This window comes from Apium graveolens, chromosome 6, assembly GCF_009905375.1.
Source record: "Apium graveolens cultivar Ventura chromosome 6, ASM990537v1, whole genome shotgun sequence".
NCBI classification, from domain to species: Eukaryota; Viridiplantae; Streptophyta; class Magnoliopsida; order Apiales; family Apiaceae; genus Apium; species Apium graveolens.
The window spans coordinates 4,718,089-4,779,036 of NC_133652.1; the positions used below are offsets into that span (position 1 = coordinate 4,718,089).

General features: G+C 34.1%; 6 protein-coding genes across 11 annotated transcripts; 4 read left to right on the forward strand and 2 right to left on the reverse strand.

Annotated features, from left to right (window-relative positions):
* Positions 1-3,783: 3,783 nt before the first annotated feature.
* LOC141664453 (protein FAR1-RELATED SEQUENCE 5-like) lies at positions 3,784-4,764 on the forward strand. The gene is made up of 2 exons (XM_074470408.1): positions 3,784-4,335; positions 4,441-4,764. The coding sequence occupies exons 1-2, from the start codon at positions 3,784-3,786 to the stop codon at positions 4,762-4,764; spliced, it is 876 nt and encodes a 291-aa protein (XP_074326509.1).
* Positions 4,765-21,084: 16,320 nt separating this feature from the next.
* LOC141668310 (protein VACUOLELESS GAMETOPHYTES-like) lies at positions 21,085-22,342 on the forward strand. The gene is made up of 2 exons (XM_074475126.1): positions 21,085-21,817; positions 21,898-22,342. Exons 1-2 carry the CDS (start codon positions 21,117-21,119, stop codon positions 22,076-22,078), a joined length of 882 nt encoding a protein of 293 aa, XP_074331227.1. The 5' UTR covers positions 21,085-21,116; the 3' UTR covers positions 22,079-22,342.
* An 8,958-nt stretch (positions 22,343-31,300) lies between these two features.
* Positions 31,301-32,281, forward strand: LOC141664454 (uncharacterized). The gene has a single exon (XM_074470409.1). It carries the CDS (start codon positions 31,301-31,303, stop codon positions 32,279-32,281), a length of 981 nt encoding a protein of 326 aa, XP_074326510.1.
* A 4,080-nt stretch (positions 32,282-36,361) lies between these two features.
* On the forward strand, positions 36,362-37,789 carry LOC141664455 (UDP-glucosyltransferase 29-like). The gene has a single exon (XM_074470410.1). The coding sequence runs from the start codon at positions 36,377-36,379 to the stop codon at positions 37,787-37,789; it is 1,413 nt and encodes a 470-aa protein (XP_074326511.1). The 5' UTR covers positions 36,362-36,376.
* Positions 37,790-38,320: 531 nt separating this feature from the next.
* LOC141668483 (ATPase GET3A-like) lies at positions 38,321-42,401 on the reverse strand. Its single transcript, XM_074475375.1, has 7 exons — positions 42,141-42,401; positions 41,252-41,376; positions 40,317-40,467; positions 40,016-40,126; positions 39,086-39,224; positions 38,861-38,976; positions 38,321-38,724 (listed from the first exon to the last, which is right to left on the reverse strand). Exons 1-7 carry the CDS (start codon positions 42,399-42,401, stop codon positions 38,557-38,559), a joined length of 1,071 nt encoding a protein of 356 aa, XP_074331476.1. The 3' UTR covers positions 38,321-38,556.
* Positions 42,402-42,851: 450 nt separating this feature from the next.
* LOC141668403 (fructose-bisphosphate aldolase-lysine N-methyltransferase, chloroplastic) lies at positions 42,852-50,826 on the reverse strand. 6 transcript variants are annotated; one of them, XM_074475284.1, is made up of 16 exons: positions 50,676-50,826; positions 50,473-50,566; positions 49,213-49,387; positions 49,013-49,118; positions 48,761-48,843; positions 48,318-48,344; positions 48,028-48,188; positions 47,826-47,939; positions 46,718-46,798; positions 46,530-46,594; positions 45,907-45,963; positions 45,625-45,696; positions 45,044-45,292; positions 44,622-44,737; positions 44,177-44,263; positions 42,852-43,254 (listed from the first exon to the last, which is right to left on the reverse strand). In XM_074475284.1, the coding sequence occupies exons 1-16, from the start codon at positions 50,724-50,726 to the stop codon at positions 43,104-43,106; spliced, it is 1,689 nt and encodes a 562-aa protein (XP_074331385.1). In that variant the 5' UTR covers positions 50,727-50,826; the 3' UTR covers positions 42,852-43,103. The 6 variants fall into 6 exon arrangements, with proteins under 6 accessions (XP_074331385.1, XP_074331384.1, XP_074331383.1 ...); XM_074475283.1 differs by having other exon boundaries at positions 42,852-43,263; XM_074475282.1 differs by having other exon boundaries at positions 42,852-43,272.
* Between the last annotated feature and the right edge of the window lie 10,122 nt (positions 50,827-60,948).

Here is a 60,948-nt window from a genome sequence, read left to right on the forward strand (position 1 = left end):
GCATACGGATTAAGAAAAATGATAAAGTAGTGGATTAAAAAAGTGAGTAATATGCTGGGACCGATTAATATTTGTGTATAAAGTGGGTATAGTGGAGGTAAGTACTGTATTAGTTTACTTTTTATATTATAAAAATTTTATTATTTTAAAAAAAATTTAAAATGTAAAGAATTAGAAGGGATCCAAAAAAAAGTGTAAAGAAATGGTTCGACAGAGGAGTAATTGTGTTAGCTATCTCATTCATAATATATATATATATATATATATAGAGTAAAGTTCTATGGAGTCCACTTTTTAATTGGAGTACTCGGAGTCCATATATGTTTTGCAAGTAAAATATAACTTAAAATATTGCACAATATATTATTTTTCGACAAACATCACTATTCTATTAAAATCTTGTAGATTGCATACATTTTACAAGCAGAACATTGTAAAAATATATTATTCTACAAAACATGTTTAGTTTGCAAAACATAAATGTTCATGTTACAGAACATATTGCAGAACATACATATTGTACTGTAAATATATGAGATTTGCATGATTTTGTTGAAGTTATGCTATTTGTGTAACATGTTTTGCAAAATAGCACGTTTTACAAGATATTTTATTTGCAGAACGTAGATGGACTCCGAGGACTTCGACAAAAAGGTGAATTTCATAGGGTTTTGGTCCACAACCCCGAGTGGTTGTAGTAACCACCTTCCGCATTGAAACATTGCGGCAAATACTGCCGAAATGTTTCATTGCAAAGGCTGCAATGAAACATTACTGCAGCAATGAAACATTACTGCAGATACTGCCGCATTATTTCAATGCAACAATACCCCCGCATTGTTTCATTGCAACAGCGCAATGAAACAATGAAGCAGTTATTTAATTTCTTAAATAACAAAAAATTATATTTTAATGATTTAATTTGTTTCCGATAATAACGGAGTTAAAAAGTATATAACTAATTTGAACAACAACATGTTTCTATATTTACTAATTTTATTACTACTTCCCATTTATATTATCAATTGTATAATGAGTTAAGAATTTAAAATTTAATTAGATATATAATCGGCAAAATAATTAAAATATTAGTTTTAATGAAAAAAAAACGCAGATGATAACTGAAATGTTCAATGTTATGATTGTTTATTGATCGAAAGGTGTCGTCTTCCGATACTTGTTTGCCTTTAACTTTTTTGAGTGAATTCTAATTAAACTATTTTAATTTAAATTTTAAATATTTCAAATTTATGTATAATAACACATTTGTACTGTATAATGAAGTTATACTGAATTAAAAAAAATTCTATACAATTTTTCCATTTTAAATAAATAAGAACAAAATAATAAAAAAATTCCCCCCTCCCGCAATGTGTCAATGCGGGAGGTGTAAATCACAGCCACATCATATTTAAAACATGTGGGCGGTTGGTAGAAGTGCCACCTGCCGCAATGACACAATGCGGTAGGTGCCCGAGTTACTCTAAGTTATTTTATATTTTTTACATGCAAAAAAAATTCAATAAAATTTCATTTTTTTAGTTTTTCACATTTTTAATATGTGCATGATAACATAACAAGAAATTTTTATATAGTTTGTTACCAAGAAATTTTTAACATTTTAGAGGCTAAGTTATTTTATATTTATTATAGGCAAAGAAAATTCGATAAAAATTCATTTTTTTAGTTTTTCACATTTTTAATTTTTAACATTATATTTGTTTATTATAAATTAAAAATTGATAAATTAAATTCGACAATAAGAAAGATAAATATTAAATAATTTATTTCATTCAAATATAAAAGTAGTACATTCAAATATTTTTTTAAACAAAATACATAATAACTTAAACATTTTATTCCGACGAGAATGATTAAGTTTTAACGTTGTTGGAAGAACCGCCTTTATCACCCTTATCGTCGTCCTTCTTCCTCTTCAACTTTTCCGCCTTCGCCTCATTTTCCTTTCTTTTCTTGCACTCAAGCGCCATTTGAATACGGCGGAGAGCTATTGCCATGTCTTCATCTCCTTCCGGCCCGTCATAAGCCACGCCATCGATAATTACCTTGTTATTGTCCCAATCATAGTAGAAAACCATTTTTCGGAAAATAGAGAAGAGAATGTTGAAGAGAAAATGTAGAATGAAAAAAAATGAGATTACAAAAGCACTATTTATAGGTTGAAACCGGAATTTTAAAAAACAAAAATTTAATTTAGGCACAAAAAAAAATGTTGCGGAAGCTGAGGGGTAAGACTGTTGACTAATCTTCCGCATTGACCCAATGCGGCAGGAACGACTGCAGCAATGGGTCAATGCGGAAAGTGATTCTGCAGCAATGAGCCAATGCGGTATGTTGGTCCAACCTTTGACCAGTCAACTTATAATAATAATGGCACAAAAATTAAGTATGAATTCACAAAAAAGTATAAAATTATTAATATAAATTTTAAAAACAAAAATTAGGTATGAATTCACAAAAATTGATATTGATTTAATATTTGCACAAAAATTAAGTATAAATTCACAAAAAAGTATAAAATTAATAATATAAATTTTATTATTAAAATTGATAATTTGATTTTTAACTAAAATAACATATATGACAATTTTTAAAAACATAAAACTCACAAAATATTGTAATCATAAAAATTTAGAAATGCTATTTGAAAACCAAAAATTTAATTTAGGCACAAAAAAAAATATTGCGGAAGCTGAGGGGTAAGACTGTTGACTACTGCAGCAATGGGTCAATGCAGGAGTACTCCCGCATTGATTCATTGCGTCAGGAACTCGGCTATAATGGCTCCAAAATCTGGTTGGTGGTTATATTTAATGGGTCACTCCAGCAATGTTTCATTGCTGGAATGTTTCATTGCTGGAGACAGTTTTGTTTGATTCGACATTTACTTCTTATTACTCATTTTACAATTTACAATATACTTTCAACAATTTCAAATTTACTTTCAATTTACTCATTCTTGAAGGTGATCTCAAAAGGTTAGTTTTCGATTGTTAATGGCTTCTTTTTTATTTAAAGCTTGTAGTTCCTCTTCTAGTAAAATGATAATTACGATTATTATACCACCGTTAGACGAAACCCCGTAGCTCGTCGTAAGTTATTTGTTGATGAAGATATACTGTAAATCTTGATAGTGATGATAATATGAATAATGTTGGTGGTGATAATATTGATGTTGATAATGTTAGTGTTCATAATGTTGATAATAACGTTGGTGGTAATAATGTTGGCGGTCATAATGTTGATGATAACGTTGGTGGTGATAATGTTGGCGGTCATAATGTTGATGATAACGTTGGTGGTGATAATTTTGACGGTGAAAATGTTGATGACGTAAAAGATAAGAAAAATGTTGAGAAAAAGAATCATGGATTTAAGAACAGTAACGATGTTATGCCTTATGTTGGCAAGATTTTCGATACATTGGATGATGCGGAAGCATTTTATAGGAATTATGGTCGAAAAGAGGGATTCGAGATAATAATTAGGAATACTCATAAGCGAACAAACACAAATGAACCATCATACCGTTTGTTTATTTATCGAAAAGGTGGAAGGGTAGGAGCGACGCCGTTGGATTTTGGTAAAGGAAAACGAGTTAGAGAGGTAATTCCACGAACGAATTGTGGTGCTCGAATGTGTGTCGTTCACAAAGTGAAGATGGACAAATGGAAAATTAGTTCGGTGGATTTAGAACACAATCATAAATTGGTGTCGCTAGAAAAAGTTTAATTTTTTCAAAGATCACTCAACATAGATCCTATGACGCGATCATTGATTGAGTTGTTTAACAAATCGGGAATTGAGACGGGCAAAGTAATGAAGTTTCTTAGCGAGACAAAGGGGGGTGTTGAAAATCTTGGTTTTTCTAATCAAGACGTACGTAATGTCATACGTGATATTCGGCGCCGAGTGTTTGATTCGGGTGATGCGGAATGTGGATTACTTTTGTTACGAGAACTACAAGAAAATAGTTTTGGTAATTTCTTTTATCGGGTGGATGTAGATGATGAGAATCGTGTACGGGGTTTGGTGTGGGTTGATCCTCGGTCCATGAACGCGTACAAGAATTTTGGTGATGTGGTTACATTTGATTCAACTTACCGGACGAATAGGTATTGTATGCCTTTCATACCTATTACGGGCGTAAACCACCATTATCAAAATATACTATTTGGATTTGCCCTTGTAAGGGATGAGACTGAGGCATCGTATAAGTGGGTTTTGAGGACATGGTTGGAAGCCGTCGACAATAAACCGCCTCGAACAATTATTACTGATCAAGACATTGCATTGGGAAATGCCATTGCCGAGGTCATGCCTATGCCATAAACAAAGCATACGTATTGTACATGGCATATAAGTAGTAAGTTTCCCGATAAGTTGTCTTATTTGTACACAAATTATCCGGAGTTCAAGATAGAGTTTAATACATGTGTGTACAAGTCGTTGACACCTACAGAATTTGAAGGTAAATGGGAGCATTTAGTCGAGAAGTACGATCTTGAGGATTATGCTTGGTTAAATGACATGTATGCTATTAGAACTCAATGGATTGGTGCTTACACGAAGCAACATTTTTCCGCCGGCATGACTACAACTTCAAGAAACGAGTCTACAAATTCTTTTTTTGATGAATATGTGCAATCATCTACCGGTTTGAAGGAATTCATTGAGAACTCCCAAAAGGCTTTGGAGACACAATATCTGAAGGAGGTTAAAGCCGATTATGACAGCCAATAATTAGAAAGGAGATTAGTTTTGCACTCATCCTTAGAAATGCATGCATCCGAAATCTACACGAAAGAAATATTCAAACGGTTTTAAAAGGAGCTTATGAAAAGTATGTTAGTGTATACTGAAAATATTTATTTGAAGTATGTACATTTATTTCTGCCCAGTTTATTTGAGAATCATTTGAATGTTTACATGTTGTCTAATATTATATATTGTGAACAATCTAGTATCAAATGGGATACAAAATATTAGATTGTTAAATACAGTTATATAATATAATAAGGTTCACAGCACATGTGGTGTTGGACAATCCACTGGTATGGTTGTAGTATTATTTAGATTAGTTTATATTGACTAATAAATAATACTAGTATACTTTGTGTATATTGAACAGGATCAAATTTAGAATTGTTCCCTTAATACTGATTAAGAAGGAGAACTAAGATTCTATGTTATTATTAATGCTTAGGTTCTTAATCCGGAAATAGTAATTGACACGTGTATATTATTTACATGCTTTGATTTATATATGAAATAATTCTTTTGAATTATATCATTATATTTTGGGTGATGGAATTATATACATGGTGGATATTATTTATTGAAGGAATCCATGTCCTGATAATATTCGGGTTAATGATGTCCCCTTGAAAGCTCAAAAAGATTTAATTATGTGAAACCCTGCAGGTGAAATTTATTCTGGCATAATTAAATAAAGGTTGAGTGGATGATCAAGGATAAAATTACGAATATTGGAAGGTATACACGCCACCCATCGTGGCGTACCAAGTTCCATAGATTTCGAATAATTTAAGATTTGATGATGGTATACACTTAACTATGAAAAATAATATAGTCCACCCCAACGTGGCATATTGTTTAGTAATAGGACCGAAGTAATATTTAAACAAAATTAGGTGGTATACATGTCACACATCGTGGCGTACCAGAAGCTTATGATGTTTAGATGTTACTGCATTAAATTTTAATAATTTAGATCTTAATAATTAATGCACCCTTATTTATGTGATGTTTTTATGCATGATTCTCAGGATAAAATGGGCTTTAATCCACTATTCACCATACTTAAGGATAACAAACTTACCGGACCTAACTATATTGAATGGAAACGAAATTTGGACATTGTGTTGACTGCTGAGGAGTACAAGTTTTGCACTTATGAACCCAAGCCTGAACAGCCTGCTGCTGATGCTCCTGAAGATGAGAAAGAGTATTATAAACGGTGGATTAAGGCTGATGAGATGTCGCGATGTTACATTCTGGCAGCAATGTCGGGTGTTTTGCAGCATCAGCATTAGTCTATGGCCACTGCTTCGGATATGCTCTTTAATCTCAAGGAACTTTTTGGAAATCATAATAGGGCTGCTAGGCAAGTAGCCATGAAGGCTTTAATGAACACTCAGATGGCTGAAGGCACACCTGTAAGGGATCATGTTCTCAAGATGATGTCGCATCTGAATGAGATAGAGATCCTTGGTGCTGAACTTGATGGGGAAACCCAGATTGACATTATCCTTATGAGCTTGTCCAAGAGTTTTGAGCAGTTCCGCTTGAATTACAACATGAACAAGAGGCAGTATAGTCTCGCGGAACTGCTGACAGAACTTCAGGCAGCTGAAGGATTATTTCGGCAGAGTGTTCAAGTGAATGTGGCTGAGAAAGGTTCTTCCTCTAAGCCGAAAGGTATTAAGAAGACGAAAAAGGCTCAGACACAGAAAGTTGTGAAGGCAGAGGTGTGAAAAAGCCTAAGGGAAAGTGCTTCAGATGCAAACAGTCAGGTCACTGGAAACAGGATTGTCCTCTTCCTAAGAAGACAAACAATACTGGTATGTCTCTTTCTCTAGTTACAGAAACATTTATAGCGGCTATATCTACGAGCACTTGGTGTGTAGATACAAGAGCCACTGATCATGTTTGTAATTCTATGCAGGGGTTCCAACTATCCAGAATGCTTAGAGATGGTGAGATATACGTGTTCATGGGAGATGCTACGAAAGTAGCAGTAGTTGCAGTAGGAGTTATTCATTTATCTCTTGGTTCTGATAGGATTTTGGTTTTGAACAATTATCTTTATGTACCTTCTTTTAGAAGGAATTTAATTTCGGTTTCCAAACTTGCTTTGGATGGTTATAATGTTTGTTTGGATCGTAATATTTCTATTATGATGAATAAACGAATTATATGTTCTGGTACATTGCAAGACAATTTGTATATAATTAATCCTAGTCAACCTGCACTGCAACTGCAATTTAGGGAATTGAACAACACATCTTCTAACTCTACTAAAAGAAAGGAACCTTCTAGTTTGAACCAAACATATCTTTGGCACTTGAGATTAGGTCATATTAACTTGAGGAGGATTCAAAGACTGGTAGTAGACGGGCCTTTAAGCTCATTGGCAGTGGAGCCATTTCCAGTTTGTGAATCCTGCTTGGAAGGTAAAATGACTAATAGGCCTTTCAAGGCAAAAGGGAATAGAGCCAAACAACTGTTAGAATTGGTTCACTCTGATTTATGTGGACCCATGAATATCCAAGCATGAGGTGGTTATGAATATTTCGTCACTTTCATTGATGATTATTCTAGATATGGGTACGTTTATTTGTTGCACCGTAAATCTGAGTGCTTTGATAAGTTCAAAGAGTACAAAGCTAAAACGAAGAAGCGACTTAATTAAAGTATCAAGTCACTACGATCAGATCGTGGTGGCGAATACTTGCTTGGAGAATTTAAGGAATATTTATCAGAAAATGGGATAGAATCCCAGTTAACTGCACCAGGCACACCCCAGCAGAACGGTGTAGCAGAGAGAAGGAACCAGACTCTTTTAGAGAGTGTTAGATCGATGATGAGTTATTCGGATTTACCCAAGTCATTTTGGGGACATGCCTTAGAGACAGCAGCTTATCTTCTGAACTTAGTACCTTCTAAGTCGGTTCCTAAAACCCCCTTAGAATTGTGGGCCGGAGATAAACCGAGTCTAAGACATATTCGAATATGGGGTTGTCCAGCACATGTGCTGAACAAGAACGCGACTAAGTTAGAATCTCGTACAGAAGTAAGGTTGTTTATAGGCTACCCCATGGGAATGAAAGGATATTTATTTTATAGTCCGAAGAATCGGGATGTCATTGTTAGCACCAATGCAAGATTCCTAGAGGAGGAATATATAATGAATCACAAACCCATGAGTAGTGTCGTTTTAGAGGAACTAGTGGGAGGGACAAATAATACCCATGAAGCTGTAGTACAAGTAGAACAACCACAACATAATGTACAACATGTCACTAATACCGCACCAGTGCCTCGTCGTAGTGGGAGGGTTGTTCAACAACCTGATAGATTCATATTTTTGGGTGAGTCTTCAGACTTGGTCTCTGGTGAACATGATGATGATCCCCGTACATACGAAGAGGCAGCACAAGACAAAGATGCAGATCTTTGGCAAAAGGCGATGGAATCTGAGATAGAATCAATATATTTTAATCAGGTCTGGGAGCTCGTGGAACCACCCAAAGGTATAAAACCTATTGGATGTAAGTGGATCTACAAGAAAAAGAGGGTATTAGATAAAAAGGTGAAAGCCTGGAAAGCAAGACTTGTTGCGAAAGGGTATACTCAGAAAGAAGGTATCGATTATGAGGAAACCTTTTCACCGCTAGTCATGCTTAAGTCAATCTGTATTCTTTTATCTATAGCAGCTCATCTCGATTATGAGATTTGGCAAATGGATGTCAAGACAGCTTTTCTTAATGGAAGTCTTGAAGAAACCATCTATATGCAGCAACCAAAAGGATTCATTAAGGAAGGCCAAGAGCATCTGGTATGTAAGCTTAAGAGGTCTATTTATGGACTTAAACAAGCTTCTAGAGACTGGAATATTCGTTTTGATCAGGCAGTCCAGTCATATGGATTTGATCAAAGTCCAAGCGAATCGTGCGTGTATAAGAGAAGTGAAGGTAATGCAGTGGTTTTTCTAGTACTATATGTAGATGATATTTTACTCATTGGAAATAATGTTGAGATGTTGTCATCAGTAAAGGCATGGTTGTTCAAACAATTTGACATGAAGGACTTAGGTGAAGAGGCATACATCCTTGGGATCAAAGTTATAAGGGATCGCAAGAAAAGGATGTTGGCTTTATCTCAAGAGTCCTACATTGATGAAGTATTAGCTCGTTTTAACATGCAGAACTCCAAGAAAGGTTTTCTACCTTTTAAGCATGAAGTTGCTCTATCTAAGAAGCAGTGTCCTTCGACACCTAAGGATATAGAGAGCATGAAAGCAGTTCCTTATGCTTCAGCATGTGGAAGCTTAATGTATGCTATGTTATGTACGAGGCCTGACATCTGCTTTGCTGTAGGCATGGTTAGTAGATATCAGTCGAACCCAGGTCAGGAACATTGGAGTGCAGTAAAAACTATACTCAAGTACCTGAGAAGGACTAAGGAGTATATGTTAATTTACAAGGCCTCAGATCTATTTCCTTTGGGATATACTGATTCAGATTTCCAATCAGATAGGGATAAGAGGAAATTAACCTCGGGATATGTTTTTACTTTGGGAGGTGGAGCCGTTATATGGAGGAGTGTAAAGCAGAAATGCATTGCAGACTCCACCATGGAGGCCGAGTACGTGGCGGCCTCTGAGGCTGCCAAGGAGGCTGTATGGTTCAGGAACTTCCTTTTGGACTTAGATGTGGTACCTAATTTGCCTAGGAGCTTGACGGTGTATTGTGATAACACTGGTGCTGTGGCAAATTCAAAGGAACCGCGAGACCACAAAGCAGCTAAACATATTGAACGTAAGTATCATCTCATACGAGGAATCGTAAAGCGAGGGGATATAGTTGTGGCTCACATATCATCAGAAGACAACCGAGCAGATCCTTTCACAAAGAGCTTGCCAACCAAGGTTTTTGACAAGCATGTGGAAGCGATAAGAGTCAGATGGATGGACACATAGATTTTTATGTAATAGTGGATTAAATAAACACTGATGTACACATAGAATATTTTGAGTATAAGTGGGAGATTGTTAGTGTATACTGAAAATATTTATTTGAAATATGTACATTTATTTCTGGCCAGTTTATTTGAGAATCATTTGAATGTTTACATGTTGTCTAATATTATATATTGTGAACAATCTAGTATCAAATGGGATACAGAATATTAGATTGTTAAATACAGTTATATAATATAATAAGGTTCACAGCACATGTGGTGTTGGAGAATCCACTGGTATGGCTGTAGTATTATTTAGATTAGTTTATATTGACTAATAAATAATACTAGTATACTTTGCGTATATTGAACATGATCAAATTTAGAATTGTTCCCTTAATACTGATTAAGAAGGAGAACTAAGATTCTATGTTATTATTAATGCTTAGGTTCTTAATCCGGAAATAGTAATTGACACGTGTATATTATTTACATGCTTTGATTTATATATGAAATAATTCTTTTGAATTATATCATTATATTTTGGGTGATGGAATTATATACATGGTGGATATTATTTATTGAAGGAATCCATGTCCTGATAATATTCGGGTTAATGATGTCCCCTTGAAAGCTCAAAAAGATTTAATTATGTGAAACCCTGCAGGTGGAATTTATTCTGGCATAATTAAATAAAGGTTGAGTGGATGATCAAGGATAAAAGATATTAATTAAATAAATTATCAGTAATTTATTTAATTAATGGACATATGATATTTAAAACATGGGGAATTTAATAAGCAAATAATATTGGAACCGAATTAATTAAATTACGGTATTAGGAAAGGTAGTGCAAATATTAATTCTTTAATGGATTGAATTAATATTTAATTATATTGGGCTAGGCTCAAGATATAATTAGAAGGTCCAACCTAATTATCCATGGTCCCTATTGTAGCCTATATATATTCTTATTCTCTTCTTGCTTGGAATTGTGTGAAAACATATTGTAGCCACCAAGGAGCAAGAAGAGAGGATAACTTGAGAAAACGGAGGCCACACTTCGCTCAAGGGAATTTGGGAATACAATAGAAGAGCGTGGAATCAACCATTAACAAGGTAATCCTCTTTTCGTAATCTTTATCGTAAAACGTAGTAACAACCTAAGTCCGTGGTTCCCAACAAAGTACATGTTACATCGTGAACAGTGTCAAAAACAATGGAACTTATATGTCGAAACTGTATTTGGTTGAGAAGGCTACCCTGCCGGAGAATTGCAGAAGAAAATATCGACTGACGGTTTTCATGTATGAAAAAATTGAATGCTCGTGTAAGAAGTTTGAACATTCCGGGATGATTTGCAAACACATAATCCGTTATCTTGACAAAAAACAAAAAATCAAGATACCGGAAAGTCTCATCATGGGTAGGTGGACAATGAACGACAACAAAATTGCGGGGCCTCTTCCATATGCTCCTCCCGGTATTGGCAATGATGGTGCGTCACAACCATTAAGGTATGGTGCATTGTGCAAATCTTTTCAAGATTTAGTTGCTTCCAGTAGTTGTTCTGTTTCACGGTATAAATACTTAATGGGTGTGATTGATAGAGAGAAGAGATACTTGAAAGATGCTTTTACGGATGAAGAGCGTAGAGAAAGAACCCATGAGGCGAAAACTCAAGAGGACTACCAACATGATCCAATATTTGATCCTCCAACGTCGAAAACTAAAGGAAGGAAGAAAACAAAAAGATATAAAAGTGGAATTGAGACGACAACTTCAAAGATCAAGATCAAGCCTCAAAAGTGCAATTATTGTGGGGCGATCGGAGGAGAACATGATGCAAGAAACTGTCCCCTAAGGGAGGAGCATGATCGAAGAAATTTTTAGGTTTTAACCTAACAATTGTTGACAAGTAGTACATTAGTTCTTTTAACATTATTTAAATTTACACATAATATTAATGTTGCATATTAATGTTATTTTTTAACAAAAATATTATCCAACTCTTATTATTAATATTAATATTGTTTAAAATATTTTCAACACCAAAACTCTTATTATCCAACTTAAAATATTGTAAGAGAATTGTGATAGAGCACCCAACAATGAGACATTGCTAGAGGTCTCACTGCAGCAATGACTCATTGCTAGGTACTCTGCTCCGCCCAAAACTCACTGCCTCTTTTTGTTAACAAAAGTGAGTTTAGTAATATTAATATTTTTAAAATATTTTCCAACACCAAAATTCTTAAAATATTTAAAATATGCAGTATTAATGTAAAAAATTTGAAAAAAGTAATTTAATCAACAAAGTCAACTAGACATTAAGTCAACTAGTCAATGCGAACTAGTGACGGATAACTCGACGGATAATCCTTTTGATTATCCGACGGATGACTCTCTCGCAATGATTCAATGCCGAGGTCTCCCGCAATGATTATTCGACGGATGACTCTCCCGCAATGATTCAATGCTGAGGTCTCCGACGGATGAGGATTTATATCACTCGACGGATAATCCTTTTGATTATCCGATGGATGACTCTCCCGCAATGATTCAATGCTGAGGTCTCCGACGGATGAGGATTTATATCACTCGACGGATAATCAAAAGGATTATACGGCGGATGACTCTCCCGCAATGATTCAATGCTGAGGTCTGTGACCAGTTTTCTGTAGAAAACTGACAAGCAACCTAGTGCTTGCCAGTTTTCTGCAGAAAACTGGTCACAGACCTTTATACTGCTAACATCAACATGGTTTCGTTTATTTTTATAACTTACCAACCTGTTTCAACTAAATCTAAATCAACTAACCAATCAACATCAAATCTAAATGCAACATCAATCCAATAAAAATAATCATAATCAATAACAAAGAAAACACCGGAACAAATCCAAAATATAAATTATAGTCCCCAATTCCTCTGCTGGATCCCATAATCACTTATCCGTCTAGCGAGCCCTTTTGAAAGCTCTCAAGCTATGCGATACCGGAATGTCCAAATACCCAATACAGGCTCCCAAACAACATCTCTCAACGATATGCCATTAAGTATAGCATCCATGTACTTGCACACGTACACGCCACAATCATGGGTATTGGACTGCATCGGTCGTTCCTGTACGAAATGAACCTTCAATTTATGTCCATCAAATCTGGAAGGATCCCAGTAATGCAACATAGCTGGCACTATGCAATCCTAGAAAGGTTTGGTTTCATATAATTAGTAACCAACAATGACAAGTGTATGTAAATTGACTAGTAATTACGAAGAACATAGAATACCATGGCATATATATATCGAGAGTAAATACTCTTAAGATTATCCCCCCATTCAGCTAGAGGATCAATTAAAAGGAGCTTCTGTTGTTTAATGTCCAGAATGAACAAAAACCAGTGAGCATCATTGCAGCAAGGGTAGAAAGCAAAGTCACAATCCAATAATGATGGCCCAATTCGCTGGACTGCATATGAATTATATAAACTATGCAGACCGGCCAACTGCACATCTGAAAGTTCAGCTTCGGGATGGGCCTGCAACATTGAAACAATTATAAAAGATCAAATGAACTACAAAATCAAAGAGTTATCAATTATCATTAACTTAGTAACACATGAACTAAAAAGTACTTTTTGTTTTACCTTCAAGTTCTTACAATAATCTTTTAACAGCAATTGCACGAAAAAGCTGAAGGTAAAGAAGAACTTCTTAGCCGTGGGCTCCAGACCCGAGAAGGACTCCCTAACCTTCAACAACTCTATGTAGGCATCCACGACATTGCTGTCTAAATCACATTTGGGCTTTAAGGTCTGGACATAATCCCAAGTAAGCTCAACAGTGCCTCTATGATCTCTCCAAATAAAATCATTCTTATTACCCCACCAGTGCTTGTATAGCCAAAAAATCTTCCTATTTTTCAATGGCCTCGTCATATCAGCACGCCGCCCACGACCACCCCGCCTCAGTTTATCCTTCAACTTGTCTTCATCAGTGTCCATCTGCAAATACATTTCAAGAGAATCAAATCAAACACATATTCAAAATACGTACTGCAAGAATCAAACATAAAAAATGGAATGATTCAACATACGTACATCAAGAATCATCCTCAAACTATCAGGAATAACACCACTACGACTACCGAATTTCACCATGCCACCTGCAAGTGGAGTCAACTCAGTAGCAGGAGTCAACCCAGAACTCCCAAAAGTGCGCTCGGTAGTAGGAGTAACAGGGGTAGCAGTAGCAGAAACCTACAAATGCATTGAGTATCAAACATTATATACACCTCTAAATCTAAAGAGTTAGACTACTCGAATAACATACTCGAATATGTATAAGACACACAATAGTAAAAAAAAGTAAAGCTCTAAAACTAAAGAGTAGTACCTCAGACTGAACAACATCAGACTTAACAACAGGGGGGCGGATAGGGGGGTCGACTATGAAGTAGGGGAGCAGTAGCAGCAACCTACAAATGCATTGAGTATCAAACATTATATACACCTCTAAAACTAAAGAGTTAGACTACTCGAATAACATACTCGAATATGTATAAGACACACAATAGTTAAAAAAAGTAAAGTTCTAAAACTAAAGAGTAGTACCTCAGACTGAACAAAATCAGACTGAACAACAGGGGGGGCGGATAGGGGGGTCGACTGTGAAGCAGGGGGAGCAGTAGCAGCAACCTACAAATGCATTGAGTATCAAACATTATATACATCTTAAAACTAAAGAGTTAGACTACGCGAATATGAATAAGTACCTCAATCTGAACAGGATGAGAGACATGCACAGGGATAGCCGCAGCGTTAGGGACTACAGTCTCATCCTACATTAGATGTCAATAACTCGATCAAACTACATATAATTCGGTGTAGTAGACTATTCGAATAACTTACTCGAGTAAGTACCTGACGAGGAGGTTTACTGGCTGCCTGTGTAGGTGAATCATGAGAATCACAAGCAAACTCCTGCAATAACACGATAAGATAACGATCATACACACATTCGCATTCAATATAGTAGACTGGATTTTGGAATGAATTAAATGAAACGCACCTCACGTGTACGTTTATGCGGTGAAGGAGGAGCACTTGGATCAATATGCATATCCTGTGCACGTGAGGGTCTATCAAAACTGGGTCTACTGAATGCAGGACCCCTCCACTCAGTGTTGACTCGATCATAACGAATCAGAAACTTAGGAATGCACTCATAGAACCAGTCTGGGGGATCATGGTTGTGAATAGCATGCAATGTCCTCATCCCACAGTCAAGCTACATAAATCATTAACTATTAATCATCTACCTAAACACCCTATAAAAATGCAACAATGAAATAAATGAATACAGAATTCAAATATTAATCTAAACTTTAAAACATACCGCATCAACCATGTCCTGCTGAGAGTACCAGTCACGCGACACTATCTTGCGTGAATCAACACCCACAAAACGAGCAATCATCAGCTTACTATGGGTCCTATACTAGTACATATACTGGTCAATGCTCACGTACTGCCCCTCTCCAACGGGCTCTATCTGGCCATCAAGATAAGCATACCACTCATCCCGATACTGTCTCAGAGTAGTCATATGCTGGTCCCTCTGCCAATGAGATAACCTGTCCCTCCGCAGAGCAGACGTATCAATAGGATAATCTGGAATATGCTGCAGCATACCGAACTGTCTCAAGACTCTGTCCGGCATGACATACTCAACAATTTTGAAGCAAATAAGTGGAATATGGCCGAGACTCATATACGAAGCATCCATCAGCTCGACATCATACTGCTCCTCAGAATAGTCCACCGCATCAAAGAATAACCGATAAGGCTCCCATGTCAGCCAACTCATCTCAAATCGGTCAAAATCCCCTCGGTACTGACCTATAAGCAAAACAATAAGGGAACATATGAAATTGGATAGTTCAAAAGCATGCAAATATTTATTCGAAGGAGAGTTCAAATAGTAAATATGCAAAAAAGAACAGTACCTGTATGGTGGTGAGGGTTCTCCCTCCGATCAGGGTTCGGCTCAGCCCATGCCAAAGCCCTCGGCCAAACAAACTCCACCCCAGGTGCAATCTTAGGAGCACCAGGTAACAACCTCTCGTGTGCCCACAACATCAGTAGCATCGTGCATCCATTAAGTGTTGTTGCACTCTTATGAGCAGCCTTGGTCAAACCTCTAAACAAATAGCTCAATACAGCAGCTCCCCATGCATACGATTTAATCCGAGGTGAATCCTGGATGAGTTGTAAGTACCTGCGACAAAGGAAATAAATACAGAGTAAGTAAGAATACAGGGCAAAATAAGGGCATGATAATAAATGAGAATACAAGAATTATAGTGTCAAATTGAAAATAAATGAGAATACAGGGCTTCATATGCAAAATCAACAAAAAAGGACAAGTGAAGGACTAAGATGCTATAAACTAAAATTTAAAAACTGAAATACAATAAATACAAGTAAATACCTCGGATGCACGGTATATCGACTCGATGAAGGAAACAATATGCCCCCAATGATGTATAAAAGATAAGCTCGTGTGTAAACCACAAGATCCTCTTCTAACCCCCCTCTGGTAGCTCCGCATATCGTTCCCTTAATTTGTAAAGCTTGACCCTGTCCCTATACATATCTTTACGCCCCACCTCATCCAATCTTGCATCCTGCCATTCCCTCATCCAATACGCATTCGAAGCGTCAAGCTCCCTATGAGTAACTGGACGACCCTTAACAGGGAGGCCCATAATCATATATACATCCTCGAGGGTGATGGTCAACTCACCAAATGGAAAGTGAAAGGTGTTAGTCTCTGGCCTCCACCTGCAATTGCATTCATACACAAACATCACAAACATTGTCAGTGACGATTCAAATAAATGAGAAAATTGATTACAAATTAGTACCTTTCCACTAAGGCCGTTATCAAACGAATATCGTTTTGAGGAACTGAACGATTGTTCGTGAAAGCCGAGAAACCCCATTGGCTCAGCAACTCATGCTGGGGGTCCGAAAGTATCCACTGCTGATGATTAGCTGTGTACTGCCGTACATCCAGCTTATCCCGCACACCTCCCGCCCACCTCCCGCCCATATGGCAGTACTAATATGATCATCCTGCATCGTCAGGAGTGATCCAACAATAGGCCTGCACTCATTCTCCATAGTACTGCAAAGTGCACAATAAAAAATAATATATAATCCCAACTTAAACACGAAACATTTATAGAACCGTTATTTTCTATAATAACAAATTCTTTAGCAATAAAAAAAACATAACTCGAAATTCAATAATAACAAATTCTCATCTACCCTTTTAGCAACCAACCAAGCATAAAATTGCAAACATATAAACACCCAAGAGATGAAATACAGTAAACAATAATCTTGATAATTATACCTAAAGAACAACCACATTCAACCTAATATAACACCATCTATCATAAAAACACATGAAATTAAAGCATTGAGAATTAAAGACCGGGGAAAAACAAAGGAAGCAGTATTCAAGCCCCTGTTCCAGACAAATGATTCACTTATATCTAGGGCTCATTGCGGAAGCAGCAATGGGTCATTGCGGTAGTATGTAACTATGTGTATGTATACGTGTGTGTAGATGATGAGAATCATACCTGAGTAGCTGAATCACCGGAGTAGATGTTGAAATCGCTCGAAATCGCCGGAGTAGATGAGAATTAGGTTTTTGATATTATGAAATTAGGAATTTCAAGAAGAAACGGGTTAAACCCCTTCCGCAATGACTCATTGCGGGGGTTGCAATGGGTCATTGCGGAGGCCTGTGTTATTCTGTAATTTCGCAAGTTTTAAGTAATAGTTTGTTAAAATAAAGAATTTATTAATAGAAATATATAAATACAAAATAAAAATATAACAACCAAATAATAAATATATTAAGAATTTATGCATCAATTAAAATTATTTATATATTTATTATCTATTATTTTACAATTATTTAAAAATAAAACTAAATTATTTGCAGCAATGAAGCATTGTGCAAGCCGCATTGAGTCAAAGCTGGTGAGCTCCCGCAATGTAACAATGCGTAACCCGCATTGAAGCAAAGCTGTTATGCTTCCGCAATGTAACAATGCGGCAAGTGGTTATTAGAACCACCTGTAACTGTGAAAGGACACCCGTATATATATAACTATATAAGTATAATCTTGCAATTCGCGGAACTGACAAGTTGGCTTGATATTTTTACATATATATCAAGTCAAACTCTTACATAGAGATCGGAATTAGTTTTTCTTAAGACAACTAGTTTTGATTAGATATGTCTAAGCCCATACTTAAAATTTATAAACAAGACAAATTTTAGTTAGGTACAAATTGTAAGTGATTAATTAATATAAGAGAAAATAGGGTGTCCTCCATCAATTACACGAAATTAAAACATTTTATAATATAAAATTTTAATAACATATTTATAAATATAAAAATAACCCTTCTACATTTACAAAAATATCTCTTTGCTATACTGATTTTTTCTTAACATCCGGTAAATCTCACGAGGGTACCTTCAGCCCTAGCAATCCTAATTATTAATTATAATTTATATAAAAAGTCCACAATGATCCGTTTTATTATATATGACAGAGAAGACAAATTTTAGTTAGGTAGTAATTATAAATGATAATAATAATTATAATTGAGATGCAAGTGCACATGTAATCCTGAATTTTTATACATTATAGACGAGACTGACCAAAGTTAGTTACATTTAGCTGACAAGTTGCTTGATTTTTTAAAATTTATTTGCGTTATTCAAGGTTTTAAGGAATTTTTTTTATCGTATATAACGGGCAGCCGCAAACTTCCGATGCGCACTGAGTAAATCCTACGGACTCGCGTAATAGCCTGCAAACCACGTGAACCAAGTTAAACTGCATTTAAGCGATATGCTCTGACTCAGGAGGTATAATCACAAATTCTCCTCCCGTGGGATTCGAACTGTGACCAAGAGGAATGTTATCCCCTCTTTAACCAACTGAGCCAACCCTTGCGGTCACATCCATTCGCCGATATTTTTCGCGGATACTTATCCCCTATTTAAGGATTTTTTTTAACCTTTCACGGATATTTTTTGCGGATGGGCTTTTATACTTTTCTCGGATATTTTTCACGGAAAGAAGAAAAGAGTCAAAAGACTATCCGCTGAAAATATCGGAAAATATACGCAGAAGGGTAAAAAATTCCTTAGATTTGTGTTCTTAAAATATAGATCTGACGCCGCGGAGTAGTGTGTTTGTCGGGAAAGTGGACCCATTTTAGTTAGGTACTAATTATAAATGATAATAATAAATATAATTCAGATAGAAGTGCACATGTAATCCTGAATTTTTATACATTATAGACGAGACTGACCAAAGTTAGGTACATTAAGCTGACAAGTTGCTTGATTTTTTAAAATTTATTTGCGTTATTCAATGTTTGACATTGAGATGTAATATTTAAATTTTATTTTTGATTGCATTATGTTTGCATTTAAATTAACCGGTGTTATTTGTTAGTAATATATATACTCTTTATTAATAATCGAAATCATGTATAATTTGGTGCCCAAAGTATCAAATTTTGGTACTTAACTGAAATAAGTTGAATTCTATTTTTATAAACTTTATTTTTAACACAAATCGACTTCTATTCTTTGTAAATTTTATTTTCTTTTTATTTAGTGTTCATCCAATCGTCAATTTACTTCATAAAATAAAAATATTTTTTAAATGATTTATAAATTATATTAAAAATTTATTAAGTTACGTTAAATTAAGTAAAATAACTTATATTTATTTTTAATTTTAGAAAAACTACAAACTACTAGGTAAACTACTAATACGATTTGACTTATATTCTCTGTAAACTTTATTTAATTATAAATTATATTAAATATTTATTAAGTTACGTTAAATTAAGTAAAATAACATATATATACTTTTATTTTGAAAAATTACTAACTACAAAGTAAACTATTAACACAAATTGACTTTTATTCTCTGTAAATTTTATTTTCTATAACACTATTTTAAAAATAATTAAGTAATAGCAAATGACTTTAGTAACATTTATTAACTTTTAAACTGATAATTATTGATTTAATGATCGTATTTGTTAGTGTCCATCAAAGCGTTTATTTACTTTAAATTAAAAAACATATCTTAACAGTAACAGGTTTATGGGTTGTATTTAGATTATATTAAGTAATATTGAATTAAGTTTAATAACATCTATTTACTTTTAAGTTTTAAATTATTTTTTATCGATAATTAAGTAATATTAAATAAAATATATTGAAAAGGCTAATTATTAGATAATTATCATATTATATTATTTAATATTAAATTATCTAAAGAATAGATATTTGGTTCATAAAATAAATATATAATTCGTTTCACAAAAATAAAACTAACATGTTAGATTTTTATATCAAATAAAACAATGCAAAACTAGAATTATAGTGGAAAATTTCATAACTGATTCGATTATTTTTAACCACATAACTATTTTTTGCAAGTAACAATTTAATATTGATATAAATATTTTAATTTTAATTCGTGTTTCGCACGGATTATGAATAATTCTCTACAAATATTAATTCGATGTTTTTACTCTTGGGCCGTGTTTCGCACATGTTATCAACTATCTATACTAATAAGCGTTCCAAATCTTGGTACTCATTAGAAAATTATACAATTATTTTTAAAATTTTATGTAATAAAATCTCAACCGACAAAAATTAACTTCTACTCTCTGTAATTTTTTTTTTCTACAATTTTTATTTGTTACTGAACATCCAAATATTGGTTTACTTTAATGTAATCATATTAGTAAGTTAATATGTCAGATTTATATAGGTAAATAATTAGGTTAATGCGTAACTAGAATCATATGGTGAAATTTTACAGTTACACTTAACTTTGATTTTTTAACTACATATTTTAACAACATTTTATATATTATATTTAGATCTATATTTTACACATGTATGAGTTTCAGTTTTATATAAATAATAATGTGATACTATTATTTTTAATTTTGGGCTTCGCACGGTTACCCACTAGCACGATTAAAGATGATTTTAATTACTCCTCCTTCCCATTTAGTTTGACCACGCTTGCTTTATAAAATCCCGCATACGTAAAAAAGAAAGTCTTTTTTTTTGCTAATTGATTACGTGGAATCCAATTCTAACCTGACGTGAGTGGTACAAGAGCTCTAACAACCCTAACAACACCTGGTTGGCGACAAAGAAAGTCTTCTGTTACTATATATAGTGTCGCGTTGGGCCTTTTGCAATAAGCCAATAATCAGAATATCTAACTCTACATTGCTTCGACGTCCAAAATGAGTTCAGCACTAGAAAAATTTAGCGATCCCGGCCATACACTCATACTTAAAGAGGATATTACTCAAGCTGGTGCTAAATGCCATGTTTGCGCCAAATCAGTTTTAGGCCAGCCTGCGTATACTTGCTCGAAAACGCATAATGATGCTTGTCGAAACTTTTACCTCCACAATACTTGTGCTAAATTGCCAACACATATCAAACACCATAAGCACAACCAGCACAGCCTCACTCTCGATAATCGTCCTGATACGTGCTCCTGTGATGTTTGTTCTCGTCCTGTGAGGGTTGCGTATGCATGTTATGATTGTGACTTTGATGTGTGTGTTTTTTGTACTTGTGCTATGAGAATGCTGCATCATGAAGCTCATAATCAGCACGAACTTATATTGATGAATAGGAGAGCTGTCGTTGAGTGTGATGCTTGTGGCGCGGTGGCTAAAGACTCTACCTATGTTTGCACAACCTGTGAATTTTGGATTCACAAGAAATGTGCTTATGCAGATTCCATTATTCAGTCTCCGTCTTGTCACCACCACCCTCTCCGTCTCATCTACTCTATTCCTGAAAGGCACCGTGATATTGCACCAGACTGCAGCATCTGCGACAAAGTAGTTTACAATAGCAACTGGATGTATTACTGTCACCAATGCACATATTTTGTGCACATGAATTGTGCTACATCCTCAGTATCAAAGGAGTAAGTATTTAGACGAATTGGTTTCAAATTTGAAATGATCGAATTATCATCTCTTAACTAATTACATTTGCTGTTTTCAGAGACGAGGACGAGTCAGATGATCTCAGTGATGCACTTAAAGATCTCAGAGATGAGATTACAGGAAATCTCGAAGAGGAGCTTGAAGCCGAGGCCATCAATATGCTGCCTGATTCGGTACAATTCCTCGCGGAATCGTCACCAGTTGATCTCCTTGGCAGTCTTGTGTCTGCGCTTCTGTAGAATTGTCAATTTGGCTTATGAAACTAGCGAAACCTTTCAAAAAAGTTTGAATTCCGTTTTAATAACCGTAGCTCAATAATGTTAATGTAACATTATGTGTCAAGTCTTTTTCGGAAATGTCGTATTCGTGTACTTGCAGTTGCAGTGTGTAATTGAGTGTCTTTCCAGCATGGTGGTATGTATGTGTTAGACGCCTTTGCTTTATTCAGACCTTCCCCTTTTGACCGTTTAAAGAAACATGTATTTTGCGAAGTACATGTATTGTACTCCTATTAACTAAATATATTTTAATATTAAAATATTATTTAAAAAGTGAATATAAAGAGTGTTGTTGGAAGTGAATATACATTAAGTTGTTAAAAGTTAATATTTTATAATATATTTGAAGTGGGGCTCAAGAAACGTGGGAGATGCTCTCAGTTATCTATAAACTTTGCTCTTAGTTCAATTAACTGTTGATTGGTCTGCTTTCTTGGTGTTGTTGGACAAACTTAGTATTTTAGACTAAGTTGTGAATCATTTTGAGACTCTATATGAGTGAGACACATTATGTGTTAGTGGTGTGTATTTATTGGAACGTATTCTTCTCTTCGAGGGGATTCCAACGCATATTAACACGCTCAAAATGAGTAAAAGGTGAATGAGAACTGATGTTCCAAAGTTTTACCTTTTAATATGAAAAGTGGCTTTGTACCACATCGAGAGTAGCACAAACCTATTCCTTAGTTTTTCTTATAAATACCATGTACCACATCGAAAAGAAAAACAAGTCCTTTCAAGCCTCTCTTTATAAATAGAGTCTTAGGGCACCAGTTTTATTAAGTCAAGAAAATAAGAGTCATCTCTTTCATTCTTGGTCTCTTTAGTCTTAAATTTTTTCAATATTCCGGTGATAGTTCTCGGGCTCAGTTCAAGTTCGCTGAGAGTATATTCGATCTATCGATTATACTAGTATCTCGTTTTATCCTGGGAAGCAGGTCGCTAAACACGGATGGTGCGGGGCGAAACTGCTTTAAGGAGACAGTTTTCTGGACTCGAGATTAAATCCAATCTCTGTTTGTTTTCTCAAACCCTTCTCCTAATTTAATTGTTAATTCTCATATGCTTATGTGATTTAAGAATTAACAATGTTTTTGTGAAGTAGTTATATATTCAATATATATATATAACAATGTCTTTATCGTACAAGATTGCTAACAATCTTAAAGCAGTTTCCTTCAATTTTCATACTTTCTTGTGAGTAGACGTAAAAGTCAATTTGATTGTTTAAATTGGATTTATTTATGGGTATATGAGTGGTCATTATTTGCCTCATTAATTAAATTAAATTTAGTGCATTAATTTCTTTGATCACTTGTTGCCATGTGCTTGAAATTAATATAAATTTGATTTTAAGTGGTGCTTTGTTTAAGCATAACAGGTACGAGGCAAAAGTAAGCACAAAGTTGTTGGATAATTGGTTTCTTATAAGGCTATTGATGCTTTAATGGTTATTGATTTATGATCAACTTATATTCAAGTGGACATATTTGGTGACATCTCTTTCGAGTTGATCATTATAAATTGGTAGATTAAACCCAAATTTATAATTCGTCCATGTTTTTGCTATTAATGGATAGCTTATTATGTTTTGTTAACATGGTGATTGATTTCTTAATTCTGAATTGATTTTGGAATTATTAGTACACTAATACAAGAATCATATATGCTATAGTTTACATGCATGTTTGCAAGTTCATAACATGATATTGCTATGCAATTAAATGATATGGCTACATAAATGTGACCCTTCATGATGGAACTTGATTATTTGGTGATTAATTTTTTAATCATTGTTGAGTGATGATAATGCATCAATTATTATTGTTTAATCTTTAATAATGGAGTTATATCACAAACTTGTAATACTGGATAGAATGCAGTAACATGTTTGTTGTTAAATAATGTGACGAGGTGGGCAGCTGAAGTGAACCAGATTTACAATTGCTCAGGATTCTCCACATTAAAAAACCTAATGGGCCTGGAGTACAGGTTATGGGTCGGCACATAAATTATATTTTTCTGGTTGGATTTTTCCTCCAGTTAAATAATAATTTCACGTGTTGGTGTCGGTCTGCTGCGGCAGTGACACACGAGCCTATTATAGTGATCCATGTGATACTTAATACGGCGAATATTGATATCAGTATTTATGCTGAACTTCGGAGAGAATCCGGAAAGTTGTTAACCCTAACGCATCAGTTGATCAAGGATCACTGAATGTGGGTTTATTGAAGATTTATGTTCTTCCTTGGGCCTTTTCTGGTTGTACCAGTAGGTGAGCCATAAATGTAGGTTCGTGTGAACCATGTAAATATTTTCGAGAAATTCGGTAATTGAATTTTTAATGATAAGAACTACGGGAAGTTCTTTTAACATGATATTAAAATCTTATAGGTTTTAATGAATAACGTAAAACCTGCTCAGATGAGAGGTAGTGACACGATACGTGTTTACTGTCTGGTTTGATAGTAAAACATTTATCACTCGTACTCGTAGTCGAGTCAATATTGAAGCTAAATAGAGAGATGTGTGCTCTATAAACTCAAGGGCAAATCCAACTTAATACAGATAATTAAGATGGTAGTGAATAAATTTGATGATGAATAATCACCGGGCAAATTCTGTTTGCAACGTGAATATTCATGAGGTCGTTGCACCTTACTCGCATTAAATAAATGGAGTAGATGCAGGCTTGAGTTGCGCTCTGAGAGAGATGCAAAACGATTGTGATCAGCTCAGACTATCACTGAATTTGAGGATATTAGTTACGAAGGGCTAATCGTTCCTTAAACATGATACCACAGAAGGAAATAATTAAATTTCCTATTAGTTTTGGAATATTTTCTGACATTCTGTAAAATATTAAAATTGTGGGGGTATCTAAAATAGAAAATTATTGAATTTTCTATGAATATTGGAATGTAATGAAACATTCTTGAAAATAATTGAAATGTGGGGGTATCTCGAAACTTGATACCAATACCTCTGTTGGTAGCATGAGATCCAAAATCAATTGAGATATTTTGGATGGATACATAGACAATGGTTGAGTCTAATAATATCCGATATATGAATCTAATTTTTAAGATTTGTAAGAATACTATTACAGAGTTTAGGAATGCTTATGCGATAAGCTAGTAGATCCTAGTAGATCTGTAATTAAAAGTCATCTAAATGAACTTACGAGTTATTGGATGAATGTGAGGATGAACCTGCAGAGAGCAAAAGACTTGGATAATTGCTAGTCCCGAATGTCTTGATAATTTGCTTGAAGGTGAACTCGTAAATTTAATAGAAGCAATGTGCTCTCGTATAATTTCTTGATAAGTGAATATATCAAGAGAAAATTTGACTATTACTAAGAGTCAATAAATCAAGATTTTCTAGCACGTGTACTAGAAAATGGATTGTGCATGTTCTCTCTATGTCCTTTGTGGGGGAAAGGATGTTAAGAAATAGAGAGAGTGGTTCTGTTTGACAGAATCTTGTTTAAAAAAAAAATATATAGATCTTCTTACGAGATAGAAGCATTAGGACCCAAATGAATTTTTAAATTGGAAAAATATATCTGGGTCTGAAGGAAGTATAAGGTCAGACTGATACAAAAAATATTACAGTCGAAAGTGATGACCTTATATAATTTATGAAATATTCTCGAGTTTGAGAATAAGGTTCATTAAGATGATACTAAAATTATCGTATTGTGAAATTTAAAAGTGCATCAATGAACATTGAGATGGTCTTTCTAAATAGTTATTTGGAGAAATATCTATTTACGTGAACCCGAGGGTTGCTCTAGATAAAGCAAGAGTAGAAAATCTGTATTTTCGGTGATCATGTTGAGTGAAACAACATTGACACGAAATAATGGCATATTAAATTTGATATTGCTATGATAAGCAATGGCTTCAAATAAATGACATGGTTGCCATTTTGAGGACGCTCAATATTGGTTGCTATGTGAATAAGGATTGCCAGTTTAAGGACGCTTAAACTCGGTAATGATGCAAACTGAAATTGCTGGTTTTTGGGACGCTAAAAGCTGGTAATATCAATAACAAGTGAAGCCTTAAGTAATAACTAGTAAAGTTATTTCATAAATATGAAATATGTCAATATGAGATGTCAAACTGATTCAAAATCAGAGAATTGACAAGTGTGCATGTGTTATTTACACATGATATGCAAGTCATAATTGATTGCATGTGAGTGATCTGATCATTACGAGAAGTAATGACAAGAGGATCATCTCTGAAAATCTTGATGAGATTGAAAAGTTTTGATTTGAAGATTACAATCTTCGTGACTTTAAAACTTTTAGATGATACATGTCACATGTTAGTGATGTGACTTTTGAAGAGGTCAACGAAGCTAAAGTTGTCATAGCTGGAATGGATTTATATATATCCAAGTGTAGATGAACAAGGATCTCTCAAGAAGGATTGCAAGTCTGTTGTACTTTTTAAAATTGTACAAAATTAGACATAGGCTACACAGTTGGTAAACTGGGTAGATGCACGAGTACAATGGAAATTGGTCACTTGGAAGTGATTGCAATGAGATTTAAGGTGTATGATATGTGCTCGTGAGCTTGGACTTCAATACGAAAGATATCTAATTGTACTATGTGAATATAGTATGTAAATTAGATATTTGACTTTAAGAACTTTAAAGTCATTCGAGAATACATTTCACACTTAGCAGTCGTGTCATGGAAATCCTAAACTTAGCTCGATTCATGATGGAATACGAGTCTGGTGCATAAAATAAATGCAGTTAAAAGGCCGAGTAGCCACTTTGTAAGGATATTCCTAAATGACAAGGAAAATGTGTCTTCAATATGCATATATCGTGTAATCAATATGCAAATTGGGAGATCACATTATTGTGTATGAAATGGTATGTCTCACATTTATGATGAGGACATAATACCATTAAACAACTATTCTCAACAAGAATTATCATTATTGATTATGTAAAGTCAAATGATAATGTTTGGATCCACTAACCAGATGGTTAAACTGAGCGAATCTGTTTAAGACAAGAGAATCTAGTTAGACCGAGAGATAGTTGTCAAATCATCGAGAGGAATGAGCCTTGCCTATTGCTTAACGGCGTCATGGTGGACACCCAACCTTGCTGACTGGAGATCCCAAGAACTTGGTTCAATGGGACAACTAAATCATGATGACTAAATCACTGTGGGGGTAACCCCCGGCCTATTTCTATGATGATGAAACAGTGAGACCCGTAAGGTACGAGGTTAAGCTTTATGCTTTTAATGATCTTTGACGAATACAAGGATTTCAAGTTTGAATACATAATATTCGGTTGAGTAAACGCGGGTTACTCTATAAGATAAAGATCACCTATGTAAGAGAGAAGTATGGCCGCTTCAAAGGAGAATTGTGAGGCACAATTCTTTAGAAACTCTTGCAGAACCAGGACGATGTTCCAGGGCTAAAATGGACATAATCATGAGAACTGAATGAGTCAGGAAAGATATAGTGATGAGTATGTCATCGTTTACACAAACGGTCGAACAGTTCAAGGACATCGCGTCATACTGTCTACCAGTAAAGTCGATATACTTATTCGAGCGAAGGTTCAAGGAGCATTCTCTACCTATCGTATGCTATATCTGACCGCCGGAACTATCACCAAGTCAAGCTCCGCGTCTGTCTGTCTATGTGGTGTCTATGTGGTGCGTGCTACTGGACCATCAATCTCATTTGTGGGGGATTGTTGGACAAACTTAGTATTTTAGACTAAGTTGTGAATCATTTTGAGACTCTATATGAGTGAGACACATTATGTGTTAGTGGTGTGTATTTATTGGAACGTATTCTTCTCTTCGAGGGGATTCCAACGCATATTAACACGCTCAAAATGAGTAAAAGGTGAATGAGAACTGATGTTCCAAAGTTTTACCTTTTAATATGAAAAGTGGCTTTGTACCACATCGAGAGTAGCACAAACCTATTCCTTAGTTTTTCTTATAAATACCATGTACCACATCGAAAAGAAAAACAAGTCCTTTCAAGCCTCTCTTTATAAATAGAGTCTTAGGGCACCAGTTTTATTAAGTCAAGAAAATAAGAGTCATCTCTTTCATTCTTGGTCTCTTTAGTCTTAAATTTTTCCAATATTCCGGTGATAGTTCTCGGGCTCAGTTCAAGTTCGCTGAGAGTATATTCGATCTATCGATTATACTAGTATCTCGTTTTATCCTGGGAAGCAGGTCGCTAAACACGGATGGTGCGGGGCGAAACTGCTTTAAGGAGACAGTTTTCTGGACTCGAGATTAAATCCAATCTCTGTTTGTTTTCTCAAACCCTTCTCCTAATTTAATTGTTAATTCTCATATGCTTATGTGATTTAAGAATTAACAATGTTTTTGTGAAGTAGTTATATATTCAATATATATATATAACAATGTCTTTATCGTACAAGATTGCTAACAGGTGTAACACCCCAATCTCATATCGAGGAGATTTGGGACTTCTGTTCAGTTTATAAGTATGTGCACCAACAAATTCATGATCTTTTGGGGCCTGTGGTAGTCTTATCATAACCCAAGTTGGCTGCACTCGAAACAGTATGTTTCGACTTATTTCAGACTCGTAATCGGGACTTGACCCGGTGTTCGAAAAAGGCTCGGAATTTGACCCGGATTCTCACACTTAAATGCAAAACATAATTGCTACTAAGAGAAAAGTTTTATGGAGACCACGTTTTCATCGGAGACCTTGGAGACCACATATGTTCTGCAATCAAAACACTATAAAATATATTATTTTGTGAAGTATGTTTTACGAGTATCACTAATTCATTAAAATTATTGAAGATCATTTAAGTTTAATAAGTAGAATGTGTATGTTCTGCAAGCTGAACCAATGTTCTGCAAGCTGAACGAATGTTCTGCAAACTTAACATGTTTTGCAGAATAAAATATTTTTGTAATGTTTTACATGCAGTACATATATGATATTCAAGATTTTGAATAAAATAAGGATCTTTGTAAAGCATGATTCGTAAAATAATATGTTTTGCAATGCTTTTATGCAATATTTAACTTACAAAACATAAGTGGTCTCCAAGGTTTTAAAAAAAAATGGTTTCCATAGAACTTAACCCTTATTTGATTTACTTTTCTTTACAAGTAAATTAATCCTCTCTGTATTTTGGAACCTTTTTTTATGAATACTATCATGTACTTTCAGCATAATTTATATATAAGTTGTCGCAAATATTTATGTGTTTAAAATATATAATATTTAAAATTTAATAGTATATGTAAACTGATTGTACATGATAAAATTTTCTTATATAATACAATACTTGGAGAAATATTGTAAATATTCATATAAAATATTTTAAAATTTTATGTAGTATACTGAAAAGTTTAGAATAATCATTTTTGCTAACATTTTAGTATACATTACTATTGCTAAATTATGGCAAAGATCCAGTGTATTTTATAAACTACATTTGGATTAACAAATTTGGATTAACAGGCCAAGATGTAAAATTCGTAATTTTATTTTTAATTTATTTATTAGAAATTAGATATTAATTTGTCTAGATAAATATTTTAAAATTAGAATATTCTGAAAACATTTTGTGCAAGGTAGTTGATTTGTGAAAAGATTTGTTATTTGTGGAAATAAGTGTAAGAATAATTTAGAAAATCGAAATTTTTTTAGTTTAGGTAATTGTGTGTATCAAATATTTTATTTATGGAATTTACTTGGAGAGGTTGTAAATCTTTAGGAGGAAATATTATTATTTCCTAGTTGAGATATAGGGTTTTGTATCGTTATAAATACACCATATTCGTATTCCTTGTTTTTATCATTAAAATTCGTAGGACTTTCTCAGCAAAAATCAGCTGTCTTGTAAAATTCGTAGAAAATTCATCGTAAGTCAGAATTCAGTGATTCTGGACTTTTCAGAAAGGTCTTTTCGTTATCTTCAGCTTTCGTGTTTCGTGTTTTTCAAGAAAATATCGTTTAGAGGGTCAAAAAGAGTAAATTCAGATCTGGTCAGGCTTTGAGGTAAGTACCTTTTGACTTACTTTTAAATTTCCGAAAAGATATTTCAGTTCTGTTTTTAATTTCATATAAGATATAAAAACTTTGATTTCGAAATTATAAGATATAAGTATTTGTGAATTTTAGAACCCAGTCTCTACGTTTTCGAACCGTTCGTAATTTACGCTATAGTTCCGGAACTAGCCTTAGATACCCTTAGTAGGCGCACAAGTGTGCAACTTTAGATACCTATTAAGGGCGCGTAATTATTGAACTTTAGATGCCGACCACTGGCAAAGTGTGGTATAAAGAATAAGAATAAGAATTAGATGCCGGCTACTGGCAAAGTGTGGCCGTAGATCAAGACTGTGGTATTTATAAGAATTATCGTTTCGTTCTGTTTTATTCTGCTCAGATCTGTTATAAAATCTGTACTGTTATAAATTATCCTCTGTTCTGTTTTAAATTCTGAATTTTAAAATATAAAACTTTGGGTTGGATTTATTTTAGAAAATGTTTTACAAAATTATTATTGTTTTAAGAAAAATCGTTTTATCAAAACACCCATTGTTTTTCTGTTTAAAAGTTAGTCAATTTGTACTTGCTGAGCTGTGTAGCTCACCCCTTTTAACATTTCAGGTTCGGAATTTGGAGCATATTAAGATTAAGGAATGAGAACTATGTGGAGATCTGTGCTGCTTCGTTTTGTGCTATTTGAATTAGAATAAAGATTTTGTTTTTAGAGAATAAATTTAATTATCTGTTAGACAATTATTATCGGATTTGTGGAGCTGCGTCTCTATTTTTATGATTTTGATTATTGAGTTTGACCGCTGCTTTGAATTTCGTGATCTATTAGAATTATCGAGTAATAATATATTTTATTTTTAGTTTTCGATTTAGAATTTAATAGTCCGGAAGTGCGGGTTGTTACAGTTGGTATCAAGAGCAGGCTGTCCTTCGGAGTGTATTAGGTATGGGACTAGTACATTCCCTAGGATGCGATCCTTTAGACTATCGTATAGGTCTTAGAAAATTATTTTGGATTTAGGGCATTTATTTGTGTGATTATTTGATATGTTTGACTTTTGTGTTTTTTTGATTATTGACTATAAGTTTAGAATTTGTTTTGTGTGTTCTAGTAAAGATGGATGGAGAAAATCAGAACAACAATGAAAATCAGGGCAATAATGATGAAGGAGGAAACGTCTTTGACCAGCTGGCTGAAACTCTAGCTGTACTTGTGAATCAGCAACCGAAGCCCAACATCGTCTCTCAATTCAAGCGTTTGAACCCGCCAACTTTTGATGGAGCTACAGACCCGGCTATCGTTGAGATGTGGATCCAAGAGATGGAAAAAGCTTTCGGACTTCTGGGGAGCAATGAGGAACAGAAGGTGACCTTAGCTGTGTACCAATTGCAAGGAAGCGCTTACGACTGGTGGCTTATGGAAAAGAGGAAGAATGAGACGACAAATCTTGAAGAAAATCATGAACCGTACACTTGGGCAAAGTTCAAGAAGGCTTTAGAGGACAAGTACTTTCCGAGAACAGTTCGTCTGCAGAAAGAGAGGGACTTCATTCGACTTCAACAAGGTGGAAGAACCGTCATTGAATACGAAGCAGAATTTGCAAAGCTTGCGAAGTACGCGTCGACCCTAGTAGCAGATGAGAGCAGTCGAGCACGAAGATTAGAGGAGGGACTTCGAAGTGACATCAGGAATTCAGTGGCGTCGTTTGAACTTCAGACGTACGAGGCTGTCCTCAACAAGGCGTTAGTGATCGAAAGGGGCTTGGCAGAATCTGAAAAGGCGTCTGGCAGTTGGAATAAGAGGCGGTTCACTCAAACTAGTGGGCAATCTTTTCAAGGGGGACCACTCAAGAAGCCACACGTGTACGATAACATCGGGGGTCAAGGTGATCGAGAGACGTGTACCAGGTGCGGCAAGAATCATCCGGACAAAGTCTGTCGTTGGAATACAGGTGCTTGTTTTCATTGCGGAGAAGTAGGACATAAGATTTCGAATTGTCCGCACAATCCGCCACCGCCACCAAGGAAGGAAGCAGATAACAAGATGGGCAAAGGACGTGTGTTTCAGCTGACAGGAAATGACAACTATCGCAATTAAGGTATGATTTCTTTTCTTTAGTGACTTATTTAATTTATTTATGTTATGTGAATTTGGGGACCAAATTCTTTTAAGGAGGGAAGAATGTAAAATTCGTAATTTTATTTTTAATTTATTTATTAGAAATTAGATATTAATTTGTCTAGATAAATATTTTAAAATTAGAATATTCTGAAAACATTTTGTGCAAGGTAGTTGATTTGTGAAAAGATTTGTTATTTGTGGAAATAAGTGTAAGAATAATTTAGAAAATCGAAATTTTTTTAGTTTAGGTAATTGTGTGTATCAAATATTTTATTTATGGAATTTACTTGGAGAGGTTGTAAATCTTTAGGAGGAAATATTATTATTTCCTAGTTGAGATATAGGGTTTTGTATCGTTATAAATACACCATATTCGTATTCCTTGTTTTTATCATTAAAATTCGTAGGACTTTCTCAGCAAAAATCAGCTGTCTTGTAAAATTCGTAGAAAATTCATCGTAAGTCAGAATTCAGTGATTCTGGACTTTTCAGAAAGGTCTTTTCGTTATCTTCAGCTTTCGTGTTTCGTGTTTTTCAAGAAAATATCGTTTAGAGGGTCAAAAAGAGTAAATTCAGATCTGGTCAGGCTTTGAGGTAAGTACCTTTTGACTTACTTTTAAATTTCCGAAAAGATATTTCAGTTCTGTTTTTAATTTCATATAAGATATAAAAACTTTGATTTCGAAATTATAAGATATAAGTATTTGTGAATTTTAGAACCCAGTCTCTACGTTTTCGAACCGTTCGTAATTTACGCTATAGTTCCGGAACTAGCCTTAGATACCCTTAGTAGGCGCACAAGTGTGCAACTTTAGATACCTATTAAGGGCGCGTAATTATTGAACTTTAGATGCCGACCACTGGCAAAGTGTGGTATAAAGAATAAGAATAAGAATTAGATGCCGGCTACTGGCAAAGTGTGGCCGTAGATCAAGACTGTGGTATTTATAAGAATTATCGTTTCGTTCTGTTTTATTCTGCTCAGATCTGTTATAAAATCTGTACTGTTATAAATTCTGCTCTGTTCTGTTTTAAATTCTGAATTTTAAAATATAAAACTTTGGGTTGGATTTATTTTAGAAAATGTTTTACAAAATTATTATTGTTTTAAGAAAAATCGTTTTATCAAAACACCCATTGTTTTTCTGTTTAAAAGTTAGTCAATTTGTACTTGCTGAGCTGTGTAGCTCACCCCTTTTAACATTTCAGGTTCGGAATTTGGAGCATATTAAGATTAAGGAATGAGAACTATGTGGAGATCTGTGCTGCTTCGTTTTGTGCTATTTGAATTAGAATAAAGATTTTGTTTTTAGAGAATAAATTTAATTATCTGTTAGACAATTATTATCGGATTTGTGGAGCTGCGTCTCTATTTTTATGATTTTGATTATTGAGTTTGACCGCTGCTTTGAATTTCGTGATCTATTAGAATTATCGAGTAATAATATATTTTATTTTTAGTTTTCGATTTAGAATTTAATAGTCCGGAAGTGCGGGTTGTTACACAAGACCACTCTAATTTACATTGGATAGCCCGCGATAGTTTAATATAGAGTTAAAGGCCCAAACTTCTCATATTATCAAAACAAGCATTATGCTGTTATTATATTTGATTATATTTGTTAAAATTAATTTTTAATGATTAATTTTTACATAATATAACCAATTTATTAATAAAAATATTTAGATAAATTTTAATAAATATTCATATTCTAATATTATACACTTATACATATCATATTTGAATAATATTTAAGTAATCGTGTAATACATATACACACATATCTTATTTTTGTATATATACATGTTTATGATATTTGTCTCTTAGAGTTTTCAATAATAATTAAAAAAAAATATTTATAAGAAATTTTTAAAGGTTACATCCATTGATAAGAGCTCTTAGAAGTAATGAGCATGTTATATCCGACGTCTCGGCATACCATTAATCCATTGAGCAATAGTTAAATTCATTTAAAGGATAATAAAAAGTTATGGTATCAAATAAAAATGTGTTGAATAATGCTATGTTGGATAAAGATGACAATATAAACAGATGCCATATCAAAATTTTGGAAGTCATCATCATGTTATACTAGGCGTCCCGACGTGCTTTTGATCCGTTGCATAAGAGATAAATTTATTTACAGGATATTAGAAAATTGATAATATCAATTAAGGGTATTTTGAATAACATTGTGTAGATGGCAACACAATTTGACCTGATAGATATGCGATCTGAAACCCAAAATTTTGGATTTACTGAATTCGATTTTTTTGATTTGGATTTAGATATGAATCTTATTTTTAAATCTAAATTGTTTGGATTTTGATTTTAGATACAACGATCCTAAACCTAAAATTTTATATAGAGAATTCACACTAAGTAATGCATAATATATTTTATTCTTTTTTAAACCATCACATGTTAATTTTTCTTTATATTAAAATTAAAATGCATAAATATTAAGTATACTTGTATGTATACATATGCATTAACATATAATCTTATTAAATACAAGTTCAACTTCACTTAAAATACTTCTTTAATAATTTTTAAAATAATGACTTGATCGCTTTGGTTAATAGTTCATTTTTTAGCTTGAGACGATATTCTTGTTGTTGTATCCAAAAAAATTCCATTTTATTGAATTGAGTATCTCTTAAATTTCTTGACTTATAATATATTTTTTAAGTTTATGTATTTAAGATATATAATAATTTTTTTAATTAAATTTTAAAAATATAAATTTATATGTTAATCTCTTGTAAAAATTAACTCATTGTGGTAATTTTTTCCCATCCAAATGATTACAATGTGTAGAGGTTTTACGGTAATTAATTTAAGTTAGATTTAACTAAAATACATAGTTGGTTATTAAGAAATGTAGACATATATTGTTTTATAACTTCAAAAAATGAGAAAATTAAAAGTTACTGAAAAATGATTAAAAAATATCATTAATGGTTGGTATGTGGATAAATAAAAAATGGATGATAATGAGAATAAATGGATATAAATAATTAAGAAGTGATAAAGTGGATATAGGAAATGAAGAAGAAAGAGAATGAGTGGAGGATAATTAAAAATGAAGAGAGAGAGAGAATGAGTTTAGGGTAATATAATAATTGGAGAAGAGAGAATAAGTGGAGTGATGAAGTGGAAAAATAAATGTAATGAAAATTAACTATGGTAAGGACTAAGGATTAACTAAGAGTATGGTTGGTAATTTGGAGGGATGAGTTACCTGAGAAATTAGATATATATTGATAGGTTTCTTGCGATAAATAACTACGTACTTTCCTATTTTACGGGGAAAAAATTATTTATCTTGAAGTTTGAACTTTTTTTGACTGAGAGCGTGGCATTCCAGAAATTAATTTTTGGAAATAAAAGAAGTTAAAGAATTTGGAAATAAAAAAAGTTAAAGAATTATTATTTCCTCAACCTCATTTTTTTAAAAAGGAAAAAGAAAAGATTAAAAAAATGACCAAGAAGTTTTTTTTATTTATATCTTCAAATCTTTTTTACAATTTTGAAAAGATTTGAAGGGGTTCAGTAAAAAATTTTACACCAAAAAATTCCCAAAATCTGATGTGTCATATAAATATTTGACAACCTTCCTAATAATAATATGAGACTCCGCGTGCATTTATATGCGCCCACGAATTAAAATCAGTCATGTGTCAGTCATGTCATTTGCTAAATTTTTTGAGAATATATTTGGAGTGCCTAGCACTACTCCAGTACAAAAATTAAAAAAAAATTTTGAGAGGAAAATGGGAAAGATTTAAGTGAGAAGAGGTAGTTGCTTTTTATGTGTGAATTTTGGTCAAATTGATAAGTAATCGCAACCAAAATCAACATATAAAATTAAATTATACAGTTGCCTTATTACAAAACATTATCTTATGATTTCTTGTAATAAAATAGTTTCCATAACTAAATTTACTTGTATTTATAAATAAACCAAGCCTCTGCCTCCTCCTACACATAACCCTCACATACAAGTATACAACATTAGCCTTGAAAAAATTTTCATGGATTGCATGCAGAAAAAGTTGAGTGTTTTGATGTTCCCATGGCTAGGCCACGGTCACATATCACCATACTTAGAGCTTGCAAAAAAGCTTAGCCAGAGAAATTTCACTGTTTATCTTTGTTCCACGCCTGTTAATCTCAAATCCATTGAAAAAAAGGTTGGTTTCGAGGACAGTTCGATTCAACTGATTGAACTGCATCTCGCAAATTTACCAGATCTTCCTCCTTGTTACCATACCACTAATGGCCTTCCTTCACACCTCATGCCTACTCTGAAAAAGGCCTTTGACATGTCGAAAAATGCCTTTTCTGATATTCTGACAAAATATAAGCCTGATTTGCTTGTTTATGATTTTCTGCAGCCTTGGGCACCGGAGGCTGCATTCAAGCTTGATATCCCTGCTGTTCAGTTTATTACCAGCAGTGCTACACAGACCGCGGTTTTGTTTCATGCATACAAGAAGCCGGATGTTGAGTTCCCGTACCCTCAGATTTATTATCGAGATTATGAGACTGCTAATGTTGAGGAACTGAGGAAGTCTGTCGAGGATCATAAGAGAGATCGGTCAAATCTGGTTATTGATTGCATTGAGAAGTCTAGTAAGGTGGTTTTGATCAAGGGGTTTAATGAGATTGATGAGAAGTACATGAAGTATCTGTCTACTTTGTGTGGGAAGAAAATTGTTCCTGTTGGGCCTTTGGTTCAAGAACCTACTAACAATGCTAAAGATGAGAACTCGGAGACTATAAAGTGGCTTGACAAGAAGGAGAAGGCGTCAACTGTGTTTGTTTCATTTGGGAGTGAGTACTTTCTCTCGAATGAGGATTTTGAAGCTATTGCAGAGGGCTTGTTGCAGAGTACTGTAAATTTTATATGGATCGTGAGGTTCCCTCTCGGAGAGAAGGTTAGTCTTGAAGATAAACTGCAAAAACTCGGGTTTTATGACAGGGTGGGAGATAGGGGAATGGTTGTGGAGGGTTGGGTACCGCAAGCAAAGATTTTAGGACACCCGAACACTGGTGGCTTTGTTAGTCATTGTGGCTGGAACTCTGTGATAGAAAGCATGAAGTTCGGTGTCCCAATCATTGCCATGCCAATGCACATTGATCAGCCTATCAATTCAAGACATGTTGAGGAAGTTGGTGTGGGGATTGAAGTCTTGAGAAGCCGCGACTTGAAGCTTCATCCTAAGCAGATTGTAAGTGTCATTCGACGTGTGCTGAAGGATGAGTCTGTCAGGGAAAAAGTTAGTGAGTTGAGTTATCAGATAAAGATGAAGAAGGATGAAGAAATTGATCAGGTTGAGAAAGAACTGAAGAAGCTCTGTGTTAAAACAAAATCTGCAGTGGAAGTGGAACCAGGATGCAGGGAAATCTTCAAGTTCTTAGTTAGGCCCAATGGCTGGTTCTCCAAGTTTGGGAGGCAGTTGCTCAATCTGCCCTGATTGGATTACGTATTCGGGGTAACTAGCATTTTCCTAATATTACGAGATTTTAGCTGATATTAATAGTTACTACTAATATTATAGTTCTGAGTCGAATTATAGGTGCAACTCACATGTATTAGTTAAATCTGACTGGTACATAATTGATGTTGATACTCATAATATTTTTAATAATATTCTATTTAGTTATATCTTTCCTTGTTTGTTTGATTTGCAAATCAAACACCAGAATATGTTTGATTTGATACTTGCAATGCAAGAATGTTGGAGATATCTTCTCTTATGTTTCTAATTACCATGACAAAGATTGCAAATTTCCCTCAGTACCAAATATAAAACCAAAATCATGGACTCTTTGTTTCGATGTAACACAACTACGTAACTTGAAGTTCCTTGGATCGTAACCTGAAGGCCCTTGGGAAGAAAAAAACACAACTATTTCCCTGTTTACTTAATTACTTTCAATTATCGAAAATTTCTCAAAACATATAAACTGTATTGGCAAATTCTCGAGCTAACATCGAACGATGATCACAAAATTGACATTACTACCTTCATACTGATCATCATACAAGGTAAATTATACACGAACTCGATTTATTGTTGTCATCTAAGTGGTATCAAAATCATTGCATGTAAAAAATTGAACGTTTACTCATAAGTGAATTGAATTATACATCTCTGGGAGTCTGGTGAAAGCTAAATTTCTGCAAACTTTGTTCAATGGCCTGTAGAAAGATGGACGAGACTCGTGGAGATGTTACCTTTTAGTTCCCTGTCTTTTGTTTTTCTAGTTCTGCTTCTGCGTCTTTCAGCTGCTGCGCTAGTGTTGATACTCTCTCTTCCAGCTCTTCCACAGTGCCTCTGGTAACGCCAGCTTTGTATGGCGTTAAAAAATTGTGAGAGAAGTTCTTCAGAGCTTCAACCCCACAAACCTACGCGTACACTCTTCTATTAACTTGATAATCAAGAATGAATTTTAAAGATTTTTTTTCTAAATAATCAAAAATCCGCAGCATAAGAGAGATGATTACAAAGGAGAGTAACATTGATGTTGAGTGTATAGTTTACCTCTTCTGGCAGCAAAGGCAACTTAGTGATATGGAAGTCATCATATAACATGTAGAACTGATCGAGATACTTTTGTTGCATCTTCATTCTAGCATTTAGCAACTTCGATTCAACAACTAGGATTATAAGAGAGTCGTAAAAGTAGTTAGCTATCAATCCAGGCAACCACAAATTGATTAAAAACAAAGAAAAGAAAAAATGTCTACACATTTCACTGAGGCATACCTTCGTCGTCAAAAAGTACTTGATTGATGATAATATTATGCGTATCAATCTCAAATTTACTGAGTTCCTGCACCAGTCTTTCTGTTTCATATAGGGAGAGGAACTCTGGAATGCATATACAGATAAATGTTGTCAAGTCCTGTCACCAAGATAAGATGGCTTTAGCTTGACAGACTTGAACAATTACCCAAAAAACAGACAAACAAAGATAACGGGAAAAAAATTATAACTGAAAAACAATTATTGAGCCATGTGATTAAAACAATTTCCGTAAAGTCTCTCCCAAGAAGAACAATCCACATTCAAACTTAAAATTAAAGAGCTGTGGAGATTTTTTAAGTGCTCGAGAGATTGCAAGAAGGCTTATGGTATAACAGAAATTTAGTTGGGCCTTTGTAGCGAGTGTCAACTTGAGGCCTAAATCAAGTTTTAGAAAGCTTTCAGGATTTTAGTAGCAGGAGTTCTTAGCTGCAATTCAATTACTTTAGTACCAAAATATTGAGCAAATAGAACGCAAAATATAGGTGCAGGTATTTATCTGGTCATAGGCTGTGATCTATATATTGGCATGTCTGGATGCACATTAAATTCCCATAGGAGGTGCAGATCAAGTGTCCCTTGCTTGATCTGATTTCACTGAGCCAGTTGATCGTGTTTCTTACAGTATTTGGGTTTTCCATTGACAATAACTTAGGTATAATTTTCTTCTAGTTCAGTTATAAAGTCAGTATATAAATTGATCAGTTATCACACTAGAAGCAAGGTCCACATAAATTTTCTATCTTGCGCTTTGTGGTTCTGGGACTTATGTTCGACATATCAGATGGCAGAAGCCGTCTTTTTCTCAGTACTGAATACTTTCATGTAAAAATAAGGTAAAAATAGATGAAGTTGAACAATATGTATATCAGGAATATAAAAAGATCATACCGGATCCTTAAATTGTTTGTTCACTTGTTCAATTACGTCTTTCATGCCCTCAATCCTCCCTAGGATTGCATCCTCACCGAATTCATCACCAACGCCAAAGAGACGAGTCATCTGCCATATAATGTTTAGCAGAGAGTGAGATATTATACATATAAGAAAAAATAACTAGCAAAATGCACTAGGATGAAATAGTTTGTATAAGAACACGAGCCCATATATATTACAGGCGTTATGAGAAGTAACAGGTAACTAATCTGAAAGATACACAAAACTCTTTCAATGTTAAGACTTAAGAACTTACCTGACCCAACATTCCACCAAATTTACTCTTCAAGCTCATCAACTGCCCAAGACCTTTTTCCAATGTTGAAGGAAATTGCAATAGCCGGAGTGTATGGCCAGTGGGAGCTGTATCGAATACTATAATAGAGTAGTCCATTGTTTGCACCAATCTGCAATAAGCAATTACGTGCATGGAGATTGAGCGTGGATTCAATTCATATTGAGTTTTTGACAGAACTTTACATTATGTATTAGACTACAGATGAGATAATTATGTAACCAGAACAGCAAGAACGGAAAGAGGCTATAAAGTACTTATAAAATAGTTTTGCATAAGAAGTTGATGGATTTCTTGGAAGGAAAGGCATCTATTTCTACTCCTGGACATGTTTACACAAGTACAAAATTACAAGGCCACTCTCAGGTCAGGCCAACTCATTGTGAACATTCTTTCTTTATATTTGAATGTGACTATTAAGACTATAGACAGTAAATAATTTCCTGATAATCTTGAAAAACGAGGTCAAGAAAGCATTAAGAATCAAAGAGAGCGCACAGAAGATATGATAGTCTTCTACTAAAAACCCTCATTGCAACTTTGCAAGGCAGGCCAGAAGCAAGCTTAGAATAGTAGTTTAAGTTAAGTTCCTTAGCAGGTGCAAGATATACATACGGTTCAGCTGCTCAAGGTCAAGTGAGGACCAGAGAACTATGAGAACCAAATGTTCTGCAGAACAAAAATTTGCAAACAACACCACAGAAAATGTACAGAATATTTGGCTCTCAAGGTGCCCATTTGACCCTTAGCCTATATGGTAAAAAAAATGCACCAGTTTGTTACCTACATATTTTCTGCAAAGTAAAATCTTTAACTACCAACAATACTACATTCACTGCCTGCTGACAACATCAAACTACAGACATTATCAGTATTCATATCATTACGAAGCTTACTTTAACATCTCGCCAAAACTCATTGCCTCATCAATTCCAGGAATTGCATTTGAAAGATCTGATATAAAACCATCCATTCCATCCGTGTACACTTCATCTTCATGCTCCACAGTAGGATCTACCTCCTACAAAACAACAACCAGGGGATCGAAAACATACTACCAAGACTGATTTACACAAGTACAAGTAAAGCTATTGATAAGAAAAGCAAAAAAAACAATTGCCAATATTATGCTTTAAATAAAACAAAGCTTTGAGTAAAACAGGAACTTTCTGAACCATATGAGACGCATTAATTACAATATTTAGGAACAAAATGTTTCCTTAACAGTCTCAATTAATGATCAAACTTTTGCAGTACTCTGTACTAAGCAACATGGACTACTTGCAAACGAAAGGTAAATAAATTGATCCTAAAACGAGATTGTAATAATTTGCTGTTTCTGGCTTTGATTTAGCATGCGAGCCATACAAGTTTAAAATCTAACATTGACTTCAGATTCCATGTAAAGAAATTTGCAGCTAATTTCTTGCACATCCAAATCACTAACCATGCCCCTACAAAACTACAAAGGACACTATCCTACCACGAATTTTAGTTATGAGGTTATCAACCGCAGAATTACCAAAGATCGTAAATCTTATCATAACCCAAGTGATCAGATAATCAGAATCCACCAACAGTAACAGTAAGACCCTAAAATCCCAACAATTCGATTAACACCAATATTACACAAAATGACTCTCAAATTTCAGTAAATTCTTGCATGATACGAAATTAACACATTTACAAACACGAAAACAGAAACTGCACCCTTACAAACAATAACATTAACAGTGCTACATTACAATGCATGCATGTGTGTGCTGAGGATGATAAAGAATTTACCATGGCATATAGATTGGTGAAACCATTAACAAGATTCGGGGTCTTAGTGAATCTTTGCTGAAATGCATCACTGAGATTATGAGCAGGATCAGTAGATATAATCAAAACAGAAGACCTAACTTTGGATAAAAGAATTGAAATGATTGAGCTACATGTTGTTTTTCCAACACCTCCTTTGCCACCAACAAATACCCATTTCAAGCTTTCTTGATCAAGTACATTTTGTACACTTTCTGTGGGTACATTTTCACCTGATGCCATTTTTTTCAATGTATTTCAGATTTTTTGGTTCTTTTACATGTGATCTGTGAAACCCAAAAAAGTCTAATGATTCGAGTAAGAGATCTGATGTGCACGGTTGCATCTCACGTGTGTGATCGTATTATAGTTGGAGAATTTAAAGGTTTGTTTGGTCACTGATGAAGTTTAAATATGAAAATTAAAAGAGTACTATTAAATAATTGTATCATATTATTGTTATTATTATTTAAAATTCAAACATACATGTAAACATGTATAAAACTCCAATTTTAGTTGACGTATAATCTTTTTACATATACATTAGATCTCGATAAATGAATGTATCCGAGATCCGAAGATTTTATGCCGAGTCCAAATTTATTAAAATTATTCGTTTATCAAATATTCATTTATTCTTTCCATGCTAAACTGTATCACATAGCCCTTGAGGAAATGATTAAACCAAGGAAATGAGAAAATTCACTTCATAATTTATATATTTGATACAAGAAAAGTATCTAGAACATTTATGTATGTCCTCAAAATATATTATTAACTTGACGTGATAATTGATTTAAAAGTACAAATATTTGATCAATTTCTTGTCAATGTTGCTTCCTGCACTGTTTAAACTAAGCTGCATAACCAAACAGAACCACTTCACTTCCGATTAACAAAAATTTCCTTAAGAGTTGAGATGGACTAACTTTACAACCGAAAAATTTAGTTTCCCTCGCTCAATGCTAATTGCAAGGCCTGCTCTGCTTCGTTAAGGAATAGTCTGGTAAGCTGCTTTTGCCCCCGTCGATATACTATACTCGACCATTTGTTCCTACTAAATGTCTTTTCATCAGATGAGATATTGGCACCATTTCTGTCGAGACTAAAAAGACTTCAGTGAAAAAAACAGCATACTCAATAGTTGAAACATGATTGGGATTTGTGAATTATATAAGAGTATAATTGGTTGATACAGCGGTTTTATAAAATGATTAGCATGCTAATCATTTTATAATGCTAATCATTTTATAAAACCGCTGTATCAACCAATTATACTCTTATATAATTCACAAAGGATGCGTTACATATTTCAGCAATTTGATTGCCTGAAAAAAGAATGTGCACAACACCTATACATACAGGTCTATATTGATCCAGTCATGATGTTTACAAGTTCTTGACATGACAAAGCACATTGCACATCTTGTCAAGGGTTTTTAAATAAGTCAAAAAAAACTAAAATATGCATGCTGGGGAAACATGCTCTGTGAGTCCGTGTATGATAATCTAAAGTCTGCCTTGCGGTCTAGTCCAATTACTGGGGAAACATACTCTGTGAGTCTGTGTATGATATCAAACAAGTAGTAGAAAAGAGTCTGAAAAAAAAACTTGCTTTCGTTTTGTACTGTGGAGAAACATATCAAGGAAAGCAAGCCTAAACCTATCAACCCCTGAGTCCAAGGATAAGGTTACAGTCATCAGCATGTAATTGGTTTTTTTATCAAGGACCACGGTCAGTGTTCAGATTTCGGACACAGGACAAACAGACTTCAGAAGACGATATTTTTTTTATATTATACATATGAAAAAAGAATCTCATGTTCCAATAAAGTCTTCAAGGTCAGTTCGAAGAAAAATGATTTTATATATGGTGATCACTTTGAAAAATCTCGACTGGTGGCAACAGTATCTTCAAAATGTGTTAGCATTGTTGTTAATATTCACTTTAACCCTACAGAGGGATTTCAGATAGGAAAAATTTGTAACTCACTCTTCAAAGCTAAGAGTTGACTCACTTGACGCATTCTTCTGAGTTATTGGCCTGCTGAAGCAATTCGGTGTCAGCGGCCTCTGTCCCAGAAGCCTCTTCAAGATCCATCATTCTAACAAACAGCGAAAATTTAGAGAAGCAAATTAGAATGTCGTAAATATATCTGAAAAACTAATATTTGGCAAAAAAATATGGAAAAGTAAGAAACCTTTACACATTTAACAAAAGATATTATTCCATCAAACATACATCAGGCTGGAAGAGAAAGAGAAAGAAACAAGCATACTGCCATAGTTAACTCAATGCATCAGAATTAAGAATGACTCCAATACCAAACTACCAATAATGCCAGCAACAATCACTTATCATATGAGAGACACTACTACGACACTTAGATATTAAAGTTTGCGCAAGTTATTCAGCATTGCAGTCAGCAGAAGAGAATATTATTGGTAGCTTCTTAATATTACTTCATATTAAGAAGATCGACAAGCAGCTGCAAAGCTCCAGAATCACCACAAGCTTCCCATATAGCAGCTTGAACTTCAGTATCAGATGGTTGCCTCTCCTCTCTGGAACCAACAAGCTGTATAACAGGAAAATCAGTTACATTCAACAACCAATAGGACCTCAAAATGCCTTAAGCGTTACATCCATGAACCAAAAACCATTCAAGAAAAATGACACAACCGCCTATGTATTTTGTCATTTAACAATCAATGTGCAATATGATTTTTTGTCACCTTACTCAATATCTGAATATATTTTAGATGAGATAAAATCACAGCAATCAAGGTGGCACTATTTGTAAACTAAAAAAATGCTTACTGGTATTGTCAACTATAAACCAATTCTTTATTGAAACGGAAGATATTCACAAGGATTTGCTTACTTCCTCGAGTAATGATGAAACACGGTATATGTCCTCTTCCTGCATAGCTATAGTCCTCAATGAAGCCATGAATTTTTCAGGAAAAACAAGCTTGCCTATGTAAGATGGCAGCTTGCGCTGACCAGACCAACTATAGCTGCAAACATGACTAGCAGTGCCACTTATACTGCTTTCCTTTTGCTTACCAGATGCTTCAGAAAGACCTTGACACAGTAAACTTCTAGGTAAAAGACATCTCATGTCACCTTTCTGCATATGAAATCAAGCTTGTTAATATCTAGAACATGTATCATATGACGGTAAGAATTGAGTAGAACATGAGCAGATAGATTTTTTAAACATTATTACCAATGGGAAAAAAAATCACCTACCCAGCTATACACATAATAAATGCTCATCTCTAACAAACCACGCGAAAAGTAAAAATAGCACCTCCAGTGCTCAATACATCAGTATAAATTATGCAACTAAACGTGCACTGGTCTATAATTACAGTAATTAAAAAGTAATACTTCACATGAAATGTTGGTATGAAACTGATGATTTTTTTTAAATCCATCGAGCACATGAAGACCACTGACCTGTGCTTCTAGGAGCTGCAATTTAGATTCAAAAAAGGGAACATTCTGAATAGCTTCTGATGGATAGTGGACCTGCAATAAAGTCATACTTGTCACTGATTATTGCATGACTACAAACCATGTTGACGTAAGATTATGATAGGGAAGAAAATCCTAATACAGGCCAGGTTCAGCAAAAGAAGTTACTGCAATGCAGCAATTTCAAGTGCGTTCTGGAGGAGCAATGGATAGTGTATATATAAGAAACATGGAGAGACTGATTTTGCTGCGTATTGGAATTACCATGAGATAATCATCCGGATTATTATCGACGACGAATCCATATAGGTATAGCAATTCCTGCATCAAATTTGAATTATAAAACAAAGTGATTGTATAGAAACTGTATAAGCACCAAAGAAATTATAATGTATACAAATCACAATCATAGATGAACCTACAACTTTTCAGAGGTTTCTGCTGGGCAGTAAATACGATATGGTTATGGTACTACATTAACAATAAGTATGTAGCTATAGCATGATGATTACTAATTTTTTTAAAGATGTAAGCAAGTCTTGCGAAAATTAAAGTTTCACAAATTAAGAAACTAACAAAAGTTGAAGTAAAACTGATATTATGAAAACATGCAACAATATGCAAAGACAACTTAGCGATGCATGTAATCAAACATGCAAAAGATGCCCCAGTAGAGGAGGCATGACAGGTGGACTAAAGTCACTAAACACACATGCCCTTCTAGGCACACGGCTCAAATATAAGATGAAATACTATTACTCCGTTAAAAGCAAGAAAGCACATCTCAGTTATAGTGGTATGACAGCCTAGGACTAAGTTCAGCAGTAACAGCTAATGGAAGAAATATATATAGAAATAAAAAGTAATTGGAAGAATTTTTTTTATACCTCGTTTCCTTTGTCACCATAACTAATGGATATCTCCTTTTTGGCAGGCTGAGAACTTTGGTCCACTTTTTGATTGGTCATATTATTCAAACATATCAGTCAGTAAATCTGTTAGTTGATGAAGCAAACAGGGGATATACACACCAGATAAAGAGAAAAACAATTAGGAAATTATGATAGAATATTACCAGAAAGTAGGTACATAGACAAAGGAACGCCAGTAGTCAATCCCGTTCCGTCAACTTCCCATGTTGCAGAAGCCTTTATATCTGTAAAATTCTTGCACTGAATGAGACATATATATGTTAACCTTACAAGAAGAGACTGTAAGGGCAGATCAGAAATTCTTGTCATATTTACGTCGTCAAATGAGACATATTCTTGCCATTTGTCTGTGCATCCAAAACATTTACACAAGAAGAGACTGTAATGGCAGATTAGAAATTCTTGTCCTCACAATAACTCTTACATAAATTCTAAACTGATTATCAACAAGCATAAGAAATTTAGCTTTATATCAGGCTCAGCAAAATGGGAGACATTAGTCAAATTACATTCACTTCACATGGTTACATCTCCATTACAAATATTTACAATTACATGTGCCTTGAGTCAAAAAGATTTATCCTACATCAGCTATCAAAGGAACACTGTATTATTCTCAAGAAAAGGACACCTGTCAAGTTGTTAAGATACAAAACGAAACATGCATGGATGTATACAGCGAACATCCTAAATAAGAATACTATATATAACATTAATATCTTCAAATACAATTTTTAAACTATAGTATAGGTGCATAGCTCTTAAATTTCCATTCTATATTTGTTACTGGGAAATTAATAAGTCTTGTGAATGATGCATCAAAAGTACCATAAAATCAGTATCTAACCCATAATTTATGATTTCATCATTACAAATACAATTTAAATGACAGGGATGCGAAAAAAATGAGAAACACGGTCAGTCAACTTCCTTTTTTTAATAAGCATATCAAGGGCTATGTAAATGCTATTATTTTGCCAAATATAAGATGTTTTCGAGTAGTAGTAGAACTGAAAATCTTAAGATGCAGCAACTCAATCTTCTCCAGCACCCCTTGCAAGAGAGAGGAAAAAAACAAATTCCATCTAAATGTGAATATGCATATACATCTTTTCCATAAAAGTTAAATCATTACTAGGTACTCTACAAATGCTAGAAGCAGCAATAGTCATTTAACGAGTCACTCATATTCACAAACAAAGGAAGAGTGTTTTAAAAAAATTGAACCTAATAATCGTAATCAACAATTACCATGATTGCAAAAATCTATAGCAGGGACAAGGCCCTCAACCCAAGCAGTCTCATCTTGTACTGAAGAGGAAGAGATTGCAGCAGCCTGGCTTTCTACACCTTTAAGCTCCAGTCCTGGGAGGGAGGGAGATAAACTTTATTCGATTAATAAAAAGAAAAAATCATCTCAAAGGATTTGAAATACAGAGCAAAAGGAACTAACTCTTCTCCCCATTTTTGCTAGTCAGCTCCTCATTGTATGTATGATTCCCAGATGACCCATTGCTAGAAAGAGTGCTATCTTGTGGTTCATGGTTTCCAGGGAACACGTACGATCGTGGAAGAGGAATATTCAAAGCACGAGTCCAGAAAATGGAATTCGCCCTATGACATGTCAATTTGAAAAATTACAAATTAGCTTTCCTACTCAAGTTGCTACATATAATTAGATCAAGAAGGAGATTCAGTGCACAAGTAAATGAAAAAAAAAATCAAGTTGAGAAAGACACTTACCAGAGAAAGTCTTCAAAACTGACTTTGCTGTCAAAACAGAAATAAAATGGCATACATCAATAAATGAGATTTAATGATATTAATTCGGCATAAATAAACTCAGTGATGGAACTAAAAAAAATACAGAAAGAAAGATCCAGAAAATGCAAGACCACATTCGGCGATGGTTACTTGAAGTTCAGAAACATTTAAGTATATTAGGAAATCAACTCTCTCAAAGTTAGAAGCAGTAACATAGTTTTGGTCATGTTACTGTCATCTATGAGCTTAAACTACATCATATATTCACCAAAAACATATGAAGTTTCAGAATAAACATGACTTCATGTTTGCACAGACCTTGCTGAAATTTTGTACCATCATACTATTCAGCCATGTTGTAACAATATCAATAACAAGCCCTAAATTTAGGAGCACAGACCTAATTAACAAAACAAACATACCTTTCAGAATCTCCATCAAGGTCCAATAACCTCTTCACCAACATTTCCACTTTATCATTGTAAATGAATTGCAACTTTTGCTTCTGCAATAAAACTATTTACAATCAAATTAATGTACATTACCTTTCGAAAGTATTACTGACACAACATCTTGTGTCGACGGATCCCAAAAGAACCAGAAACACACAGTGTTTATTTTTAAACTATAATACACAAATCTAAAGCAGATATGTTCATATGCTAAATATATACCTGCAATTCAGTTGCGCGATACAATGTGGTCCCCTTGAGCTCTAAAAGCTCATCGTCATTAAACCAGAGCGGATTACCGAATGTTGTTGGAAGCACATCAAGATACCTAGTTATTAGGATCATAAATATGAATACCACTAACACTCAAAAAAGATACAACCATGTTAAGTATGGACCACTATAAAGCACAAAACACATACGGCTTCCATGTTGACTTCTTTCTCAAACGTTCCAGCATTAGAAACAAAATCATCAAGAAGCGATCATCCACGTCATCTTCCTCGTACATTGCTGAACACTCAGGTCCCAGTAGAGGATCTTGTAGAACCCTCATTGGAGTTATAGCTAGATCCAAAGGAACCACTAATAGAATCCCTGTGAATCGTACACATTCATCAAACTAGTCCACTAATCTAGTATTTTTCTTTTTTTTTTACTTACAAGAACTAAAGACAATAATTTCTGCAAAATGTTCCCCTGGTTCGGCTCCATAAATCATAGCAACTTTAGATACAACCTATATAAACTCGCAAAAATGCCTTTCTACTCAGAGAGTTGGACTAGGAGACCAGGCGTACCAGGTGAGTACACAAGTACATTTTACCCGCTCAAGACCCTACTTACAAACGAGCTAAATCAAGTACATTAGCTTCACTTCAACCACAACTTATAACACAAACAACATAGCAAAACAAACCATAAAGCACTATCTTTTCCCTACCCTAAAAACTTGCAATGCATCAATTCCTAATCCTCATTACTCAAAAAGCTCGAATTTTTCGACTACTAACAAGAAATCCAAAACATGGGTATTAAAAAAACACCATCCAACCCTCTAAATCACACATCACATCCACTTATCAAAATCCTCACCGGAGTTATAGCTAGATCCAAAGGAACCACTAATAGAATCCCTGTGATAATAATCGTACATATTTATCAAACTACTCCACTAATCTAGTATTTTTCCTTTTTTTACTTACAAGAACTAAAGACAATAATTTCTGCAAAATGTTCCCCTGGTTCGGCTCCATAAAACATAGCAACTTTAGATACAATCTATATAAACTCGCAAAAATGCCTCTCTACTCAGAGAGTTGGACTAGGAGACCAGGCGTACCAGGTGAGTACACAAGTACATTTTACCCGCTCAAGACCCTACTTATAAACGAGATAAATCAAGTACATTAGCTTCACTTCAACCACAACTTGTAACAAAAACAACATAGCAAAACAAACCATAAAGCACTATCTTTTCACTACCCCAAAAACTTGCAATGCATCAATTCCTAATCCTCATTACTCAAAAAGCTCGATTTTTTCGACTACTAACAAGAAATCCAAAACACGGGTAATAAAAAAACACCCTCCAACCCTCTAAATCACACATCACATCCACTTATAAAAATCACTCATGCAAAAAAAAATCAGAAAGTAAAAATCAAAAGGCATAAAATTACCATCATTATTGACATCATCAGATGAAAAAATACCAAACCCTTTAGTAGAATCACAGTACTCAATCTTGCACCCTCTTAGCTCTACTTTATTTACCTGCAATTCATTTTAAAATCACCAAATGAATTCAAGAAATCAATCCAAGAACTTTAAAAATACATACATATATAAAAAGAACAAGATGGGTTTTCAAGAAATTGCAAACCTTTAACCACTGCAAGAAAAAATCGAGCTTTGATTCTTCTTGGGTCGCCATTAGCAGTGTAAAGCAGAGGTTTAAGTGAAAAAATGGATTTTGAATTTGGGTTTATTCGAAAAAACACAAATTTATATTGGGTTATAAATTCTACCGTACAAATTTGATGACATTTTGTAATACTAAATAATGATAATTTTTTCTGAAATTACAAATTTATTCTTATATATTTATAAACCAGGTATCGCGGTTCGAAAAAATATGTTTATAAACGCACAATATAAAATACGAAGATTATGGGATATTTGATTGATAGTTAATGTTTTCGGTTAAGGGAAATCGAAAATTTAAACCTAAGTGATAGGGTTTATATTATCAATTTAGCGGTGGGAACGTGAACTCTATTCGAATTTACGACAATAACGTTCTTATTATTAATATTGATAAAAAAGTGTACAAAAGAAAATAAAAGAGAAGATAAAATAATAAATATTATGATGATTTGTCTTGTTTGACTAATTTGGTTAACATCCTTTCAACGAGATACTCTAATAATATGGTATGGATATATAATAGATGATCCACAATTTTGAACTATGTCGGATCTCCTACTTAAAAACCCTTGATACATAAAGTTATCTCACATTTTGGCATATCCTAATTATCTCCAAATTTCAAATATTATTAATTATTAATTATTAATTCCAATTAACAATTATCATTTAATGTTCAAATTTTATGCTCCCCTTTAAACGAGGAAAGAATTAGTCGCAACGAATCAATAACGGAAAAATATGTCGAAACGATATCTTTCAAATCAAGTAAGATATCACAACGTCAAGATTAAATCAAATAAATTCGGTAATTAGCACATTAACAAAACTAATTTCTAAAGTCTCTCATGGATAAACCCAAATTTCACACAACTGTGTAGGCTTGATCCAATATATATTGGTACGCATACATCTTGGCAAATGGATGCGATATAATGAGACAAATCGAGACACCTCCCAAGTACAGCCGCCCTATTTTTTATAAACCCTAACCCCTAAAAACAACCACAAATCGCTCTAATTTTTCGGCATCCCTCCGATTTCGTGTTGTTACAAAATTCTCCCAACAACACCTAGATATGTTCCGGCGGCAAATAAGCCACGCCTTCTTCCATCAGTCATCAGCAAAGCACATGTGCTTCCACCACTCCGGGTTTTTATAAACACAAACTTGTATGAATCGACTCCATTGACGATTAAGGCGAGTAAGTTTTAATACATCTCTGGTTGTTGGTAGACAACGCAAAATCTTCAACTTCAATTCAGACGAGAGAAGTGTCATATAATATTCCGTAAATGCGATCCGCCACCATTCATGGCTTACGGAAGCTAGCCTCACCACATCAGATTTTTCGGGCATACACTCTATTATCTTTAGCTTCAGGTCACACGATAGATGTTCCATGTATATAACAGGTACCACAATGTATGCGTCAACCGAATAAAACGTACTGTAGAAAATAAGAGGTCAGGCCCCTCTTTATATAGACGATGTAAAAAGTTTGAGAATCAGAATATGCTTTGGAGACTGAACTTCGGGCTTTTAAATCATAGACCATAACGAGCGGGGTATTAATTGTTTATTGAAAAAAATATATTTTTACATTTTGAAATAAAATTTAAAAAGGAAAATAAAGAGGATACAATTCACAAGAAAGATCATACATAAATACTATATACTAATTAATTGCATACAATTATTGTAATAATTATATATAAAATAAAGAAAACTGGGTCTGAGGGTGTCCTCGGACAAATTAGCTGAGGCCAAGACATTTTATAATGTAAAATTTTTAGGAAAAATCTGTAAATACAAACATAACCCTCTGTATTTACAAAATACCCCTATATTAGGGTCATCAATCCCTATAAAATATTAGCATCAAAATTTTAAAGATCTCCTATATAAGCACAAGTATTTATCACTTGAAAGTATTTTACCAATTTTAACTGTAAGAATTACTCTATAATATATTACTATTATCTTTTCTCCCTTACATGCAATTAAAATGTAAATTCATATAACTTCGTGTTAATGCAGTGATAATATAATACGAAAGATATCTCATTTCACCTTCTGCATATGAAATAAAGTTTGTCAATGACTAGAACATATAATATTCAGTACTGAGAAACAAATGGTTTCTTCGACCTTATGATATGTCGAACATAAGTTTCAGAACCATAAAACGCAAGACAGAAAATTTTCATCGACCTTGCTGTTGGGTATTATTAACACTATATGCAACAATGGGACATTTATATTTATCAGAATTAACAAGAACATGCAATAACCAAGTAACGAAACAAAACACGAAGGTAAAACAATACGATATAATCAGTAACTGAACTGATAAAGAGAAAATAGAACACTTAGCTCTAACAAAAGGTTCAACAAATCTGAAAGAACCAACAACTGAGGCGCCTAGCCTTCGAGAAGCCTAGACTGTTCTTGAAGAGATTATTGCCCCATTTTCGCTGTGTTGGGTTGAAGCAATATCACTTCCAGGATACAACAATACAGAGCAATGCGTCCACAATGACGTAATGCTCAACATCGACCTGTACCTCAGTTCACCCAGAAAACCTATGCTATAATATGTATGTTATGGAGGAGAAAAAGAGAGAAAAGTAGCAGTTAGGGTTTGTGTTCAGTATCTGCTCTTCCACACATTTTTTCCCGTATATAATACAAAATAAAACGTAACTGAAGAAATTACATTAATAAAAATAAATATTCCGACTTAAATTGCATTTAATAGAATATTTCCCGAATCAGAACTGTAACAGTCACGTATCAGCATTTAACATCCAGCAAATGCTGATATCATATCAGCATTTAACATCAACAGCCTTCCAGCAAATGTTGATATCATATCAGCATTTATTCAGCCTTCCCGCAAATGCTGATATCATATCATATCAGCATTTATTCAGCCTTCCAGCAAATGCTGATATCCATCAATATTTATTCAGCATATCATAGTTTATAAACTTTGATTAAGCAAATACTAATATCAGTATTTATTCAACCATGCCAGAGTTTATTCCGATTCAACAAATGCTCTGTTACAAAAACACTGATCAGTATCCAGATTAAAATAATATAATAAGTCGGTAAATATTTTAATTAAATAAGAAGTAAAATTCCTCGCCCAGGTCGCCTTTATAAACTTTGATTAAACAAATACTAATATTAGTATTTATTCAGCAATGTCAGAGTTTATTCCGATTCAACAAATACTCTGTTACAGAAACACTGATAAGTATCCAGATTAAAATAATATAATAAGTCGGTAAATATTTTAATTAAACAAGAAGTAAAATTCCTCGCCCAGGTCGCCTTGCTCCTCGCCCAGGTCGCCTTGCGTACGCGAGACGCCGAGACATTCGCCTAAATCACCCTCCGACCCGACCCGAGTTGAGTCGTGGCGGCAACGGTGCGAGTGTGTCTGCGTACGCGCGAGACACACAATAACACTATGCACGCCCACATGCATTAGTATTTGTTTACTACTCTTGCACATGGTACTATATAAAACACACAACCCCTCTTTACCTTATCAATGTGGGACAAAACCCACACAACCCTTTCAAGCTACTTACTTCACTTCAATTTCTATATGGAATATACTAAAAAAATGACTTAGATCCAAACATGAAAGTTTAAGTTCTCATTACAAGGAACAACCTCCAACAATTAGTTTTAGAAAATTACATTAAGAACATGTTTAAAATATACCTCAAACTTTCCATTTTCTAACACTTCCTTTCGGTGAGATAACTAACCTATATTTTATATACTGACTTTATACCGACATTATAACTGAACTAGAAGAAAACTATACCTAAGTTATTGTCAATATAAAAGCCAAATACTGTAAGAAACACGATCAATTAGCCTAGTGAAATCAAATCAGAGAAAAAAGTCCAAATCGCTGTCATCTTTAGGAAAAATGTCAAAAAAATGATTGCCTTGACGTGAAAAGGCTTTATATTTATTGCCTTTACGCACTGTTCTAAAAATCCCCGATTTTTTAAAAAATCCCAGATTAATTCCCGATTAATCCTTAAAAAATATTTGGCCGGTCTATTTTTTGAAATCCGATTAATATTTATAAATTATTTTTGAATTATATATTTCATAATAAATAAGATAAATATATTAAATATTATTAAAATATTTAAATATATCCGATTTTTGTTCCGATTAATCACTCCGATTAATCCCCGATTTGTCGATTAATCCCTAATCGGTACCTAAACCGATTAGTTCCGATTACCGATTTTTATAACCATGCATTTACGTGAAAAGGCGGGAGTGTCCCAATCTGGTCTGCCTTCTACGCCAGTGAAGAGTGCACGCAGTGCCTCCATCTTCACATCATAATCATCCTCTCGGATCAATCTGCATAAAAGAACTACCCCTGTTGGACGCATCTATACTATACTATAATAACCGGAATGAGGTATAATTTGTAGTTTGGTTAACCCCTCATTTTGGTTATCCCTTTCCATCACGACCGTCAGATCTTCTTCATCAAATAATAAGAGCCGTCAGATTTAAATACTAAAAAATACACTCCACACGTTCTCAGGTTCGAATCTCGTCAACAACAAACATTTATATTATTATTATAAATATATATATATAAGTTCTCAGGTTCGAATCCCATTAACAACAAATATTTATATTATTATTTATAAAGATACATATAAGTTTTGAGGTTCGAATCTCACCAACAACAAATATTTACATTATTATTTATGAATAAGATCTCATCAATGATATAATAATTATACTTAACTTGGAATTATACACAATAAAAGCATAATAATATAATCATTATTTAGTATTTATTTTTTTTATAAAATTTTAATAAAATTATATAAAATAAAAATATATAAATATTAATTAAGACCCGTGCATCGCACGTGCCGTAAGCTAGTAATCTGTAATTTCCAGTTGTAAGATTAAAGGATTAGACAACTGCAATCTACCAAAAGAAAGGAGAATTTATAAGTTGTACTCATAGTTGTAAAAATCGGGAATCGGGGAAAATCGGTCGAGCGACCGATTTAGGATTAATTGAAAATCGGGGATTAATCGGAAGGATTAATCGGAGTAAAAATCAGATGTATTATAATATTAAATTATATTTAATATATTATTATGATTATATTAGTTATTTATTAACAAATATATATTTATTATATCATAATCTCTTTAATTATTCATTTTTAAATTAATATAGTATTTTAATTTTAATAAATAATTATATGTACTGCAATAAAGAAAAATTCGTAAAAATAAATCGGATTTCAAAAATCGAATCGGTCGGATACTTTGTAGGGGATTAATCGGGGATTTTTAGAACACTGGTTGTACTAAGAGCATCTCCGGTAGGCTTCCTCATTTCCTAGAATATAATAAAATAATGGTTACCAAAGATATAGAGAACCAAAAAGTAGTTTTACTCCAATGGAATTACCAATATTCGTGACCTATATTTTCAAAAATAATATATTATCATTATTTTTATTAGTTATTTATCAGTTTAACACTAACCAAAAGATTCTAATGTTTTACTGTTTACAAATAACTCATATTTTATAAAATAAAATTAATTCATAAAATAAATTTGTAAAAACCCTAATGAAAAAAATTTAGTTAAATATGTAAGTATACTAAATAATTTTAAAAAATCAGATAGAATTTATTCAACTATATATTAAAGTAATTCACGAATACACTCGATCCAATATGATAACACAAAGACATATAAGCAAGATAGAAATGAGTCCCTTCCATCGGAGATGCTCAACTAATAGAAACAAGCAACACCATCAACATAAATAAGCATGTTTATGTCTATTCAAACATATGTTTTGATTAACATAATAAAAATATAGAATCTTACTCTTATAACAATGTTCACTCTTTATTATGAACTAGCATAACAACCCGTACGAGTCACAGATCATTTTCTAGATTTTTTTTGTGCAACATATAATTATATTTTTTGGTTATAAGGATACCTAATATAAATCTATTAACAATCAAAGCCAATTAATATAAACTTGACAAATCATTTTCTTGTACGTGCCATGTATTGAATATGTGTTTATATAAAAAATAAAACTTAATACATATAACTAACTGTCTAGTACGTTCACGTGAAGTAATGGTAAAATTTTGCAATGTTTGTCATAATTTTATACCTTGTATGTGCATTTGTTAGCATATTGTTAGGAATATGTTGTGAACTTGATGATAAGCTAAACAAAATACTTAGTAGATTTTATTTAGTGAAATTGTAGCTTTCAACGGATGATTACTTCAACATCCGTTGAAAGGATAACTTATGTATTAATAAGTTTAGTAGCACATTTCTGCATATCATAATGCCTTAATGAACTAGATGTTGTAGAATGTTTAAGTCATGTTGACTACTAGATTGATATACAAGATATGTTGATTAATTATAAATATCAGATGCCTTGTAATCTTGTATAATTGAAATGGAGTTAACTGCCAAGAAGACAGTCTCAACGGATGTTACACTATGCTTCAACGGATGATCAACTAAAGCTTCAACGGATGTTCCACAAAGTTCCAACGGATGATCAACCAAAGTTCCAACAGATGATCAATCAAAGTTCCAACGGATGATCAACCATAGTTTCAACGGATGATACAGATGATCCAGTGAATATTTAACGGATGATCAAATTCAAAAGAGCAGTTTATAGTGACTTGACAGTCACATGCGTTGATTATATGCAAATGGAATATGACAACCTATTTGCAGGGTTTAAAGAACAAATAAGCATTTTCATTTCCATGCTAAACTGAAGATATTCAAAGATGCTGGATAGAGAAATAAAGAAGCATGAAATTAGACTAGAAACATTTTGTCTTATCTATTTGTCTTTTTATCATGTAACTTGGTGATATATAAACCAATTGTAGCAAGTAGAACCATGAAAATCCAAGTTAGTAAACAATTACCAGAGAAATAGAAAAAGCTATATCTGTAAAGAATTTCTCTGTTCTTGTGAGTTCAAACTTGTAAGCAGCTGTGTACAATATTGTAACATAGAGTTCTCTTATTAATATATATATATCTGGTGGAAAAATTTAATCCACCATAAAGTTTTTAAATACTTGTATTTGATTACTTTGTATTTTGATTTCTTCAATACTTTTATTCCGCACATTAGCTAAATCAAACACAGTTATATATTCATAGTAGAACTGTTCTTAAAATAAAAAAGTATCCAAAATTACATTCAACCCCCCCCCCCCTTTGTAATTCTTGTTTAGATTGTTTGAGAATAACAATTGGTATCAGAGCAAGCTCTTGAAGAATAAAGAGTTTAAAGATCACAAAAACTAACAAGATGAGCAGAAAATATGTTGGAGTAAAAATTCATTTTCTGGACAAAGACAACTATCACCATTGGAAGGTGAAGATACACCTACATCTCCTATCTCAAGATGAAGGATATGTGGACTGTATTGAGAAAGGTCCACATGTTCCTATGAGAGCAGCTACAGGAAATGAGTCATCCATCCCAAAGCCTAGAGCATAATGGTCTGATCCAGATATTGAGCAAATCACCACAAGGATGTTCCCCTTGTTTACATGCCAATTATGGAACAACCTCAGGTAAGTGAGGTAAATATTTATGTCCCTACTACTTCTCAACCACCAGCTTCTTTGCAATCAACTGTGGCTATGACACCTGTGACAGTGACCAAACAGGTGCCTACCCAAGCCACAAAACCAAGAATTTCAAAATCCAAGTCAAAGAAAGCCCCCTCTAGTTTCTCTCAAAAGAAGCTAGTTGTAACATCCACTAAAAACCAAAAGGGGAGTGTGAAGGGAAGTAAGTCTGGTGAGGGACATGGTGAACATAAAAGAAGCCCTAAAAATAAGGAGGGAGAAGTGTGTGTAACCCAACCTAGCCACACTGCAGTTTCCCAACAAACTGTAGTGCTTAATAAGGATTTAAGCTCAGGCATTTACTCACCCTGTCCCAGCTTATCAAATTTTGGCTGAACAGGACAATATGGCTACTAAGAGAATTCTAAATTTGGTGCACACAACTGCTTCTATGCAAAGGGCAAAAGATATAATCATTGCCATGCCCTCCACAACTGGTGAAGATTTTGATTATCCAACTGGTGGTTCTGAGGATATATTTAGGGATGAAGATGACGGTGAAGGAGATTTCATGCACATAGGGGGAGAAACAGGCCCTAGCTCAAATACAAACATTCCATCTTGGATGTTTAGCAAAGAATATGATGTGCATCATTTCAAATCTACCCTCTTCAACTTAATTCATCAAACTTAGACAGCTATTCAAGCCACTACAGATGCCAACACCAAGACTCTTCTCCAAGCCCACTTTGAATCTCTTCAGTTACACAAAATCCAGTCTCTCAAACAAAATCAAGATGTGTCTGAAATCAAGACAGTGACTGGACAGGTCAAAAAGGACATTACTGAGAGATTAGAGTCTATGCTTCCTGCCTCAACAATGTTGGATATAAACAGGCAACTCGGGAAAAACTCTGATCTCAGTACCAAGGTGGACTCTTTAGATACCAGGCTAAGGACTCTTGAAACCTCTATACTCAAATCCACCTCCATCAAGCTCAACAAACACTGCTACTTCAGAAACTGGTGGCTGCACAAACCTCAACCTCTACTCAACTTGATGCTAACAAAAAGGGGGAGAAAGACTCTATCATTCTAGTTAGCCAGGGGGAGTCAACAAGTGAGGGGGAGAAAGTGCACAACATACAAGTCAGCAAGGTGATTGTTCCAGCAATTACTTTCAGTAAGCCACCAGCTCTTGACAGTATTGATTAAATCAATATAGCAGCAGCTAAATTGGAGCTGAATGAAAAATGGAAGAAGCTTGATGAAAACATCAAGAAGAAGTTTGGTTTAATTGAAAAGCAAGATAAAGTCTTCTCTCATTTTTCTCAATTGAGACCAATTTTAGCAAATGACATGAGCTTAGGGAACATGGAAAGAGGTCAATCCTCATCTATTAAATCTCCAAAGGCCAATGTGATTTTTAAATCCAAGAGAAATTATCCAAATAATTCAGATAAAAATCCATTGGACCTAATGTATGAAACCCCTAGGCCAGATGAAAAGAAACTACTTGGAAGGTCTATTGTTTTCTTCAAAGATCCCAGAGACTCAGTGATAAAGAAAAGAATTGCTAAGATCTACATGAATGACAAATTAATCTGTATGGTGGCTGGACATCCACAGTTTGCAGAGGCTAGGAGAGAAGAAAAGGTGAGGCTCAAACAACAACAAAAGCAAGCTGCTTTAGATGCCAAGAACCTAGTCAAGAAACCTGCAACCATAGAAGTTGCTTTGCCTACCGTGACAACTAAAAATCTGATTGAAGGAAAATAAGAAAAGCCAAAGCAGACTAAGAAATTTATATACAAGCTCAAACCCAAGAGGATGTTGGATTTTGATGAAGATAAGGAAGAATACATGCCAACTCAATCTACTACTTCAAGTCAACCAGCCATACCTACATTAAAGGAGGCTAAATTCAAGGTTGATACAAACATAACTTTCCATGATGAACCTGTAATTCCCAAGGATGAACCTATAGATTGGGACAACCTGCCTCTTCCTGATCTAAACATTCCAATCCAAGTCAAGCCAAGAAAGACAAAGAAAAGAGCTATCAAGAAGGTCAAGCCCGTCAAACTTTAATCCAAATTAGTGGCCAAACCCAATCTTATTGTCAACAAGGGAGATCAACTCTTTATCTGTGATATTAAAGAATTCTTAGATATAAATCTTTATCTGGAAGAAATAGATGAAGTTAGAGCCATTGATGCTTACAAACATCTTACAAAAAGATTAGTCTTCAGGTACAAGGGTGAAAGAGAGATGACTTGGCCCCTTCACAGAATTCCCAATGAAGGCTACTCTACTTTCGTGACTATCTTCTCCTCAATCAAGAAGAACTTTGGGTTCAACATAGTTGCCAAGAAAATGGTACTAAACAAGATTGAGGAGATAAAGAATAACTGGAGAGGACCAAATGCACTCCCAAGAGTATTAACAATTCCTTTTACTGGAAATAGGGTGCATTTGAGGCCTCACTGGATAATGGATTTCAAAGATGAAAAAATACATCAGAAGATTCTTCAGATTGGAAGATCAGCTAAAGATTGT

Excerpts from the sequence above, each read along its gene's own strand:
- LOC141668483 (XM_074475375.1), bottom strand. The coding sequence starts at position 42,401 with ATGGCATCAGGTGAAAATGTACCCACAGAAAGTGTACAAAATGTACTT. Across the intron at positions 41,377-42,140 it reads TCACCAATCTATATGCCATG|GAGGTAGATCCTACTGTGGA; the intron begins GTAAATTCTTTA and ends GTTGTTTTGTAG. Across the intron at positions 40,468-41,251 it reads AGTTTTGGCGAGATGTTAAA|ATTGGTGCAAACAATGGACT; the intron begins GTAAGCTTCGTA and ends TGCTTATTGCAG.
- LOC141664453 (XM_074470408.1), top strand. The coding sequence starts at position 3,784 with ATGACGCGATCATTGATTGAGTTGTTTAACAAATCGGGAATTGAGACG. Across the intron at positions 4,336-4,440 it reads TGGGAAATGCCATTGCCGAG|ATAGAGTTTAATACATGTGT; the intron begins GTCATGCCTATG and ends CCGGAGTTCAAG.
- LOC141668310 (XM_074475126.1), top strand. The coding sequence starts at position 21,117 with ATGAGTTCAGCACTAGAAAAATTTAGCGATCCCGGCCATACACTCATA. Across the intron at positions 21,818-21,897 it reads ACATCCTCAGTATCAAAGGA|AGACGAGGACGAGTCAGATG; the intron begins GTAAGTATTTAG and ends TGCTGTTTTCAG.
- LOC141664455 (XM_074470410.1), top strand. The coding sequence starts at position 36,377 with ATGTTCCCATGGCTAGGCCACGGTCACATATCACCATACTTAGAGCTT.
- LOC141664454 (XM_074470409.1), top strand. The coding sequence starts at position 31,301 with ATGGATGGAGAAAATCAGAACAACAATGAAAATCAGGGCAATAATGAT.
- LOC141668403 (XM_074475282.1), bottom strand. The coding sequence starts at position 50,726 with ATGGCGACCCAAGAAGAATCAAAGCTCGATTTTTTCTTGCAGTGGTTA. Across the intron at positions 45,697-45,906 it reads ATCCGGATGATTATCTCATG|GTCCACTATCCATCAGAAGC; the intron begins GTAATTCCAATA and ends ACTTTATTGCAG. Across the intron at positions 45,293-45,624 it reads TGCAGCTCCTAGAAGCACAG|AAAGGTGACATGAGATGTCT; the intron begins GTCAGTGGTCTT and ends TTTCATATGCAG.